A 72,089-nucleotide genomic window follows, 5' to 3' on the forward strand; every position below is an offset into this window, starting at 1 on the left:
TATTCGTGTTGGGTTTTGTGTTTTGTGTTTTGTAGGGGAAAAGAGCTTTCTCAAGGCAAGCACGCAAACCAAGGCCCCCCCCCCCCCTCTCTCTCTCTCTCTCTCTCTCAAATTTTTTGTATAGATCAATTGGTTCAAAGCTATTTTAAGAGAGTAGAGGTCTTGGGTTCAAGTCTCCATTTTGTGGGGGCGGATTTTTTTCATTCCCGCACATTCGCGCACTTTGCCGGCATCGTCAACAATTTTTTTCAAAAGCCATAACTTCTTCATCCGGAAGCCTTTTTCAGAGCCGTTTTTTTTAAAACCGCCTATTTTTTCGAGATCTATCCATTGGAACACTTACTTTCAGCATCTTCAGCTTCAGTTTTTTTAAAAAAAATGGAAAGTCCATGCCAAGTCATTCTTGACAGCACTAACTACTTCCAATGGGTAGCCTACATGGAAGATTTACTTAGAAGTAAAGGTCTCTTCAGAATAGCCACAGACCAAGAGAAGAAACCAAAAGATGAAGACACGGCTGCAAAATGGAAAAATAGACAAGATCAAGCCCGTGGTTTGATAGGGATGTCTATTTCTCCTAATCTTAGATTCCACATTGCAAAACTTGAGACTCCTCATGAAGCATTAGAAAAACTCGCAAAAATTTTTGGGATTAAAAATGAAATTAGAGCCCATCAACTTGAAAATGAGTTTCTTACTTTGGATCCTAATAACTTTTCCTGCATTGAAGATTTCTTGTCCAAATTCAAGAACCTTAGATATCTCTTGGAAGGTGTTAAAGTTAAGAAAGAAGATGGTAACCTTATTTATTCCATCCTTACTAAGTTGGGACCAGCCTACTCTGTATTTGTTTCCACTTTCCATTCTACAAGGGAAGCTTTCATTTGTCAAGGAAAAGACTACAAGGCCCCTTCCTTTGACTCCTTTTGTGATTCCTTAATAAGAGAACAAGAAAAACTCTTACACCTTGGTCTTCTTAATCTTGGAAACTCTTCCACGAAAGCGTTAGCCGCCCAGCAGCAACCAAATTCAAAGAATCCTAAGAAGTCATATCCTCAAAAAAATGGTCCTAAACCATCTCAGCCTCAAAATGAAAGATCATTTCAGCAAAATGATAAGACCAATAAAAACAAATGGAAGAAGACTGATAGACATTGTAACTTTTGTAATCGAGATGGCCACTTAGAATCTAAATGCTTTAAGAAGATGGAAGCCTTGGAAGCCGCAATGAAGAAACATAACATCCATGTGGAGCCTACTTCAACTTCAACTTCCGGAATGGCACTTTCTGCATGTCATTGTCAATCATCTCAGTCTGGTTATGCATTAAATGTATCTTCTTCTTCTTCTCATTCTCATGAGTGGCTCATTGATTCTGGAGCCTCTTGTCACATGGCCAAAAACCAAGCCATGTTTTCTTCTTTAAATGATTGTAACACCAAAAATATATATGTTGGTGATGATAGATCTCTTAATGTTGTAGGGACTGGAACTGTTCATCTAGACAATGGTCAGTTTAATGATGTATTATGTGTTCCAACCTTATCCTGCAACCTTCTATCTGTCTATCAGATAACTCATTCAGGTGAAGGTAAAATTGTTGAATTTTCACCTCATGATGTTGTAATCAAGGATCTAAAAGATCCTAAACAGATTCTAGCTACTGGTCTTGCTGATGATTCCAAAAGGTTGTATAAGTTTCACAACTTTGGGTCATCAAATCTTCCCTCAGTATTTGTTGCTCATAATGATGAAGTGAGCAAACTTTGGCATGAGCGATTTGGTCACTTAAACTATCGCTCCCTTCAGCATCTATGTAAAGAAAATATGGTGACAGGTCTTCCTATGGTATCTTGCAGAGATGGTGTTTGTTCCGGATGTGTACTCGGAAAACATCATCGGGACAGTTTTGAAAAACGTGCCTCTTGGCACGCCTCAGCCCCTTTACAGCTTGTGCACAGTGATTTATGTGGTCCTCTTCCTGTTGCTTCATTCTCTGGCTGCAAGTACTTCTTAACTTTCATTGATGATTTCTCCAGACGCACTTGGGTATACTTCTTAAAACTCAAGAGTGAAGTATTTAACACCTTTTTGGCCTTCAAAGCCTTTGTTGAAAAACAATCTGGACATCAAATTCTTAAGCTAAGAACTGATAATGGTGGAGAATATGTTAAAAACACATTCATCAACTTTTGCACCGAAAATGGAATTCAAATGCAACATACTGTTCCATACACTCCACAACAAAATGGTGTAGCTGAAAGGAAAAATCGCACCTTAAAGGAAATGGCTAATTGTATGCTGCAATCTAAAGGACTCAGTCTTAGTTTTTGGGCCGAAGCAATTAATTGTGCAAATTATATAATCAATCGCACTCCTACTAAGGTTCTAGAGAATATCACTCCAGAAGAAGCTTGGAGTTCCATTAAACCAGATGTAAGTCACTTTCGTGTGTTTGGAAGTGAAGCATGGGCCCATATTCCAGATGAAAAGCATAAAGCTTTAGAACCTAAGAGTGAGAAATGTACTTTTGTTGGATATTCTGAAGATGTAAAAGGTTATAGACTTATTCCATTTAAGTCCAAAAATGTTATCATTAGAAGAGATGTAAAATTTGATGAAAATAAATCGGATGTGCCACCTCTTTCTATCTCTTCTACCTTTGAAAACATTTCTTCTTCAGATGATGAAAGCGAGGATGATAATCCTCCCCCACCTTCTCAGGATCCTCAACTTCCAAGATGGGTCCGTGCTACTCGGGATGCAGCAGGTGATCTTGCCGGTGATCCTACAGATCAGCGACGTACACGTTCTCAGTTTGAAAGAGCCTCTTCTTTACTGGCTCAAGCTCCAGTAAATCATGATCCTGACACTTTTGCAGAAGCTTCAGGCCATCCACATTGGGAAGCAGCTATGAATGAAGAATATCATTCATTGATGACAAATGATACATGGGATCTTGTTCCTCTACCAAAGGGACGCAAACTTGTTAGATGTAAATGGGTTTACAGAACCAAGTATGGACCAGATGGGAAAGTTGATAAACATAAAGCTCGTCTCGTTGCTAAGGGCTTTTCACAGGTTGAAGGCATTGACTACACTGAAACCTTCTCCCCTGTTGCCAAAATGAACTCTATCCGCCTTGTTCTTTCCCTTGCTGCCTCTTTAAAATGGGAAGTCCATCAGATGGATGTTAAATCTGCCTTCTTGCATGGGGACTTGCAGGAAGAAATCTATATGGAACAACCCATTGGCTTCATACAAACAGACTCAAGCCTTGTTTGTCGACTTAAGAAATCCCTTTATGGCCTCAAGCAAGCTCCTCGGGCTTGGTATGCCAAAATGGATAGCTTTCTTTTAGAATCTGGCTTTTCTAGGTGTCATTCTGACAATACTGTCTACACCAAGAAAGTGGGCAACTCTCTTATCATCCTTGTTCTTTATGTTGATGATCTTATTCTTACTGGTAGTGATCCCAACCTTATAAACCATGTGAAGTCCAGCCTTAAAAATAAATTTGAAATGACAGACTTAGGACACTTACACTATTTTCTCGGTCTTCACGTCTTGCAATCCCAGGAGGGTATTTTCCTTTCCCAATCCAAGTATGCTTGTGATATTCTTCGTCATTTTCACATGGAAGACTGTAAGCCAGCCCCTTCTCCCTTTCAATCTGGAGTCAAACTTTCAGTCTCTTGTACTTCTCCTGAAGTTGATGCTACCTTATACCGTCAACTTGTCGGAAAACTCTTGTATTTAACCCATACTCGTCCTGATCTTTCCTTTGCTGTTGGCCTTGTTGCTCGTTTTATGCAAAACCCCCGTGAAAGTCATTGGAAAGCAGCTAAAAGAATACTTCGTTATGTTCGAGGTACAGTACAGTTTGGGATTCATTACAGTGCCAAAGCAGCTCCTCTGTTAGTTGGTTTCACTGATTCTGATTGGGCTGGTGACCCTGATGATCGGAAGTCTACTGCCGGTTATGTCTTCACTCTTGGTTCAGGACCTATTACATGGGCTTGTAAGAAACAGGCTACCATTTCTCTTTCGTCAGCAGAAGCAGAGTATCGTGGTGCCGTGGAAGCTAGTAAGGAAGCCTTGTGGCTTCGTCAGATCCTATCAGAGTTTGGTTTTGAGCAGCAGCATCGAACCACACTTTGGTGTGATAATCAAAGTGCCATTCAGCTATGCAAAGATCCAGTCCAGAATCAGCGCAGCAAACACATTGAACTACACATGCACTTCATCAGAAAACTCATTCATGACCATGTTCTTGAAGTGCAATATTGTCCAACAGATGATCAGGTTGCAAACATCTTCATAAAGGCTCTCACAGAGGCGAAGTTCACTAAACTTCGATATATGCTTGGAGTTCAGGAAGTTGTCACTAAGGGGGGATGGGCTCTAGTGCCTCCTTCCTTCTCCTATTGTGTCATATTTGTAAATCCTTCAATCCTATCCCAAGTTGTTCTTAAGGGGGGATGTTAGGATATTCCGACACATAGGATATAGTTAAGTTCAACTTGGTCTAGTTTAGAGTTAGGTGTAGAGTTAGGTAAAGTGTGTTTCTTTACCGTTGTACATTTTGTAACTTACAATCCGACGGTCACAATATGTAGTGATCCGACGGTTCACTCTCACCTCGGTATTACCGACACTTGATCCGTGGCTTGACACCCGATTGGTCCATGAGTTCTATTTAAAGCGCATGGAGGGTCATTGTTCGGGTAATCCGTGCATGAGAGAAGCTTGTGTAAATTTTCATTCTTTGATTAATAAATTTCCTGTAGTACCCACGTTGGGACAGGCCGTGGACTGTTTCCCTCCTTGCACTTTGAGGGTTTTAACCACGTCAAAAATACTGGTGTATTGATTTGAGATCTGGTTGTGAGCGGTGTCCTTTTGGTGTTCTTTCTAAGGAACTTACCCTGTAAATTCCTACAACAGGTAGCAATGAAAGGAGATTTTCTGGTAGAACTCCTTTGTAACCAATACATATTAGAAGATCTGATTTAGATGTAAAGGCCATGTTATCCTATAAATTTAGAGACAACTACATGTGAATGAGGAATAATATTGTAAGATGCAGTAATAGACTGCGGACGATGTAAATTTAAGGGGGGAGTATGTAACACCCCTTCGTTGTATGTAACACTCTTTTAACCTAAGCTTAAAAAAACAAGGTCCAAGGTGTAATAATGAAAGTAAATACTTTATTGTTAAATAAATAAAGATAATATAAAATGCATGGAAAATGAGACACCAAGAGATGAAGTTCTTGCCAAATAAAACCCCATTGGTGAATGGGAATGGATAATTATTTCATGATAATACTTCTAGATCGAATTCTAGATAAGCTTAATGGATTTGGAGATAATTATTCATTAAGTTACTTAGCTGGAAAAAGATGCTAAGTTTAATAAGAAAATTAAAGCCTTGCGGGAGATAAAGGCAAGCTCTTATGAGGAAAATCCTCGTGGGAGAGAAAGACGATCTTTTCTACGAAAAGCCTATGCAAATGGATAAAAGATCCATAAAAGTGGGACGTCGCTAATGGAAACCATATCATGAAAGAGGGTATTAAATACCCATTGAAGAGATCAACAAGAGTCATTTGATCCATAGCAAGAACTCTCGGGTAGGGGTTGAACTGGAGGAAGTCAGTTCTAGGTTGGGTGGCGGTGCTCGATTTTCCAAGTGACATTCTTTCATCTACTCTGGCTTGACTCAATGTCTTGGGATGTTCTGTATGTTGGCTCCTTACACTTTTTCTAAATATTAAGCATAGGAGATGATTGAATTGCATGTGTTATCTTTTCTTATCAGATGATTGAATAATTTTGCATGAGACAACTATGTATGATGAATAATTATGTTTTTAAGGTTGACATTTTATAGCATGTGGTTCAGGTTAACTATGTTATTCATTATGCAACATGGGATGAATTGCATCCACTGAGGCTCATTTTAGTTATTTATTATTATTGCATAAGATATACGTCTCAGTAATACTTTCGACTATGACAGTATATTTATGATAATGTTTCCATTAATTCTGGTGTTGTGTTATCAAATGAATGAAATCTAAACGCATAATCTTATCATGTTGAATGCCCATGATTAATTCGTCCCTCTGAGTTGTAATGAATGAATAAGGGTTGATTTGGAATGTATTAATCAAATTCTATTAATTGAACCTAAAAGTCCACATCCTGGATCCATTGGAGCATAGTAGGTAGTTGGTAGTCTTGTGCCAAAGGGGTATGTGACACATAAGAAGGGATTTACAGGAGATGGTGGCTTTCAATAAGGAACATTCTAATTAGTATATTTTTCCCTTTTATTTCCATGAAAAGTAGATAAAGGGTTTGGGATAGATATGGTAAAACTGGGTGGAAAGAGGACCTTCCAATCTTAGCAACCAACGTACAAACAAATAAATCCAAATTAACATCCCTCTCTCTACCCCAAGTGATATGTATGATTTGAGGTTGGTGCAGAGCGGGGAACAACATTGTGAGATAGGTCTATGCTTCAATTAATATTTCTGGTTCTATTGAAGTATACTCCATGTTTTATGTTTGTAGCCATTAATTACAAATGATATGATATAGATGGGAACTAAGGATTGAAAATTTGATGAGGGGTGGTATCAATTGTGTTGATTTTTGGGACAATTGGGTCTCTACGATACCTTGGGGGTATGCTATCCCTTAGCAAGGGGAGTAATGTTTCCTTATCTCTCTTAAAATCCTCTTCAATGCTCTAAAACTGGTTACAAATTGACTTGAACATTGAGATGAATAATAAGAAAGTCTATGTAGGTTTTGTGAATAATGACTAAATTAATAAGTGAAGAAATTAAGTACGTACTAAATAAAATCAATCAATTGCAAGATTAAATTCTCACACCATAACATAAGCATAACCAAATGTATCATGCATCACAATAGTAATCGAAATATTGGTAGAACAACAAAGTACCATTAACAAACACGAGGTAATTATCTTTCACCTACAAATTGAAAACATTTAGTCAAGAGTGGATTGCGGACCAACTAAACAATCCTTCTCATGTAGTGAGCAGTCTATATCTCAAATACTAGCAGAGCTCATTTTCATTGAGTATCCTCAATAACAAGAAATGAAAAGAGAATATGGCTCCCCACATTACCTTACATGTACAATATTTTTAAATGTTGTTTAATTTTACTTGTTTTTTGGTTCATACATGTGTATAAATATAGTAAAAAATTTAGTCAAAAAATTCAAAATTTTGGGATAATGAAGCCTTTAAAAACAATGAAAAGGGAAATTTAATTGGATCAAACATCAAATTTTAAACGATATATATGATATAATAGTTTTGCTACCATCCTAAGTTTGAAGTAATAAAAATAACTTTGCAAAATTATAGTAATGAAGATTTTTTTAATTAATTAAAAAAATTATAATATTAAATATTATCGTATTTTATTTTATATATATATAAAATTCTTTGTGAGGAGTGATCTGTAAAGAGAGTGTGATGGGTGAGGTTGGTAGTTAGGTATGTCTTGTGAAAACTTAGCTCACAATGTGCCGTTGGATACCCTCTCACGTGGATTTTTTATTGCAAGCATTTAATTAATTTCGAGCGAGATCTTTATTTTGAAAATGCAGGTCTTTACGAATTCATTGTGAAATGAAGGTGTATAATTACAGGGAGGCTACCATTGATAAAATTGCGAGTCCCAAAGCTTATTTCACAAGATACATTTCCTAAAGGGGACTATTCCAATTCTTTTCACTGCTTCATGTAGGAGGAAATTGTATGTCTCACATACAGTCTGGGAAATTTTAGTGTTAAAGGGAAATTATCCACCTCTTTATTTATGCTCATAAAGGAAGGACCAAGCCCTCCTCACTTAGTTCCTTCTTCTCCTTGTCTGTTATCCTCAAGCAAGACAACATTCTTCTCCTTAGTCATCAAAATTCAATGGGAACTTGTGGGCTAAAAAAACCTTTAAAGTTGATGCCATCGCCTCTTTTCCCAAACCATAATTTAACCCTATTGAATGTATACTATTTCACGTTGTCATGGTCCTCACTCATTTTATGTTGGTCTATGTTATGCTCTCTTTGGTATATTATTTGTATCCACTTTCTTGGTGCATTCTCCTCCTTTCTTATCTCTTGCTTCAGACATCAGAGTGCCTTCCTTTATTGGGTTCTCATTAACCTCCTACTCCTTGTGATTTTTGTGTTGAGATTTTCTGTTTCACAAAATAGGCAAAAATATCTAATGTGTGACAATAATAGGAATTTGTTGCTATATTAGCTCCAAGTTGTTGGGAGAGAGTTAATGTATCCTATATTTGATGTGAGAGGATTTATGAGGCAGTTAGATTCTCTTAGCTATAAAACAGGTATTCATACGGATTGTTTGTTGGGTGAGAGTTTGTGAGGAAATTGATTATTTTGTAATCTCCTGTTTGATAATAAAGAATTGTCGATGCCTATGTTTGGTGGACGTAGCCCAGATTGGTTGGGTGAACCATGCTAATCTGCTGTTTATTCTATGTATGGTTTATTTGCTGTGTATATTTGTTTATCTTGTTGCGCACTGTTAAATTAACAATTGGTATCAGAGCTGCGCAGCGGAGGAGTGGCGGGCCCAAGTCTGGCATAGAACGGTGCGTTGAACTGTTGCAGAACTGTGCGTTGAACTGTTGAAACTGCGTGGAAGTGGGATTACTGGCTGCGGGTGCGTGTAATGGCTGAAGCGCCAACATATTAAAGTCTGCGTGGAGGTGTGAATAAAAATCACTATCATATCGGAGGAGCGACTTAGGGTTTCTGTAACCCATCCTAGGGTTTCTCCAGCCCCTGCTACAGCAGGCTTGATAGGCACAGCACAGTACTGAAAACACTAGAGCGGATACGTGGTTATCGTAAGCCACCCATACGCAAACAGAAGAATGCAGACCCCTCAGGGGGAGGGCGATGCGCCTCCTCCCAAAAAGGACAGTCAAAAGCAGCCGACGGAAGAATGGGATAAAGAAAACGAACAGAGCGGAGGTAATACGGGATGCAGCAAGCAACAGGACAAGGAGCCAGGCCAGGAAGACAAAAATAAGGCAAGTTCCTCCACATGCAAGCCAGTAGCAACTCACAGGCCAAGAGTGGAATTTCCCAGTCACCGTATCAATGCCAGAATACAGTATATGAGAGATCACGCGCTTATAGGAAAATTCATTGGAATATGGCCGACTGAGAGAGCGCTGAGGAGCTGGATAAGCACCAAATGGAACCCAAAAGGACACATCACTTTGCATCTAGGGCCAAAGGGGTTTTTTACTGCAGTCTTCAACTGCCTGGAAGATCGCAATAGGATTCTGGATGGGGGTCCTTATTTTTTCAATTCTGCAGGATTATATCTCAAAGCGTGGGTCGAACGATTCAACCCAGACAAGGAGGACCTTAGCTATGCCCCCGTGTGGATAAGGTTGTACTCGCTTCCTTGGGAATACTGGGAAGAAAAATCTCTTCAGGAGATTGGGAATACAATGGGCGAGTTTGTCAATGTTGCAGAGGAAACAAAACTATGCAGATACACGTCTTATGCATGGATCTGTGTTTACATGGATCTAAATCAAGCCCTGCCAGACACGGTAAGATTCTTTCATGAAGATGTTGAATGGATTCAAGTTATAGACTATGAACATGTTCCGTTTAGATGTAGGAAATGCCATGATATAGGGCATCTCTATAGAGACTGTCCTTTGAACAGGAAACCCCCTTCTCAAGAAAGCTCAGATAACCAAACGCCTGATGGTTTTACCAATGTTACGAACCGAAGAAGAGGGAACAAAAAATCGACAGCCAATCCCAAGACAAATCCAGTCAACATGTCAAAACTCTCAACGAGTAATAGCTCTGAAGCCCTAGCTAATACTGACATGAAAGACCCTGATAAGGAACCACAAAATGACAAAGAATCTAATAAAGAGGAGCCGCAGGAAACTTCACAGCAACCAGGAGATGTCCCATTCAAGAAAACAATCCTTCAATCCCAAACCAAATCTCAATCCTGGCATTCCCAAGGAATGGAAGTTGACAACCCTGAACCAAGCTCCAAGTCACCAAAGGAAAGAGAGGAACCCTCTCAAGAGCCCCAAATCATGGAAGAAGATCCTGAGAATATAGACATAGGTGAACTGGATATCCTAGGACTGGAGCAAGCATGCAAAACAGGGAATTTTGACAAAATACCAGATCGGCAAGTGGACAACCTGGTAGAGGTCCTAAATCGGGCACAGAAGAAATACTCTTTAGGAGTCCAGATAGGAAGTCCATGGGATGGCAAGTTTATCACCAAGGACAACAAGAAGAGAGGAAGAAAAACAACACTCGAGAGAACCATCAAGATAGGCGAGGTGTTAGTTGAGTCAGGGAGGTATGCCAAGCTGACCAAGTACTTCAACACTGACCCCCATCCTTCTCAATGAAGCTGATATCATGGAATATAAGGGGGCTCAACGGCCCAAGGAAAGGCAGACTATTAAAAAATATGCTTATGCAGGAAAAACCAAGCATACTTTTTCTGCAGGAGACTAAATGCAACTCGACAGTTCTGGAAAAAATAGCAGCGAAAGCCTGGCCAGGAGGGCTAGTAACAGTTGTTGATGCTCAAGGGGCATCGGGAGGACTTGCAATACTCTGGGATGCGCGAGTCATTCAACTAAACAACATACATGCTAACAAGAGCTTCATTCAGGCAACATTTCATCTAATCGGCACTAACACCCATGGAAATGTAACTAATGTATACTTCCCTCAGGATACTACACACAAAGCTCAAATTCTGAATACACTGTCAGACCTCAACTCAGACAGGCCATACCCGCTTTGGATTTCTGGAGGCGATTTTAACATGATAGCAAGAATGGAGGAGAAGCAAGGTGGTAGAAGCAGAACAAACAGTGACGGGAACCTGCTAAAAGACTTCATTCAAACCAACTGGTTGGTAGATGTTCCTTCAAGCAATGGCATCTTCACTTGGAGCAATAAGAGAGAGGGATCGCAACAGATAGCTTCGCGTCTTGATAGATTCCTTATTTCAGACAATGCAACTCACCTGGGAGGGGAATTCATAGCTTCCATCCTTCCTGTCTCAGGTTCAGACCACTGGCCTATCGAACTTCAATGGAATAGGCCAGGTAACAGCATCAGGCGTCCTTTCCGATTTGAAGAATTCTGGTTAACTCATCCGGATTTTGATGAATTAGTTAGATCAACTTGGCTCAAATTCAATCCTATCAGAGGTACAAACATTTCTATGTTTCAGAAAAAACTAAAGCTCTTAAAGGCGAAATTAAACGCTGGAATTACACCACTTTTGGCAATATTTTTAAAGCTCAGGCTACTCTTAATCAAGAAATGAAGATGGTCCAGCAAAGAATCATCACTGAAGGACACTCCGACGAACTTACCAAGCAGGAACAAGACATCGAATCCCAAATATTAGAGAGAGCTCAATAGGAGGAAACCCTCTGGAGGCAGAAATCGAGGATTAGATGGCTAAAAGATGGGGAAAAGAATACAAAATTTTTCCACAAAACTACAGTGCAGCGCAGAATGAACAATTACATCACCCACATCAAAAATGAGCAGGGGAATAGAATAGAGACTCATGAAGGCATTGAAGAGGAATTTCTCAGATACTTTAAGAAAGCACACCAAGAACCCAGTATGGACAGAATGCCTACTATAAACAAGATCCTAAAGGACATTCCCAAAGTAATAACAGAGGAGCATAATAGTCTCCTCCTCAAACCCATCAACTTGCAGGAAGTTGAAGATGTTGTTCAACAATTGAAGGCAGGGAAAGTGCCGGGCCCGGATGGATTCACATCAAACTTTTTTCATAAGTTTTGGGACCTTATAAAAGCTGAGGTATGGCAAGTGGTGGAGGAGTCCCGCGCACTACGTTGGATGTACCCAGGGCTAAATGCCACATTCATTGCTTTAATTCCAAAGGTGGAAGAATCCAACACACCAGACAAGTACAGACCGATTGCTCTATGCAATATTATCTATAAAATTGTCTCAAAAGTTATAGCTACCAGACTAAAACCGCTACTCCCTCTCATAATCTCACCCGAGCAGTCTGGTTATGTAGAAGGCCGACAAATAATGGATGGGATTATTCTAACTCGTGAGATAATCTATTCTTTAAAGCAGACCAAAAAACCAGGTATGTTGCTTAAGATAGATTTATCAAAAGCTTTTGATAATATCAGTTGGGTTTATATTTAAAAAATTCTTACTGCCTTTGGTTTTGCCCTGTCATGGGTCAGATGGATTATTAATCTTTTGTCTTCAACTTTTTTCTCTGTTCTTATCAATGGTATCCCCTTGACAACGTATCGTACCTCCAGGGGTATCAGGCAGGGAGACTCCCTTTCACCTTTTCTTTTTGTTATTATGGCTGAAGGACTAGGTAGAAGTATAACTTCAGCCCGGCTCTCTCAGCGTCTAAAAGGCCTTTCCTTCAACAACTCCCCAACTTACTCCCACCAGCAATTCGTGGATGACAACATGCTTTTTGGTTATCCATCGGTTCAAGAAGCTCGCCTCCTCAAAACCCTCCTTTCAAACTTCTCTGATGCCTCTGGTGCCCTTATTAATCGTGTCAAATCTCAATTTTTTTTCTTTAATACCCCTGCTCCCACCCAAAATGCTATAGCTCGTATCCTTGGCTTCACTATTGCTTCCCTTCCCTCCAAATACCTTGGAGCTCCTTTAATTGCCTCGGCCCTCAAGCACTCATCTTGGAAAAACTTGCTAGAAAAGCTTGAGGCTCGGCTCACCCTCTGGACTCACAGAGCCCTTAATATGGCCAGCAGACTTGTTCTCGTCAAGGCAGTTCTACACCCCATGCCATTGTATTTCTTCTCTATTCTTGCAGCACCTAAATGGGTTCTCAAAGAAATAAAGAATCTCCAGCGCAACTTCTTATGGGGGAGCTCAGGCCACAATCGAAAGTGGGCTCTGGTCAAATGGGACAAGGTATGCCTTCCGAAGAAAGCTGGGGGCATTGGGCTAAGAGATCCTGGGCACAGTAATAGGACGATGGGAGCTAAAGTCTGGTGGAGATGGCTAGCAAATCCTAATACCCCCTGGGCCTCCCTCTGGACAGCTAAGTATGCGAGCAACTACCCTATGGAAGAGAGAATTCGAATGACAGAATTAAGCACAGGATCTGTAATTTGGAACTCGGCTATTCAACATAGAGATCTCATACAAAAGCACAGTTTTTGGGAAGTCAAGAATGGATGCACTGCTAGATTTTGGGAAGACTCCTGGCAGCAACTCCCAAAAATAAGGGACGTACTCCCTAACCATCCAATATCAGAGCAGGATATCAATCAGTTAGCCAAGGTCAGTCAGTTCTGGAACCCTTCTTCCACATAGGGACATAGACAATGGAAGGATGCAAATCAAATCATAATGCACAGCTCTGAGCAAGTTCAGCAATATCTTTCCACAGAATTACAAAAGCGGCAAATCCCTATCTCAGAAGAACCGGACATTCTAAGATGGGGATATGAAGAGAAAGGGACATTCACCACAAAGGAAGCGTATAAGATAATAGTCCAAGATCAGATAATCAAAGACACTCTATGGGACAAAATATGGCACTCATCCATCTGGCCGAAAGTGTCCACTTTTTTATGGCTCCTATGTCATAATAAAATTCTAACATGGGATAATCTCCGGAAAAGAGGCTTCTCAGGCCCATCTATATGTCTCAACTGTAAGCAAGAAGAGGAAACAGTTATACATCTAATGCAAACCTGTCAAATAGGACGAAAGTTGTGGGAGAAGGTGGCCTTCCGATGCCAAAAAGATGGAAAAGTGCAAGGAGATCTAAGAGCTACTATGTCATAATAAAATTCTAACATGGGATAATCTCAGGAAAAGAGGCTTCTCAAGCCCATCTACATGTCCCAACTGTAAGCAAGAAGAGGAAACAACTATACATCTAATGCAAACCTGTCAAATAGGACGAAAGCTATGGGAGAAGGTGGCCTTCCGATGCCAAAAAGATGGCAAAGTGCGAGGAGATCTAAGAGCCACTATTCGCAACTGGAGTCAAATGCCATACCAAAGCAAACTCCTCAACACTCTATGGCAGCTTATACCTGGCTTACTAATGTGGAACATCTGGAAAGAGCGGAACAGAAGAGTTTTTAAGGATCAATCTATGTCCTTAGAGCAGATATGGACCAAAACACATCAGAATATCAAGGAGTCTCTATCAATTAGAGACTGGTACTCAGAAGATTTCCCTTCATTACCACAGGAAAAAACAGTGTGGGACAATTGGAAGATCCAGGTAAATCAGCAGACGATCATCAAAAAGAATCCTACCATGAAGAAAAAAGAATCAGGTAAATGGACTCCGCCGCCCAGTAACATGTTCCAGCTTAATTTCGATGGGGCCTCAAAGGGTAATCCAGGGAAAGCAGGGTGTGGGGGAGTCTTCAGGGATCACTATGGTACTCCTCAGATTATCTTTATGGACTCAAAAGGTTGGGACACCAACAACTCAGGCGCATTCGAGGGATTATGGAGAGGTCTCACCCTGGCTCAAGAAAGAAGCTTCTTTCCGCTTATCATAGAAGGGGACTCGTAAATCATTATAAGAATGGTCACAAAACTAATGCATGGATCACCCATTCATAAAATTAGTAACAGTTGGAGGATGGCCCAAAGGCTCGAGCTAATAGATAGATGGATTTCTCAGCATCAAGCAATTTCCTTCAGACACACCAGGCGGGAAGGAAACAAGCTCGGTGATTTTCTTGCTAATCTCGGAGTGGAAATTGGAGTAGAATTATTTGCAGGAAAAATCTCCAGCATAGCCTCCGAGGATCAACTCTTTGAGTTCCAGAAAATTGTGATACAGGATAAACTTCAGGAGGATGACACACACCCGGATGCAAGTGGCATTCAATGATATTAATGAGGAGCCGCACAGAGAAGGTAGCTGGCCTTGCACCTGGCTGGCAGAAAGCCCTCATCGCATGCGTCTCGGGCTGGCAGACGCCTTCAAAGGCACGCGACTTGACTCCGTTGCAGAACAATATGTTGGTCACACAGCTCGGCATTTATGAGCGCCTGGTTCAAGAGCATTTAGGTAAGATTTTATGTATGGCTTCGTTCTTAATTCACGCCATTGTCACTGGTTTATTTCACCTCCGCACGGAATTCTTCCCGCACCCTTGCCTGGCTCATCGTATTTGGAAGCTCGCCTGGTCTTTTGATGTCATTGGGATCCTCTGCGCTCAAATTCTCACTCGTCTGCTCCACCTCAACCCCTTTCTCAGTCAGCCTATTATCCTAAGCATGCCTCGCTGTCAAGGAATCCCGTGCAGAGGAAGAAACACTGGAAATAGAGGCATAACCTCTCGACCTGCTCCGTAGAATGTCATTCCCATTGCCTCCGCCTCCCCTTCTTCTCCACCCCTGGGTCAAGCGGGGTCTATTCCGCACAATTCTTTTCAGACTACCAGGTTCGCATTCCACAGTAGGATCAACAGACCTGTATTGACGGCAAGCATCACAGTTATTCTCGCTGAGGAAGAGAGTAATCCTATCAGCTCGGCTCACGCTACTTCCTCTCAATCTCAGGAAGACAACATTCTTCAAGGGGAAATGGCCGGGGTGGTGTCTAACGCGGACAATATGCAGGAGGACACCCCTGTTTCTGAAGAGCCTCAGCATCCAGTCGACCCAACTCAGAATGAGATTCTGGCCTGTGGGCCGTCTCAGCGTGCAGGCTGCATTCTCAATCTGGTGACTACTCCTGAAGGCGGCATTGAAGGAAATGATGACAATGGCTTCGTCACCTGGGTCGCTTCTTCCAGCCAGGTGGATAGGGACATGCCTGACTCTCCGCAGCATGCAGATTAAGGCCGGCTCTTCACCGATGGGTGGCATTCTTGCCTCTGCTCTGTGTAATTTTGACTATGTGTCTTTGTTTCCAAGTCTATGGTCCTATGTCTGGTTTATGGTCTTGTTCAAGCTCGTGGCGCTAGCCAACCTGCTCTCTGTTTACTGTTACAACTATGGGTTTGATGGGTACCTTTTTGTATTTTTGATTAATGGCGAGCATGATAGTATGCGTCTTAGTAATATTTCTAAAGGTGCTAGCTTTGGCATGTTAGATGTTGGATAGAAATATCTCAGGGGGTCATGGTCCAAACAAAATCTTTTGAAGTCTGCAATGTGAAATCAACAGAAAGCATGAAATGTAATATCTCTGAATATCTGGCTGAGGGCTGGCATCTGCCTCCTCTGAGGTCTCGACCTCATTGTACATAAATTTTTTCTTTTTTAATAGAATTAGTATTTACGCAGAAAAAAAAAACAATCACTATCATATCGTCCTCATCTTCTGAAACCTGTGATATGGTGCCTGCGATTTCATTCTTCCCACCACTACCATGCTTGACGTTATAAAGCTCTGATTTGTTGTTTTCTTGATGCCGCCAATTGCCAAACGAGTCCTTGAAGTAAGGCCATGCCAGAATAATCACAACAAATGCATGACACCCACCCCACATAACATGTGTGGATTCTCTGCGTGGAGGTATTACCTGTGCTGAAACATTTTTTTTTTGTGCACGTGTTTACGATTTTTGGTGTTGATTATTCTGCATAGTCAGTTGTTTGGGCTGAGGAAGCATACTCTCAGGATTTTTTAAAATGTTCACACGTAAACTGCCGAAAAGGCGCATCGCTATTTTTTGAATGATTAATCAATTTGACAAATTGTTACTTCTGCTGGGTGGTCGTTCCTGCAATTTGCTTCTGTGTAAAAATTACTTCTAGCCTTTTTTATTTCCATCCAAAATATAACTATCTTCCCTTAGCTGAAGTATATTTACAGAACGACATGTGATTTGTTTTTTGCAAACTAAATGGTGTAAGTCCTCATCCAATATTTGATACATCGGCAGAATTTTTTTTGTTTTAAAAGCAAAGGCAGTAAGGCATAGGCGTTTTTTTTTTTGAGATTAACTTTTTTTTAAAGTTGGATTTTGGAGATTATTGTTTTTTGGTTGATACAAGATGGCGAAAACTCAGAGTGCTCGTTTGAAATTGAGAAGTTTAATGGCAAAAATAATTTCGAGATCCAGAAGGTGAAGATGTATGATTTTCTTGTCCAACATGGTGTGGCAAAGGCGTTGTTGGGCAAAACCAAACAGCCTTACAACATCACAGATAATGAGTGGGCCGAGATGGATGAAAGAGCAATCAGTGCTATTTGATTGTGTTTGGCTGATGATGTCTTGTTTAATATCGTGTCGGAGACAACAGCTGCTGGTTTGTGGACGAAACTGGAGAAACTGTACATGACCAAATCCTTAAACAATAGGATTCTCCAGAAGCAACAATTGTACAGTTTGCGAATGAAGGAAGGTACATCGATTACTAATCATTTAAATGCTTTTAATACTCTTCTGGTGCAATTACAAAGTATAGAAGTAAAAATTCAATCCGAGGATAAAGCTATTACTTTATTGTGCTCGTTGCCCGAATCATAGGATCATTTTGTTACTTCTATAAGTCTTAGTTCATCAGAAACTATTGAGTTTGATGATTTAGTTGCATCTTTATTATTGAAAGAAACAAGGAGAAGGTCGCATTCAGAAACCTCTACATCAGAAGCTATGATGGTTAGAGGTCGTTCGAAAGAAAGACGCTCCAGTAGGCCGAGCGACTCACGTTCAAAGTCGAAAGGGAAGAAGATTAAGGTAAAGTGTTGGTTTTGTGGCAAATCAAGACATTTAAAGAAGGACTGCTGGAAGTGACAGTAGCAAACTTCTAAAGCAGATTCTTCAACAAAGAAGAAGGAGGAAAATACGACAGATACAGGTTCGGCATCAGGTTCAGGTATGAGTGATGAAGTATTATCAGTTAATGTGTCAAATCATGGTAAACATTGGTTGTTAGATTCCGGTGCATCAAACCACATGTGTATTCATAAAGACCAGTTTAAGACATATAAATCAATTGATGATCGTGTTGTGTACATGGGTAATGATGTAACATGTAATATTGTGGGAATTGGGAGTATACAACTGCAAATGTTTGATGGGACAACTAAAATGTTAACTGATGTGAGGCATGTACCAAATTTAAGGAAAAATTTGATTTCATTAGGAGCACTTGATTCAAATGGATATAAAACTGTAATTGAAGGTGGAGTAATGAAAATTTACAAAGGTATTTTACTAGTTATGAAAGCTAAGAAGGTAGGCAATCTATTTCAGTTAGAAGGAAGTACAGGGTCAGATTATGTGTCTACGGTGTCTGAACATGACAGTAGTTCCATTCACTTATGGCATCAAAGATTGGGGCATATGAGTGAAAAAGGGTGAAAATTTTTGGTTGATCGCAAGTTACTTCCAAATCTAAAGTCTGGAAAGTTAGATTTCTGTAAGCATTGTCTATTTGGAAAACAAAGTAAGCAAAAATTTAAAACAAGAAAACATAGTAGTAAAGGCATACTTGATTATATCCATTCAGATGTTTGGGGACCAGCCCCTACAACCTCATATGGTGGCTCGTCTTATTTTGTATCATTTATTGATGAATTTTCTAGGAAAGTGTGGGTCTACATGTTGAAAAGGAAGTCTGATGTTTTTTTAGTTTTCAAGTAGTTTAGAGCATTGGTAGAAAACAACATTTGTAGAACAATAAAATGTTTAATAACTGACAATGGTAGTGAGTTTACTTCCAAGGATTTTGACAGCTATTGCAAGGATGCAGGGATCGAGAGACATAAGACCACGGTTTATACTCCTCAGCAAAATGGAGTTGCTGAACGCATGAACAGCACTCTTCTAGAGAGAGCAAGGAGTATGCTGAGTAACGCTGGGTTGCAACAGCTTGTTATGTGATAAACCGATCTCCATCAACGACGATAGGCTGCAAGATTCCTCAAGAGGTATGGAAAGGTCACCCTTGTGACTATTCTAAACTTAGAGTGTTTAGTTGTGATTCATATGCTCTAGTGCCTAAACATCAGTGAACTAAATTAGATCCAAAGTCTAAAAGGTATATATTTGTTGGGTATGGTGTTGGAACAAAGGGATATAGATTGTGGGATCCTACTACCCGCAAAATCATCATCAACAGAGATGTAAAGTTTAATGAATCCTCTCTTGTACAGTTAGATGTAGATAATAGATTGAAACAGGATGATGTATCTAACTTTCAACACATTCAGTTTGATAGAATTTCTAATGATAGTCATGATGACCATAGTTCAGATACTAGTTATGAACAGGTTTCAGAATCAAAACATGAACAGGGTTCAGGTGTAGATCATGAACAAGTCTCAGATACTGATCGTCAAGAAGTTCCTACAGATGGTAGTCAGCCAATCGCGGAAGCGCCAGAAACATCCTTAAGGAGGTCGACAAGAATTAAACGGCCACCAAGAAGGTATGATGATTATGTTACTTCAGTTGCATTTACTGCTAATGACGATGAACCTTTGTGCTATCAGGAAGCAATAAAAGGTTCGAAAAGTGACAAGTGGAAAGCAGCAATGAAGGACGAAATGATGGCCTTAGGTAAGAATGGCACATGGGATCTGGTTGAGCTTCCGAAAGATAGGAAAACTGTAGGGTGTAAATGGGTTTTCAAGCTGAAACGAGGTGTGAATGATACGGAAGACAGGTAAAAAGCGAGGCTGGTTGCAAAAGGATTTTCTCAGAAATCCGACATTGACTTTCATGAGATTTTTTCACCAGTGGTTAAAATTGTTTCAATTAGAATTGTGTTAGCATTAGTGGCTTTGCTTGATTTAGTGTTGCAGCAATTAGATGTTAAGACTGCATTTCTACATGGAGACTTAGATGAGGAAATTTATATGGAACAACCGGAAGGCTTTGTTCAGCATCGCAATGAGCAATTTGTCTACAGGCTCAAGAAGTCATTATATGGCCTAAAGCAGTTGCCTCGGCAGTGGTATAAGAAGTTTGATTCTTTCATGTTGAGTCAGAAATATGTTAGAAGTGAATATGATCATTGTGTTTATTTTAAGCAATTTAAAAATGGCATATTCATTATCTTAGTATTGTATGTTGACGAAATGCTTTTAGCAAGCAAAAGCATAGAAGAAATCAACAGGTTGAAGGCTCAAATGGCAAGGACATTTGATATGAAAGATCTAGGAGCAGCACGACAGATTTTGGGCATGGAGATTTTCAGAGACAGGAGCAATGGTAAGCTATGGCTATCACAACAGAAGTATATTGAAAAAATACTTTTGAGATTTGGTATGAACAATGTGAAGCCTGTGTCAGTCCCTTTCGCTTCCCATTTCAAGCTTTCTTCGAGTTTATGTCCTAATTCAGATGAAGAAAATGAATTTATGTCTCGAATTCTATATGCTAATGCAGTAGGGTGTTTAATGTATGCGATGGTGTGTACGCGACCAGATATTTCACATGCATTTGGGGTTGTCAGCAGGTATATGGAAAATCCGGGTAAAGAACACTGGTCAGCAGTGAAATGGGTGCTTTGGTATTTGAGAGGCACAAGTAGTTATTGTATCACTTACAATAAGAGTATTGAATTTGTTTGCCGGTATGTTGATTCTGATTTTGCAGGTGATTTGGATAAGAGAAGGTCAACATCAGGGTATGTCTTTACTCTTGCAGATGGAGCAATTAGTTGGATGTCTAAGTTGCAGAACATTGTTGCTTTATCCACTACTGAAGCAGAATACATTGCTGCTTCTCATGCTTGCAAAGAAGCGGTTTGGTTGAAAGGTTTGTTTGGTGAGTTTGGTAGGCTGCAGGACAACATCAAGTTATTTTGTGATAGTCAAAGTGCAATACATTTGGCTAAGAATATGGCTTATCATAGTAAATCAAAGCATATACCGATCAAGTACCATTTTGTAAGACAGGTTATCACTGAAAGGGGAGTCTCTCTTGAAAAGGTGCATACAAAGGACAATTGTGCAGACATGTTCATGGAACCAGTTTTGTTAGAGAAGCTACGTTGGCGTTTGGCTTCTCTTGGCTTGCAGAAAAGATAAAAATAATAAACAAACAGGCAAGGAAAATTTTAAGGATGGAAAATTTTCTTGAAGTTTAAAACATTGGCGAATCTCACTAATCCCTAATATGCAAATTATAAATGTTTATTGATATATTTGTAAAATTATTCAAATTTATAATTATTTTATATATAGTCTCTATATAATGTTGGCGATTTTTAAGGTAAAATAATTTTATATTCTAAAATTTGGGCGAATCGTCTTTTACAAAATTGGAAATTGGCGAATCTTTTTTATGGAAAAATCATGGAAAATTAGCCCATTGGGCGAACATTAGCCCCTAAAATTTTCCATGCAAACAGGGTATCAGGCTAATTGTTGTCAAGGTGGAGATTGTTGAGATTTTCTGTTTCACAAAATAGGCAAAAATCTCTAATGTGTGACAACAATAGGAATTTGTTGCTAGATTAGCTCCAGGTTGTTGGGAGAGAGTTAATGCATCCTATATTTGATGTGAGAGGATTTATGAGGCAGTTAGATTCTCTTAGCTATAAAACAGGTATCCATACGGATTGTTTGTTGGGTGAGAGTTTGTGAGGAAATTGATTATTTTGTAATCTCCTGTTTGATAATAAAGAATTGTCGATGCCTATGTTTGGTGGACGTAGCCCAGATTGGTTGGGTGAACCACGTTAATCTATTGTGTATTCTATGTATGGTTTATTTGCTGTGTATATTTGTTTATCTTGATGCGCATTGTTAAATTAACATTTTGTTGCATCACCCTCGCCTCTTTTCTTTCATAGACTTTCTTTACGTTTAGTCCATATTGAGAGCTTCCTGGGTCAGTTTTCATGCGCTGACAACATGGAAATTTGAGGAGAGCTAGGGACAGTGACACCCTCAACAACACAAGGGCTTGGGCTAGATACCATTTCTGTGCTAATCGATATCACAAAAACACTCAAATGGTCAATCAATAAGAAATTGATGATATTAAAAAGTAAGTTGCAAAATAAATGGACAACATTTCTTATTTAGAGTTTTAGGCGTTACTTGCGAATTGGGTTTCGATTATAGGTACCAGTAGAGGTTGAATAAATCAATATATTCATACCAACGATCTCTATTGGAAAATAAATAATCATTTGCGAAAAGTATTATTCTTGCTGAAGGAGAGCATCGATAACCGTATTCTCCACATGGAGGAACGACACTTACATTGTCATCTTATGGATAAGTGCATGGAACAAGTGGGTGCAGTCATTCTACGCACCACTAAATGGTCTCCACTAGGAAACCCTAAGCACCTTACACCTGCCAACTAGCCTCACTATATTTTATGGATATGTTACAGATGGGATCCGTGATTTATGTTTTCTACTTACTTATTTCTATTTGTCTTTTCGTTTCTGTAGATTTGATGCCACTCGCACTAACGTTGTGCTTTTGTACAAGAAACACTAGCCACTTCACATTTGTAATACAATATTTGCAAGATCTATATTTGATTCTGAATTATCGCCTTTAATCCATGCTAGCAAAACAACTCAAATTGAAAAAATAATCTAATGTTTACCATGTAAATATTGCATAGGTTAATATCTATTTTTCAAGTTAAGAAAAACTAATAAATTTCTAAATTATAACCATGTTTATAAATAAAGTATAAATATTTTCACAAAACTCTAACTTCAAAATATAAATGATAATAAAATAATTTAGTAAAGGGGATAGTAATGTAGATACTATTTATAACTAATTAATTATAATTAACTAAAAAATGTATAATTATTTTCATAAAACTCTAACTTCAAAATAAAAAATGATAATAAGATCATTTGCAAAGTAAAATTAATCTAGATATTATTTATAATTAACTAAAATATTTACAATATTAATTATATGTGTGTGTGTGTGCGGGGTTTTGGATAGACGGTGATAGGGTGCTTATTAAGGCTCTCCTTAATAAAGATTGGAGTGATATATTGGACATGATGAAGATGTAGTCATTCCTATATATATATATATATATATATATATCCCATGGATCTGGGTGGCATTCTAGAGGCGACGTCTTATTAACATTAATCATTATCATGAAGGCTTGTTACAAGTTGTGCCCATGTGCCTTCAATTCCCTTAGCTTAATAGCTAAGAAAACATTCTTGAAACATCTAGATTCCTCTCTCTATATCCACATTGTGATTTCCTTGTACCTTGCTCTAATGTTCCATTCAATTTGCCTCTCCCTCAGTGCCAACGAATTATTTGGTTACAAGACCCTCCCCTGTTTCATTTCATGCCTTGCACTATGAGTTAGGGAGAGTTAGGTGTGGTGGTGGTGGTCGGGGCCAAGGGCATCCCCCTAGAAATTCATGGGTTGATGAAAACGTCAAGCTCTTTGACCTCGACATCCGTAAGTATATTCATCGCACAATGGTATCATTGGAGGCCGAGGAGTGGAGGCACATAAGTGATGGACATAAGGCCATTATAAGCATGTTGGCTCTACATTTGTAGAAACAGGAGCAAGCCAAAGAGGGGGTGAAATAAAAGGTGGTGGAAGCCAATGCCCAAGTTAATAGCATTTGTCAATCTTTGAGCTAGTTATCCAGATGATTTGGCATTTCCTTTCCTCTCATCCCTCTTTCATCTTGTTCCTCAAGCTCTCAGGATGGCTCTAGTACACATTCCGTCTCCCCAACATCTTATTCCCCTTGTTTTACGGTAGATGACATGCACCTCCAAAGCGAGGTGGGCCAAGACAAAAACAAAAATAAGCTCATCAGGAATCAAGCTCGATCGTATGGTTGCCTCATTATAGAGGAGAAGCCAAAAGATGTAGCTGCTTAAACGAAAATCAACAAGGAACATGAGGTATCCTCAAACTCCAAAGGCAAGCATGTGGTATGACCAATTAATTAGTGTTTACCTAATTAGTGTTTACCTGCTCTTCCTCTTTAGATTTCTATGAACAACACTCATGTAGACAATCACATTTTTCTACATTCATTTTTATAACTCTATTAATAATTTTTTGTGTAATTATCTCATGTATTATGCATAGATAAAGTCTTTTTAGACATATGTTTTCATTCAGGAATTATCGGGTGTCCCCTTAGTGGGAAGATGGTCCCAACTCTACTACTATCAATATCAATATGGCCCTATGTCCTTCAACTATTTCACGTTTGTAAACATATGTAAATAATATTTGCTAATTTGAAGTCCCTGGCTTACTATATATGTATTTTTATTATATATAAAAGTAAATATTTTTAAAACTTTAATAAATTAACCTATTATAATTAATTTAGTTAATTAGTTTCTTATAATTTTATAATATAAATTAAATGTAGTAAATATGTTTAAAACTAACAAAATCATGGCATACATGAAATAATCATTAAACAAATATATTCTGTGAAATAATCATTAATATTAAATTTTAAATATTTTCTTTTAAATTCATGGAAAACTAATCCAAGTTAAGGGGTTGTATAGTTTAATATTTTTTTAATTATTTTTTGTCAATTTTATTCAAAATATGGCAAAGTTGAGTTAAGATGGCATGTCTAAATTGTCTATTCTATATAATTTCATTTAGGCGTTTCTAACTTCTAGACGTCTTTTTCACGACATTTTTTGTTTTGTTTAACTAGTTTAATCTGTAGAGTGCCCTAAGGATTCTTTAGGATGTTCAATCTTTTTATGCATTCAAAAATGTATTTTAAACAACAACAAAAATCACTTTCTTGCTTAAAATTATAGCCTAGTGAAAAAGGGTATTTAGACTATAAGTTAAATTATTCCTTTCATTTATATATTTAAAAATAAAAATTATGATAACTAAAAATTACAAGGTGAAAAACACTAATATTTATAAATTTAAAAAAATGTAAAATAATTAGAATATATTTATATTTGGAAATTATTTTAATGTTGGATCTTAGACTTTTGTGATCTATATGGATTATGAGATTGGCTTTCGGATTAATCACATCATGAAAATTTGGTTGATGTTTTGAACCGTCTAATGAGGTTCATCCTAAGGACAAAGGTGAACCACATTAGATGGTTTGAAATTTCGACCACATTTTCATGATGTGTTTAATCCGAAAAACAATCTCATGATTCTTTTAATATCAAAAATGTATTCTAGATTTAATTTTTTTTAAAATGAAAAAATTTATATATAATAATAAATTTATATATTTAATTATAATATTAAAATATAAAAATGATTTTGGCTTAAAAACAAAAACATATAGTATATAATTGATTATTAGTTTTTGATAATACAAAATATATATAGAAATTCAACTTGAATAATGTAACTAGTATATAACTAGCATTTGCACCAAAAGGTTGCAAAGACATGCAGATAGAAGTGTAGATGAATGTAGAGTGACGTAGAGGTAGTACTGCAGGAAATAAGAACGTAGAAGGCATGATGAATCAAGAGGCTAAAGTATTGGTAAAGTAAAGCTTTCCAAGCAGGTAAAAGTGGATTCTATAATGCATTTTTAGCCACTTGGAAAGCTCTGCATTACCAATACTTTAGCCTCCTAATTCCTCATGTCTTCCACTTCCACATCCTTTTTTCCTAGAGTGCTACCTCCGCGTCACTCTACATTCATCTACACTTCTATCGGCAAGTATTTTCACCATTTTGGTACAAATGCTAGTATAATCGAGAGGGATAGAATTCAAAAGAATTTCAATTATTTAAATGACAAAAAAAATCTTAAACGACCTTTTTGGTCCATACTTCAGTAATAATCATTTTGATATTTACTCCTCTCCACTTTGCTTGACTTATAATTCTAACAATTCAGATTACCTTGACTTGTACACCACCAATCAAATTTTGTTCCAAAGAAGGAGAGGTTGTGGCTCTGTATTCTAGTCATCTCAACCTCCCACTGAGAATGGCCTTCATTAGAATTGATGTGGTGTGGGCCTCTGGTGGGAAATAAAAAACTGTCATACTTGAATTTGAATTCTTAACTAAACTTGTGTTTCCTTTTTATTTTCGTTTTCGTTTTTAACCAAACAACCAAATGAATGTGTTCAACAATGTATCAGTTATCATCATTCCAAACATAATAACTCTAACCGAATCTAAACATACAATAATCATTCAATCTCCTGCTCATTCCCCCAACAACAAAAAACCCGCAAAAAACAAGGATATTCGGTGGTGAAAAGACGACCAAGCCAAAAATAACCTAATGATGAATCAATTTAGTCCTAATAATGAATCAATTTTAGTCCACATTTTACTGTATTTTCGAGCATGTAGGGGCTTAGAGAATTTCATGGGATTCTATTAATACCATACAATGCTGCAATTATCCCATATCTATATCATTTTGTGTATACGTGGTCTATGAACAATGGCGTTCCAGAGCTTCTGTCTATGAGTCCATTGCAGGCGGTCCATATCTCTATCTTGCCTGCTTTGTAGTCCTCTCTATGTCAGTTGTTTATAACCCAAATCGTTTTTCTGTCCATCCGAGGGATGAAATTGCCTCCGCCAATGGGGGGCTTGCAAGAGGCAGGACATGAACCCATGACTTTTGCTTTGGATTTCAGAGTGACCTTTGCATTCGATTTCAGACCATAATGAAATGCATTCACAGATGAATGCGAGGATGCCCACGTTGACAACAATGCAGAATTAGATTCGAACCCAGCCATCATGGCTGATATGAGGGTGTCGCTGCAGGGGTTGGGTGAATATGTGAACCGAGATGGATTGAAGAAAACTCCATTTCATGTTGTCAACGCCTTTAGGGATGGAACAAGAGGTATTCTTCCAATATGCCTATTTTGTTGTACTTTTATGCATGTCATTGGGGATTTTTATGTATGACGGACGTTGTATTTTAGAGCTTTATAATTTGGATTTGATGGCCTCCTATAATCCATTACTGGTGCTTTTGGTATGTATTGAGGATGTTACAAATATTTTATCTATTTGGAGGTATATAGAAGCATTAGGATATGCCGAGAGAAGATTTTTATTTATGGGGGCTGCTGGGTATATTTTCCCCCAACTTTTTTTGAAAGAAATTATTTATGGAAGTTCTTCCTAAAACATGCCTTGAGGGGTTGGTTTCACCCCAAAGAGTAGAACTCTTTCTTTGTGTGTGCCAGGTTTGAAGAATATATACTATATATTCTGACCAAAATCATCATTCCTTTGAAACTCATGCCATTTTTGTGAGGGTAACCATAGGGAATGCAACCTTGGTGGATGGATTAACATTCTATTGATCTCCCAAGTGATCCAACCAAGATTTTTGTTTGTGGGGTTGTTGGCTAGATTGGTCACCACCCTTATGATTCAAAAATATGCCTTAAGTGGCTAAAGCACAAAGACCAGACCTCTTTGCGCTTGGGTACCAGGTCTGAGGGCTATATATTATATATTCCACCAAAATTATCATCCCTTTGAAAATCATGGCATGCATGTCAAGGAGATCACATAGGAAACTCAAGCTTGGTGGATGGCTTAACAGTCTATTGATCTCACAAGTGACCTCATTGTCTTGTTGTCAAGAAATTTAGTCCCTCGTACTGTAAATTCTGCATTAGTTAATTATGTTGCTTGAAACTTGAGATCTCATGCTGAGTGGGGAATATTTATTGTTATCAACCTAACTGATATGGCCTCTAGTGTAATATATATGCTCAACTTATAAGAGATGCATACAATTTATTATCAAGACTAACAAAATATCTTTTAGGATTTCCAAATATCATGTGGTTGTCAAAATGTTGAATGATGAATTATTGTTGAAAAGGCAGAGGAGAAAAAACAAAGATTCACCCAAAACACATGAGATGCAGCTCTTCTATTGATCACACAAAACTTGATACTTACAATGAACCTGATGAAGGGTATTTAAACCTTTTCGACTAGCGACTCCCCTAAAATATCTTGACATGCACACACACTTAACTTAGTTAACTCACACTCTAAATATGGACTGCACTTAACTCTTCATCCATCACTTGACTTGACTCAATGCTCAACACTCAACACTCAGTTAAGTGACTCTCTAATTTTAGTCAACTCAATATGCAGGAGTAATTACAATTTCTAACACTCCCCCTTAATTACGACCGTATGACTCAACATGACTTAACTATCACACAAACATGCATGCTGGTCTATGTCTCAGCTAGGCTTACAATGACTCAAGACTTTCACAATTTTTCATTTTCTTTTTCTCTTCTTCCAAATTTTATATCCTCGAAATTGCTTCATTCTCTGTTGAACTTTATTGTTGTAGGCTTTATTCACTTGTTGTTGCTACAATTTTTATTTGACTTGTCTTGAACTTGTTTTGAAAAATAATTGGATCATGTCTTCTACAACTTCCTCTTCAAATATTTGTTCAACTATGGACCGTTGCCATAACATTGCATCTTCAAACTGTCTTTTTTGCTTTGCTTCTTGTGCTTTATACTCCTGAGTTTATTTCTGCCATATTTCTTGATAGAAGAATCTTATCTATTTATGACTCCATTGTTGAAAAATGGTTTCAATGCATTCATCTTTGTCTTCAGAAACATCCATATCATTCTTTTTACTTTCATCATCAAGTACTACTGTTTTTTTCCTGTAATCTGCACACTCAAGATCATTATTCACCATTTCATTCAATTCTTTTATTCCAACTATTTCTTTAAGACTCGCATCCATTTGTTTTATTAGTTTCTGAATCCATTCTTTAATGAGCTTCAAATCTGCACCAAATTTATTAACAATCTTGCTTTCAACTTCTGCTCCAATGCTATTTTGAACACCTGCATATTCAAAAACAATGTTAAAAGCATCTTTAATATGATTCTCTTTAGTGAGAGCTTCCTTCTCTACATATTCCTTCTTTTAAATTTCACTGAAACTATCTTCCACTATTATATGGTCAGTGGATATTCTCCTAAAAGACTCTTGAATCACTTATCCTGTTCTTTATCATTTACTGTTGTTAGATGACATACTGCTTCATGAGCAGTTCCAACTGCTTCATATCTTTCTGCTATAATGGAAGCTACAACCTTTAATTCTTCATCAAACATGGCGCTTATCATATTTCCACAATCAATCTATGTTTCAAAAAAGAAAACACACATATCATCAACATAATTTTCATCCACACTCTGGTGGGATATCCGAGCATTCGTGTACTCATTGTCAATTTCATTGACAATTTCAACTTCACCAAATCCATCAACTATGGATGGATTCACAAATTCACATATAACTTTGCAGTCATCATCCACATCTGTCTCATCATAGTGGGATTCAGAATCAGTTGCATCATCCATGTTAGAATGGATTCCTTTAGCATTTATATGCTCTTGCTCCGCTTCACACACAGAGGCTCCTGCTTCTCTCTCTGCAATCTTTATTGCATCTTCTTCATCCATATGCATGCTTGCATAATGGGTTACAATTGTATGGCCTTGACAACCATCATCCACTTTTGGGTGGGGTTCTCCAAGCTCCATTTTCCTCTCAGAGTCTTGCTCATATACTCTCAGATCTGTGGCTTACTTCTTTGCTTGTGACATAACCTGCTATTGTATGTCACTTCCCCTTGCACCAAACTCTGCTTCCAGGAACTTCCATCTCCATGAGGTCTTTGTAAACAATGGCTATCAAAAACACATTATCCAAAAAATAATTAAAGATTCCATAACCAATAAACAGAAAAGAAAATCTCTTGAAAACCCTAGAATCTCCTTACCCTATATCAAAGGAACCACAGATAAAATTGATAGAGTTCTCGCCAAGCATAACATTATGGTTGCTTTCACGCCCCCTAACACCCTAAGAAACATGCTTGAGTCTACTAAGGACTTATTAGACCCAAAAAATCACAAAGGAGTATACTCGATTCCCTGTTCTTGCGGTAAAGTTTATATAGGTTAAACAGGGAGATCCTTTGGGATAAGATTAAAAGAACGCATTAATGATATTACAAGAAATAGGTAAGAAAAATCAGGTCTAGCAGAGCACGCATGTTTCTCCTCACATTATATTTGTATGGAACAAGGAAAATTAGTCCACAAGGAAGACCATTATTTAAAAAGAAGGGTGAAAGAGGCAATTGAAATTGAGAAATCCTCCAATAACATGAATAGGGATGACGATCTTAAATTAAGTAGCACCTGGAAACCCTTATTAAACAAAATGAAAAATCATTAAATTATTCTAATACTTTCTAACTAATTCATAACAAGTAACTCATTTATATAACATATCATATAATTAAATAATTAAATAATAATAATAATAATAAACAGAAAATAAATATAAATCATAAATAATAATAATAAATAAATATTAATATTAACAACGGTAATAACAATAATAGATTATATAGTTAAATAAATAATAAAAATAAATAAATAAAATAATAATAATAATAATAATAGCAAATAAATAATAATAAATAAATAAATAAATGATATACAATTAGATATAATATAATAATACAAATAAATAAATTAACACATAAAATAATATAATATATAACAAACAAATACGATATACTCAAACATTAAAACCTAACATTTTAAATCATATTAAGAATATTATTAAATATATTCAAACATTAAAACCTAAAATTATAAATCATATTAATAATATTATTAATATTAAATAAATAGTTAATATAATTAATTTTAGATTATTTAATATATAATTAATATATATATATATATATATATATAAATAAAAAAAAAAAATAAAAAAAAAAAAAAAAAAAAAAAAAAATAAAAATTTATTAATTAATAATTGTGAATCAATCAGGGTGACATTATAAACAAATAGCTATCAAATCTCTTTCTAAACAACTATTAATAGCTCCATATTTTTCACAACTCTCTCTTCTCAAAATACAGATCTCATTGCCCTGATGATGGACTCACCTAGCTAGTCCGAAACATTGGTTTCATAAATGGTTTATAGCTTTTTCCACTAAGTATAACATTCCTTGGAAGTTGTAGCTTTTGCTACTTTGCACAAAAACTTATCATCTAATGCATGTTTTATAAAATTCAATGCTAAATCATCACATACTTCGTTATATGGGTTATTAGACCCGTACTCAATTAACTCTTTAGCTCTAAGAAAAGTCAGCATCTTGATAAGCCAATGATCAAAATATTTGCCTGTAAACATAGGAGATGGCAGCAGATCAAAGCTACACCAATCACCCTCTATTTCTTCTTTGTCTTTTGCTAGAATTCTCGGTTCCTCGGTTACGGCCTGAACCTCTCTAACCATGGAAATGATCTTCGCCTCTTCTTTTTCTAATATGCTCCAGTCGCTCTTTGCGACCCATTACTGCAGTCTTTCCTTTTCTTATAACTGCTTTGCTGATTGCATGAGTTTGTCTTCCATATACCCTCGAAAAAAAAATCGATATGCGCCCCCATAAGGTACAATCTTCACCCAAAAAAATGTCATGCTTGACAAAACACCAAAATAGTTTTGTAGACTAAGAGACCTTTTCAAATCCTTTATGCTTCAAAACCCTTATAACTCCTTATAAAAACTTTATAAAGTAAATTCTAGAACGTTCCTTTATCATTTATGAACCCCTTTCTAGAAAATCTTTTCCTTATATTAAACCTTTTTTATAACAAAACTAATTCTCCTTTGATTTTTCAAAAAAAAACATTTTTTAACACCACTTGCTTCTAAAAATGTATCTCCGTGATCTTATGGGGTTCATGAAAGGGTCCATGAATACCTTACCAATGCATGAACTTTAAATGAAACCTTCCAACATTAAAAACTTAACTTGGGTTGCAGCGGTTGGGGCTATGACCTTTTTCTCTAATTTTGACTGCCACTTGACTTTCAACAAATACCAGACTTTTATTACGCGCTTCACGGCTTGATTGTGGCGGCTAGTACGCACAGCGTTTGGCGATACAGTGGCACTGCAAGCCAATAAAAACTGTTGGCCACTATTCCAGCGATATCTCCCCTTACGAAAAATAATAAATCGTGTTATTCTGGAAAACTACCGCTGCACCTCTTGAATACTTTGGTTCTTTGCTTTAATATCTCTGCTCGTCTTATGATGCACTACGTGCTAGTGCCATCCACAATATAGAAGTATCACGTTATTCCTATAACGCCACTAACTTCAAAACTAATTCACGTGCTATTATAAATACCTCTTATACTAATTTGTTGGAAAGGCGGAGGAGAGAAAACACAAATTCACCTAAAACACATGAGTTTCGTCTCTTCTATTGATCACACAAAAATTGAGACATACAATGAACCCAATGAAGGGTATTTAAACATTTTTGACTAGCAACTCACCTAAAATATCTTGACGTGTACACACTTAACTTAGTTAACTCACACTCTAAATATAGATGGCACTTAACTCTTCGTCCATCACTCGACTTGACACAACACTCAACGCTCACCACTCAGTTAAGTGACTCTCTAATTTTAGTCAACTCCACATGCAAGAGTAATTACAATTTCTAACAATTATGACGAAGCATTTGTAATATGTTTGAATTGATGTAAGCTCAGTAACTTTGCCTAGAAGTTTTTTTCATTTATGAAGCCATTGGATGGTTTGTTGTCAAAACAAAATAGATAGGTCAGACTTGGTTGTTGTTGTACTTGTGATTTGATTGGTATGTTTATTGTTTTCTTTTGGATTTCTTTTGTGTTATGTTATGCATCCTTTGAATTAGATTTAGTGGTGTTTCACCAAACATACCTGATAAAGTTGTGTAGAGTGTTTGATATGCGGGGCATGAGTTCTTATCATATGTTTAATTTATCGTTACTAGCTATGTCACCTTGAAAAATGAAATGAGATGAGATTTTAGAACTTAACATTACCAAAATTTCAAGAAATGATGAATTGATACATGCACATGTATATATGTATATTTCAATATTCGTGAACACAATCCTTAAAATTTAAAACAAATCACATTTAATATATATCAATACAAACCAACACACGGAAATGGGTTTTAGAAACATCGCTACCAAAATTTCAGGAAACGAGGAAGTAACACATGCACATGTATATATTTCAATATTCATAAACAAAATCCAAATTTTAAAACAAATCGCTTCTAAGATATCAACACACATGCGCACACATATATTTTGAAAAAAATATTTTGATATTTAAGAAAATTCTGTCAAGATTAGCCTACATACTATACATGAAGCTCAATATGGAGTTCATGCATCACACACGCACATCTTATAAAAGCTATATCTATACAAAAAAATGAATTGTCCAATACCAAAGTTAACAGAAGGTTAAAGAAACTATTCAGGAATACTCCAAAATGAAAAAAAAACTAGTAAAAGCATTAAGTGGCCAATCCAAAATGGTCTTCTCCAATCGCTTGTCTTTAGAACCCCTGCCTATAGATCGCACACCTTTTTCACTTCTTGATCAACGATTGAATTGTTCTCACTTTAAGTGTAGGTAAATGTGATGTTGTTGAACTTCTTGCTAGTTATAAATTATTATTAATTGCACGCATCAAACTAATAAAGTAGAACTTCTAGTTCTAATTAGCCACAGACAAGATGGGAATCTCCAAACACCTTCATATTTTGAATGCTCATTTTCTTTGTGTTTGTCACACTCTCAAACAAACTAAAAGGTGATAGAGTGAACAATGTTGACTGTTAATATATGGCTTGTGCTTCTCTTCCCTGGATTCCTAGGTGAGGCACCATTGAAGAAGTCATAAAAGTTATGTGGACCTAAAATTGACTAACCAAAATAACCTCTGAGATAAGGGATTATTGGAATGGCCCCATTTCAAAACAACAAAAAATAATTAACAAACATGATATGAGACATCACTACATTCCGTGCTACTTTCACCACTTCTAAATAGCCTTGATCTTTATGTGTTATAGGAATCTGCTAAGAGCCTTTGCTATGACGAGAAAGAGTTAAGGAATATTGGATATCCCTGTTGAATGCCAACTTTTGGATGGCCTAAAAAAAATGGAGTTTGATCATCCCCTAAGAAGACTTCAACTACTCTCTATGGGGAGTGAAGCGAAAGGATGAACTTGAGTCAATCAACCATGCCTCATGATCTACATGTGTACTTGAAGAAGCAATGTAAACATGCCACCCTTCATCTCATGTGATTTTCGCTTCTGCAACAAAAGCATCATGAGATCCCATTCCTTTGTGAGGAGCTTTAGATTTACAGTCCCTTTTGTAGTGCCCGTCCTTTCTGCGTTTCCAGCACACCACCTTTACAGGTTTTCCTAGAGATTTAGATCAACCTCTAGATTTAGATCTCCCACTCGATGACTTATTTTTGTTTCTATTCTAGGACTGTCCTCGTACGGACAAGGCATCACCATTCTGGCTCTCCATATTTTTCCGTCTCATCTCCTCCATCAGTAAGGATGAGACTATTTCATCATACTACAAGGCAGTTGCATTTCTACCTATTGTAATAACCTAACTATCCCATGAATCTCGTAGAGAACACAACAAACTAATGCATCTATCTTCATCTGAAATTTTGATATCAATAGACGATAACTCACTTACCACAGTATTAAACGCATTCAGATGTTCTGTCACCGAGTCTCCATCTTTCATCCTCAGATTGTATAGCTTTTTTTGTAGAAACAATTTATTCACCATAGACTTAGATTAGTACAAAGTCCCTAACTTTTCCCACAAAGCCTTAGCCGTAGCTTCCCCTAATACATTCAACAATACTGAATCTGAGACACATAATTGTATTGTGCTCTTTGCCTTCCAATCCAACTTCTTCCATTCTTCATTGGACACCCTTGTTGGTTTAGTACCCGGATCTATTGTGATCCACTCATCTTTATCCACCAATATATCCTCCATCTTGAGTTTCCACAACTCAAAACTCTCACCATTAAATTTATCAATCTCTATCTTTCCATTGCTCGCCATCTACTTTCACCGCTAGAATTGATCCCACAGATCTCCCATTGAACAGGGTCTACCAGAGGTCTGAGCGAAACCCCTCAGCAACAAAGGCATCCCCTTGAAGCCAAAACAACTCTCATACCAAATGTAGGTCTTAACCCTGTACAAAAATTACCTGCATACAAATTCTAAAACATAGAAAATAGAAAATGTAAGAGCATAACAAATAAAACACATATGCAGAGAGATTTTCCCCTTCATCTCAAAATCGGGACTAACAACTTGATTTTTCATTACTTTCCTTTCAATGTTACAATACAATACATATTTATACATGTTGAATCATCCAATACCATGTACCGAAAACCATTGCGTGGACCAAAAAACCATAGGTAGGTCCGCGAAACCTAAAAATGCATGAGCATTTATAGATTGGTGGATTGATGGGCTTTTGGTACCCCACCCTGTCCATCCACTTTATTTCGCTGGTCTATGTTGTGTGTTGTTTTCTTAAACATAGTGTGATTCAATGTTTGTCACATGGTGGTGGAAGTGATATAAAAAAAAATATAAGTACATTGACTCTAATAATCAAATATTCAGAAGTAGTTCATCCATGTATAGAATAAAATATTCACAAGTAGTCTATTCATGTCTACCAAGCCAGATTGACACCACAAAAGCAACCAACATGTAGGTGGCTAATGGTTATGCATTTAAGTTTATGTGTTAGCATCTCGAGTTAAGTTTATGACCTTAGCATATGTAGGTTAAGTTCATTAACAACAAAAAACTAAATTCACAACCTTTGTGTTTCTTACAAGTTCTTGTAAAAAAATCATCATACATTTTTGGAAATTTCCGGATCCATGTTAATCTAGTGAAATATTATCATCATGAAACTTTTATTTTTTAGAATCCTTTTCATCGTCCTATCTTTGTTTTGAAAAAATAGCATTCTCATCATCCAACTTTTCTTCATTCTCTATTGATGATGGAAAATTTATTGAAGGAAAAGGATATACTCATCTAGAATGTGAATCCCCTTCAAGATGTGGAATATCACTATGGAATTCACTATAAATGGTTTTGGAGGTCAAGCTATCTCAATGACTTAGTTGTCTATCAATAGTCTATGTTTATAAGATTCAAGAAAAAATAAATCTAGTGAAACAACATATTTATTGTTCACCTCTTCATATAACCTGTAAGCTTTGGAAGTAGTAGAATATCTCAAGAACATATACCAATTTATTGTGTTGGATTTGATGAATCAATCCATAGCAGAGAGAATTAAAAATTTTAAAATTTTAACAAAATGAATACCAATACACCAAATTTCATAGGAATACTTATTATTTATAGAAGAGTAAGGAAGGATTTCTTCTCCCCAAAACATTAACTTTAGATTTTTAAGTTCCTCAACAATTGTTACCATTTTGTTGCTTATTATAAGTAATTTTAGTTTGATGTTTAATGCCATTGTCTTGCATATAAGTTTCAAAATCATGGGATGTGTATCCACCATGGTTATCAAATCATAAAGTGTCAATGTTAAGTTTAGTTTCATTTTTAATGAATAAATGAATTTTTTTAAAGTTGCAAAATCCTGAGATTTAACTTTCAACAATAAACCAAGCACATCCCTCTATAGTCATCAATAGAATATACTCTGTAGTCATCAATTGAAGAAGTAAATATTTAGCATCATTGTTAGTTAAAATATAGATGGGAATAAATAAATCATAATGTATGAAACCTATCTTCCTAGAAGCTCTAGACGTTGTGGAGGTAAAGTTATGAGAAATTTAATTAAGTATAACATCTTTCTCTCCAATCGAGAAGGTTATTTACAAAGCTAGTAACAAGTAAAGCTCAAGTTGAATGTCGGCCTCGAGGTAGTGAAGTTCCCAGCAAGCATTTCCGACCTATATACCAGCCAATGTGGATCGAGATGCACTCTCTCATTTTCGTTGGTGATGAAAGAAAATAAGCTCTAAGAAAAAATTGCAAAGGAATGACAGACGTATCAAATCAGATGAGGCAAATGTTTTCACAGAAGACTCCTGCAATACCACCACACCTCTTACGGTTGTACTGTACTCAAAGTGCGAAGTGCTCAACTCATCATCCTAGAGAGAGCTTAACTTTATGATGTACTGCTTTACTCAAAGTGTTGAACTCGTCTTTGAGACTGCTATATTTGATGTGCTCAACTCGTCATCCTAGAGAGAGTTTAACGAGGTGACATAATGTTATACTCGAATTTCTCAACTCGTCATGCTAGAGACAGTTTAATCGGGTGACATACTGCTCTACTTGAAGTGCTCAGCTTGTTGTCCCAGAAAATCTTTACTGGGTGCCTCGAATTGGGGTGACACTCTTGAGATTTTTGCCAACAGTGTCATCAACAACAACCTCACAATATATTGCCTATCGATATAGCAATTGGGAAATCATGGAGAGTATATGAATTAAATTTATATATAACAATTTCATAATTTAAATTTATTAAATACCATTGTAGATGTATTGTAACTTTCAAAATTTTAATTAGTATAATAAACCAAAAAATATCTCCATATTTAAATTTTAATATCATATAATTTGATAAAAATAAATTTAATATATATCGAATTAAATAATTATTTTTTTATATAAATCGATTATAATTATAAATTTAAATCTGGGTTAATATTATCATTGTCATATAATAACTAACCATATTTTATATTTTTAATTATAATTCAAATTATAAATCAAAATATATTCCAAAATCAATTTGTATTTTTTATTATTTTTTTAATTTAATATTATATAACTTAATTTAATAACATGTCTTACACACTGGATTGTCCATACTTTTATGTAACTAAAATCATCCCAAAAAAACTAAATAACTATTTATTTTAAACATTTTAAATTAACATATCTATTTACTTTAAACCATTTAAAATAACATGAAAAGAATGAATGTCTCATTATATATCAATGAAAATAATTGATGTCTCATTATATGATAAATGTATACATTTCATATATACTAATTAATAATTATTTTAACGCTAAATCTATTAAATAATGAGAGGATGAAATATCTACACTCTATTTATCAGAATCTAATCCCAAACAATAAAATTCTATCTTTGAATAAAATCCTTGGGTAGGATATGCTTGCATTGGTAATGCAGAAATGTTCTTCAGAGGTGGAATAGGGTTTAAAGTAACATGAAAAGAATGAATGTCTCATTATATATCAAAGAAAATAATTGATGTCTCATTATATGATAAATGTATACATTTCATATATACTAATTAATAATTATTTTAACGCTAAATCTATTAAATAGTGAGAAGATGAAATATCTACACTCTATTTATCAGAATCTAATCCCAAACAATAAAATTCTATCTTTGAATAAAATCCTTGGGTAGGATATGCTTGCATTGGTAATGTAGAAATGTTCTTCAAACAGAGTTGGAATAGGATGCAGATTTGAAGTGTTTGAACACAAGCAACAATATAGAAACATTTCGTGGATGAGTGAAGGAGACAATGCCCTATATAGTCTCTTGCAACTACTACATATTTATCTCATGGACACGCCTGCGACATTCCAACAAATGTCTCGTACTCATCTTCAGGGTTTGATCACTGCACCATGGCCCTGACGTTGAACATTGAGCACTACACAAATTAACAAATCCGTCAGTGTATATTGGCCATTCTCTCCTTCACTACTCCACACGATATTTGTATATTTTCAATGTCTCGAAACACTTTTGCAGTCTATGCCAACACTCAAATTCTTTTTTCAGCAGATCCTACGCAAGGCTGTCACACCCGTTGTATTTTGTTCAAAGAGAGAACTCTGATTCGTCTTTATAAATCTTCCCACTTTTAATTTTGTATTAAAGAAGTGAAAGGGACATATGTGTTAAGTGTGAAGCGAAAATTCATGTAGGATTCTAGATTAGATCTTTTCTAGATCTCCAGGATTCTAGATCTTTCTACACCGTCATTAGTTTCTAGATTATTCCAGATCTCCATCTGAATCACATACAGGATTCTAGATCCTTCTTTTGCCTCTATAAATTTGTAATTTCTCTGGCTAAGCAAGCAAGCCAACGCTCAAGCCTATTATGTCATGCAAATTGATTTCTGTTCTCCAGTGATTGTTTTATCTATTCCACTGTTTCTCATTGAGTAATCTTGTTGTTTGTCCATTTGTCCGTCTCTGTCAATTATTCTCTGCTAATCTTGTTGTTTGTCCATTTGTCCGTCTCTGTGAATTATTCTTTGCTATTGTCGTCTAAGTCTTTGAGTATAAATCAGTTGTATGTTATGTATGCTCTAATCTAACAACTGGTATGAGAGCTAGGGACGAATATCCACTGTGCAAGCCGCTTAGTGCCATCGCCTTACTCTCGCAGCGTTCGTTAAAACGTTGGTTGTTACCCCTAGAGCTCTTGAAGGATCTATCTAGGAAATAACTGAGGAACGCTGGAACTAAAAGACAGACGGTTGCTGCAAGAAAAACAAGGTCGTGGACCTATGTTGAAACGTGTTGTTGGAGTTTGAAAAGTGGAGATCCGTGGAGATTGGAGTTGAAACTTGATGTTGGTAAGTTTTTTTCTACATCATGCTTGCACGTATACGTCAAGTTTTTTCTCAAACCAACATATGTATGTGTTAAATGTGAAAAGGTTAAAACATAATATATGTTTTTTATATTGGAATTTTAAAAAGTATATTTTAAAAGGAGCAGGAATTTTGAAAATGGTATTTTAACAGGAGGAAGGTCATTATTACTAAATTTTAAAGAGTAATAATTAAAGTTTTATTTTTAAGTGGAGTTTTTGTGTTTTGGGACGTGAATTTGATTGAAAACGGAGACAACACATCAAGTTTTTTCTCAAACCAACATATGTATGTGTGAAATGTGAAAAGGTTAAAACATTATATATGTTTTTTATATTGGAATTTTAAAAAGTATATTTTAAAAGGAGAAGGAATTTTGAAATGGTATTTTAAAAGGAAGAAGGTCATTATTACTAAATTTTAAAGAGTAATAATTAAAGTTTTATTTTTAAGTGGAGTTTTTGTGTTTTGGGACGTGAATTTGATTGAAAATGGAGACAACATTTACATATATGGAGAAGTTGAACGGGGTTAATTTTTCCCTATGGAAATCAGAGATGGAGGATATACTGATTTTAAAGGATCAGTATTTGCCGATTGAAGGCACAACAAAGAAACCCTCATCGATGACAAATGAAGAGTGGAATAAGCTAGATAGAAAGACGATTGCAACAATTCGCAAATATTTAGCAAAGAATGTTTATTTCAATGTGTCTGGAGAAAAGACGGTAGAAGGATTATGGAAGAAGCTCCATGATCTATATGAGAAGAACACGACATCAAACAAAGTGTTCTTGATGAAGAAGTTTTATAATCTCAAAATGAAGGAGGGTGCTTCAATCGTTGAGCACTTGAATGCATTTAATATTATTACTAATCAACTTGGTTCTGTTAAAACATTTTAGATGATGAAATTAGAGCTATTTTGCTAATGTGTTATATGTCAGACATTTGGGAAAATTTAATTGTAGCTATGAGCATTTCAACAACTACAGGGACCCTGAAGTTTGATGATGTCAGCAGCAGTTTAATGAATGAGGAACTGCGATGCAAGTCAATTGCGGAAAACCAGGGAGGAGAAGCTCTAGCTCTAGCTGATCGTGGTAGGAGAATGGATCGAGGCCGGCAAGGGTGATCAAAATCGAGAGGCCGATCAAAATCAAGGAGAGGAAGGATCATCTGCTTTCATTGTGGCAAACCCAGCCACCTGAAGAAAGAATGTCGATTCTGGAAGAAAGGACAAAAGGATCAAAGACCATCTAATACAAATCACAAGTAATCAAACACAAATGAAGGTGAGACTATTGTTGTAGCCACAGATGGTGATGTGTTGTTTACTGTTTCAGTAGAGGATGCATGTGTATATATATCTAGCAGTAGCTTTGATTGGATCCTCGACTTTAGGGCATCTCACCATGTAACCCCATGCAATGATAGTTTTGTTTCATATAATCCTGGTGATTATGGTAGAGTTCATTTGGGGAATAATCATTTTTGCAGTGTTGTTGGAGTGGGAGATGTCCAGATCAAGATGAAAGATGGACAAAATATATTGTTGAAACAGGTCAAGCATGTACCAGAAATGCGCATGAGTTTAATCTCTATGGGATGACTGGATGATGAAGGCTATTCAACAAGCTTTGGAAAAGGATGTTGGAAAATTAGCAAAGGTGCATTGGTCGTGGCCAAAGGACCCAAGACAAGAACATTATACACATTGAAGACATTGATAGGAAAATTAGATTTGGTTGCTGTCACAAAAGAAGGAAATTCAGCAGATCTACGGCATAAGCGTTTGGGTCACATGAGCGAGAAGGGCTTAAAAATCCTTGTTGGTAAAAATTTATTGCCGGGTTTGAAATCCTACAATATTGATCTTTGTGAGCATTGTATATATGGTAGACAAAGAAGGGTTTCATTCCTTAGAGGTGGCCATGACAGAAAGAAAAATGTGTTAGAATTGGTACACTCAGATGTGTTTGGGCCTGTTAACATCAAATCAATAGGAGGAGCATCATATTTTGTAACATTTATAGATGATGCATCCAGGAAGGTTTGCACATATCCTATGAAAAATAAAAGTGAAGTGTTTGGAATATTTCAAAAATTCCATGTTGCTGCTGAAAGAGAGACTAACAAATTGCTGAAGTGTTTAAGAACAGATAATGGTGGAGAATATTTCTCAAATGCATTTAAGGAATATTGTAACAGGTTTGGCATAAAGCATGAGAAGACTGTGCCTGGTACTCCTCAACAGAATGTTGTTGCAGAAAAGATGAATCGCACCATTATGGAAAAGGTGTGAAGTATGTTGTCCAATTCTGGTTTGGAGAAGAATTTTTGGGCTGAGGCAGTCAAAACCGCTTGCTACCTCATAAATAGATCTCCAACTATAGTGTTGGATGGAGGTATCCCTGAAGAAGTTTGGACTGGTAAGAATTTGAATTATTCTCACTTGAAAATCTTTGGATGTGAAGCATTCGTACATATTCCCAAAGAAAATAGAACTAAGCTAGATGATAAATCTATGAAATGCATTTTTTTGGGATATGCGGATGAAGATTTTGGTTATCGTCTATGGGATCCAGTGAAACATAAAATTATTAGAAGCAGGGATGTTATATTTAATGAGTCAGAAATGTTCAAGAGGACTATAAGTGAGTTGGCGGTCAAGAAGGTTATTGACAGGTTTGAAGAGTAGCAGAAAAACATACCACCAATACAAGAAAATGAACAGCAAATACAAAAGCATGAAGAACAACAAGTGGAAAGGAAGAAGGAATCTTGCAGGAACATTTACAGGAGATTCACCCTGATAATGCACCACCACAGTTGGTTCGCAGATCTTCTAAACCTCATAAACCTTCACAAAGGTATCCTCCTTCAAGCTATATTTTGTTCACTAATGAAGGTGAACCTAATTGTTTTCAAGAAGCTTGTAAAGTAGAGCACAGTAAAGAATGGAAGAAAACAATGGAAGAAGAAATGAACTTTTTGCAGGAAAATAAAACTTGGGAGTTGGTAAACCTCCCAAAAGGTATAAAGGCTCTACAAAATAAATGGGTGTACATGTTTAAGCATGAAGGTGACGAAAAGAAGGAAAGGTATAAAGCAAAGCTAGTGGTGAAAGGTTTTTCCCAAAAAGAAGGTATTGACATCACTCAAATTTTCTCACCTGTTGTTAAAATGTCATCCACTAGAGTCATTCTTGGTCTAGTTGCTACTTTAGACCTAGAATGTGAACAATTAAATGTAAAAACTGCATTCCTTCATGGTGAATTGGAGGAAGAAATTTATATGGAGCAGCGAGAAGGCTTCATAGAAAAAAGCAAAGAAGGCCTTGTTTGTAGGTTGAATAAGAGTCTTTATGGGTTGAAATAGGCACCTCGACAATGGTACAAGAAATTTGATTCGTTCATGTTGGAACATGGTTTTCAGAGGTGGGAAACTGACCACTGTGTCTATATCAAGAGGTATGATCAAGGAAAGTATATCATATTACTGTTATATGTAAATGACATGTTGATTGTTGGGCATGATGAGAATCAGATCAATAGGTTGAAAAACGATTTGGGTAGCAAATTTGCAATGAAGGATTTGGGACTAACACAACAAATATTGGGCATGCGGATTATGCGTGACACGAAAAACAAAAGGTTGTGGCTGTCACAAGAAAAATATATCAAGAAGGTTCTTGACAGGTTTAATATGAAGGATGCAAAGCCAGTTGGTACACCCCTTGTAGCCCACTTCAAGATGAGTACTGAATTATGTCCTAGTAATGACAAGGAGAAAGAAGAGATGATCAAGATTCCTTATGATTCAGCAATTGGAAGTTTGATGTATGCCATGGTATGCACACGACCAGACATTGCATATTCAGTGGGAGTAGTTAGTAGGTTCCTTGCGAATCAATACAAACAACATTGGCAAGCAGTAAAATGGATTTTGCGGTATCTCATGGGTACTAGTCATTATTGTTTATGTTTTGGTCATGATGAGACTGTGCTTGAAGGATTTACAGATGCAGATATGGCTGGAGATATGGATACCAGAAAGTCCACTACAGGTTATTTGTATACATTTGCAGGTGTAGCAGTATCTTGGGAGTCAAGGCTACAAAGAATAGTAGCCCTCTCTACAACAGAAGCAGAGTACATAGCTGCAACAAAAGCTTGTAAAGAGATGTTGTGGATGTAGCGATTCCTAGGGGAGATAGGAATAAAGCAAGACAAGTATGTGTTATATTGCGATAGTCAGAGTGCCATTCACTTGGCGAAAAACCCAGCATTTCAATCAAAAACCAAGCACATTGACTTAAGGTACCATTGGATCCCGCATGTGTTGGAGGAAGAACAGTTATCCTTGGAAAAGATCCATACAGATAGGAACCCTGCTGATATGCTCACTAAGATTCTACCATGAAATAAACATGAGTTATGTAGAGGCATGGTAGGACTCGGTGTGATTTGATTCATATTTGGCTTCAAGTGGGAGAATATTAAGTGTGAAGCCAAAATTCATGCAGGATTCTAGATCCTTCTAGATCAGATCTTTCTAGATCTCTAGGATTCTAGATCTTTCTACACCGCCATTAGTTTCTAGATCATTCCATATCTCCATCTGAATCACATACAGGATTCTAGATCCTTCTTCTGCCTCTGCAAATTTGTAATTTCTCTGGCTAAGCAAGCAAGCCAAGGCTCAAGCCTGTTATGTAATGCAAAGTGATTTATGTTCTCCAGTGATTGTTTTATCTATTTTGTTGTTTCTAACTGAGTAATATTGTTGTTTATCCATTTGACTGTCTCTGTAAATTATTTTCTGCTATTGTCGTCTAAGTCTCTAAGTATACATCCGTTGTGTGTTATGTATCCTCTGGTCTAACAATATGATGGTGTGAGAATGGAACACAAATCCTCGTAGTAAACATTACTTTGTGCATTAAAGAAGTGAAAGGGACATGCTGGGGAAATAAGCTCGTCATTGATAATGGTGTGAGCATGGAACACAAATCCTCCCAGTAAACTTTATTTTGTGCTTGGATTGAAATAAGTTAATTTACTGAGTGAAAGATTTCAGACATGTTGTGAAGAAAATTCATAAAGAATATAAAGAACGTTAAAACTAAACTTTTAAAACTCTTGCTTACCTGTAGTCTGGTAATGACGAACATAAAAACACAAATTATCTTGCCGGCCTGTAGTTTGAATGCAGGTTAATTGATAAAGAAATGAGGCAAATATATATTCATGAAGTATTTTAAAATGATTAAAATAAATCTATTTCAATATGTTTAACTTGAATATGCATCAGGGGTTAAGGAGATTTCGTAAACATTCAAGCAAACATTAAGCCGATTGCAAAATATCTAAGCAATTTGGTTACAAAATGGAAGCTCCATGCAGTGAATTTATCTAAGCTTGTTTCATATCAGTCAATGTTACCATACCTGACTCCAATACTAGTTTCCTTCTACATAGTAACTACTACGACTGAACAAGGATCTATTATTACTATTCTTGAGAATCTCTATTTGCATAACATACAGCACAGAGCATTACAAAAACAATATTAAACGCTTACTTCATCACTACTATAAATTCCTCAAGTCGCCAGAGACCTCCAATGTGGAAGGAGGTCCCTTATACAACTGAGCATGTTAACCATGGTTCAATTCAACTCAAACAGAGCCAAACTCAGGTTTAACAGAGCATGTGAACCATGTATGCGAAGGTATTCAACTTGAAATTGAGGATCGATCATCAACAATGTTAGGAATCTTAAGTCCAATATGATGATATAATGTTAGGAATCCAAGTCCAATAGGTTAATATAAGGATGTGACTTATACATCCATCAATCCTCTATGTAATTATTATTAATTTAAATTTTATTTTAAATAATTTATTTTCAATTATAATTTTTTTTTTTTTTTCTTCACTTCTGGTTCACAGATACCATGGTCAGTGGTCCGCTACGTCCAGGATCGAAAGTCTCTAGAGTGGACCCCACCCGAAGGGGGTCACACCCCTCGGCCATCACAGACCTAACCCCAAGGACTTTCGGGTTTCGACCCTATGACCTCCCATTGGCGAGGCCACGGCTTGACTGATTGAGCTAACCCTTGGGGCTTATTTTCAATTATAATTATAATTTTATTTTAAATAATTTAATCACTTTAATCTAAACATTATATTATATAAAGTTTTATAACATTTCTTTGCTATTTTGTTTTTTCAATTTGAATTTTATTTAAAATAATTTAACAAAGTTGACATAACATTACATTATATAATATTCTACAACATTGTTGTTATACTAAAACTATATTTGTCAATATAATAAAGTAATTTTAATTGTATCAAAAAGCATTCACAATATTTATCTATCTTCCAAAATTTCAAAAATATATATCAAACTAAAATAAATCTTAATTTATATTTTTGAATTAGACTAAAAATTTACAGGGTTATTTATTTCTTTTTAATCTCAATAATAATAATAACAAAAATATATTTAAAAAATGAATCCACTTTAATATTGATAATATCTTAATTGATTTTAACATAAATTAAATAAAAAATAAGAATAAAAATTATTGTTCATTATGACAATAAAGTGCTTATTTTATTATATAGGTTTTAAATTTTAATTTAATTATCAATAATTATTAGGTGGACCATAGAGATTTAAGCTCTACAAAATATTATAAAATAGTTCAAGTAGCAGTCACATATCAAAGGTTGAAATGTATCTTAAAAGGAATTATGACATTTCTTCTATTTTAATTAAATTGATTAATTAAAAGAAAACATATGAAAATGAGTTTTTCTTTTAATGATGATGACGATAATCAAAGTCCTCTAATACTAATATGGTCTATCAAACATTAAAAAAGTAAGAAATTAATAAAAATTCTAGAACATATTATTTTTATGATTTAAAATAAGTGAGAGAAGCAATACCAAATCAGAGTACTTTTTGTTATCTTAATAAATCAAGAAAATTGATAGTGTGACAGATATTTTGAAAATTAAAACAACATGACTAAAAATATGACTAAATTACAAAATACAGAAAAATACTTTTCATCAAACCCTTCTAACTATAAATAAATTATTCATAATAAATAAAATATATATATATATATATATATATATATATATATATATATATTAATTTTACTATTTTTACTATTACAAAATAATTAAATAAAAACTTTTTCTTCTTAAACATAAAATATTGCACACTATTTACAATTATGTGCATTTATACATATTCAAATTCAGATGGCAAAGAAAAACTCCCCATCCAAGCTCATCCCACACCAGCTCCTCGTGGACATCAGGTTTTACGTTAGTAGTCTTGTGGTGTTTATGCTATTTTGACTATTGTTTTCTTGTTTGGCTTCATTTTAAAATTGTCATTTGCACTAAAAGAATTTGAAAGTCCAGAAAATTGTCAACATTTTTTGTTAGAAGTGAACCATAGTCAAAATAAAATATTTAACCATTCTAAAATTTCAGTAATAAAACTAAATTAGCATCCTGCGATATTTATGCAATAAGTTAAATCTCATTTTCCTTTAAAAGCGTAATTTTTAGTCAGCGGATTAGGATTGAAATATAAACTATGTAAGATTCGATGTGATATTGCTACATAGATGCCCGGATCACATGTCCTGGAATTTAAACGAAACTTAATACTCTTACTTCTGCTAAACCTCCATTAAAAGAAAATAGTGCACCTTCTTCTGTATGTTCCTATGGATTACACTGCCGAGTACTTGCAACAAAAATTCTTTCGATTAATGATGTGATGACCCCAGTAAATGTAAATGTGAATTTTACTTTGGTAAAAGACATTATGGTAGTGTTGTTATGTTTTAAAGAAACAAACTATGATAAACTAAATGATTGAATAAATTAATTATTTCTTGGAAATGCTGGCAGCCTCTGGGAGGTGGATTTCAAAGAAAGAAATCAGTTGTAATAACTGATTGGAACTGTCCTCCCAAGCAGGAAAAGTCCTGGCTGTAGGGAGGAAGTTCTGTGCTGTTGGGACAGACAAAAGATAATCTTTCCTAAGGGACAAGAGAAAAGAGAAAGACAAGGGAAGAGGTTAAGTCTGGTAGAGACCAGATAACCTGGCACATAGTGCATAGATCTTGTTGAGGGCTTGAGGCCTGCAAGATGGCTCGGGGGGAGATTACCGTCTGCAGGATGGATCTCATGGTTGGGAGGTAGAGCAAATTCAAGGTACGAAAGGTTGGCTTAAGTACCTGTTCAAAACTCTGGGAATCAGGTACGACTTCCAAACGCAGAGTTCCATTAAATGAATTAAGTGCAGGATGCACAGTAGATTTACAATATCTAAGAATGACTGTGTTTTATTTCCAAGGTTGATGATATGTCAATGAAATAACTACCTCAATATAGGTTAAATACGGACAGGTTATTATGGTTAGACATAGCCTGGAACCCTGCTATCTGTTGTCACAGTTACGCAGGTGTGAGTACTGTTAGACATGATCTGGAACCCTGCTATCTGTTATCACAGTTACGCAGGTGTGAGTGGTTGTTTAAACCACAGATCCAATGACATGCTTAAGGTAAAATAACGATGAGACAGAGTTAGTCTCGAAGTCAGAAGACGAATTTACAAACTAGTAAGCTGAACCCTGAAGTACCATTAACCGCTATTGAGACATTCTTAATATCAAAGATAAGTATAGCAAACCCGAGCTAAGAGTATCATGTACAGACGGAAAGTTCTGTGTGGTATCCATTAACAGACCCCGTAAACCTATGCATGGCGATAGGGTTCTGTGGAATAATGAACTAATAAACTATTCCAACCATAGAAAACGTGAACCATTCGGTTAATGTATGAAGACAGAACTATACCTTACTGATGCAGTCGCATTGAGAAATAGTACTGTACATTTACAGTCATCGAAAGAACGATTCAATACATAAATGGCAGTGAAACGAGATAACAAAACAAAGAAAAATGTATTCGTGACTGTATCAACATCGACTGTAACCATACCATCACATGACAGCAATGATTTGCTCAATGAAAGGAAAACCGGTATGCCGTCTACAGTGAGTGGGTTTTACCCATAGCAACAGTATGAGAACGCTTAGACAATATCAGAACTATTCTGTGAAAATAAAAGAACAGTAGTAGTAAAGCGAAATGTAACTCATAGCTTCGCTGTTGCTAAAGCCGACAGGTCCTACTAATGGAAATATACATGGACTGTAAATAGAAAAAAATCAATAACCGCGTATATATTATTCAACCAGAACATAACACATTTCCATAGCTGAGTTCAGCATGCGAGCCAGTAGGAGGGTTCGAGTAAACCCTCATATCAAGTATTTACAGTATAGAAAGTCTAAATGAAAACAAAACCCTGGTCGGGTATTCACATATGAAAACAATACACAGACGATTTCTCAAAAGAAGACAAGATAAACTGTATTCATAACTGGAAATGTACATCAGGGTCAGGCCCTGTATTAAAATATCTAGTCAGAGAAATCCCCAAATATCTAAACTGCCGAAAGGGCATCAGTCCATATCAACCATCAAATGACAGAGGAAAAAGAGTACACGGGTCGCCACTAGCTGTGCGCCCGGTGCTCGATATAAAAGCAAGTCATGAACATACATGGGTGAACCGTGAGGGTTGCTCAGAAATACCTCAGCACCAGAGGAGAACATTCAACGCGCATACGACAGTCTGCCATATTCAACATGCGGCAAATCAAACCAAGACCAATGAACTTTTAACTGTAGCAAAGGAAAAGGATGAGGGAGGGTTTAAACTTACCTGAGACTGTCGATAGGCAGAGTTAATGAGCCTGAAGGCTATGGTGCCGGTAGAGAAGGCCATCGAAACCGCCTGCATAACATGTCTACAAAGAAATACGTCATTTCGAATTTAAGAACAGACAAAGCTGGAAAAACATTAACGAAAGCTTATGTGAATCACCTGAGAACATTGCTATGCGGATGTAAGCCGACTGTGTTCCTTCTCTCTGTGATAGGTCGAGGCGTGGTTGTAGTGCTGAAACCCCGAGCCAGCTCCAGAGCTCTGAGAAAAATAAAGAAATGACTGTGGAAATGAGTTCTGGGCTCGCGGGTTGGGGTTTTGAGCAGCCCCAAAAACCCTCGGACCATCTCAACCTTTCGATCATGGCAATCGATCTTGACCATTGATCTGTAACGGGAAACCTATGGCGGAGTATCCAAAGCTCCCAAAACCCGAAGTGTCACATGGCGGGGTGAGCAGGACATGCCACCTGCCATGTGCAGGACAGGCTCATAAAATCTGTGATGACCGGGCACCTGCAATGGCTGCGGTCGGACACCTACCGCATTAAGTCAAAGTATATGTGCTAGGTAGGATCATGAGAGCTCGAGCTTAGTTGTAAAGCGCATACGATCAGAACCATAAGAAACCATGTATTGCATATTCAGTGTGGTGATATATATTATGTTCTAAAGTATTGAAACCGATTGAAATAATTATTCACAAGGTTATAATGTTCAGGTCGGTAAATATACTATGTCAACGTATACATTCATGTGCAGTAACACATGGTTAAGAGATATTTACATGCATAAGTCAAACTTCGTAATGATGGGAATTTTTTTTTTATGTGTAAGTTTAGAGGTGTGCAAATGACTATCTTGAAAATGCATATTCAAAATTCAGAAATACAGCCTCCGCACTGGAACACAAAAAATATAACATGACAGCAGCATTCTCTTGACGAGCACCAAACAACACGTCCTTTCGTAGAGACGATGACCTCCAAGTAGAGATGGCAGCACGAAAACGTCGTTGAAAGGCGTGGTGGAAACCAGCGAAGCCCATAGAATAAGTTGAAATTTATTATGTTCTTCCCGTTAACAGCATAGTTATGAACACAAACTATAACAGGTATAGTATCTCCTTACCTCATCGGGACCCACACTCGCGCTTCCCTCCGCCAAATATGATAAATCTTTGACATTCAGCTTATTGAGCAAGTTAATGCTGGTAATGGTTGATGCGGGAGATATCTGATGCTAGTAATGGTTGATGCGGGAGATATCTCTAAGTCATCGGTGATTATGAAGGTAACCGTCTCCTTCACATATCCTCCCCCGCCGCTTCCACTTCCACTTACTCCTACATCATCAGCTCTATCTCCCATGGAAGGGTTCTGTAATTACACCTGATCTTTCGTACTGTTGCCGCAGGAACACCTGCCGCCTCTCTGACTGGTCATATAGTGGGTACCGCCATTTTGCAGGTACCTGCAAACATAATAGACTGTGGGTGTGGGTGCCGAGTCTGCTGACTGTATTCGAAGGATTTTGTTGGAAAGGTTAGGTATAACCTTAGGCTCCAGTAAGTCGGATTTCTCGGAAATCATAAACATAGTCTGCAGCTTGTCTACACTGTCGTAAAGATTAGTGAGGCAGCCGATTGTCTTTGCTTGTTTCAACGCTGAAAGCAATTTGATAACAGAACCCGTTGGCAACGTGAGAAATCTGAAAAGAAGATCAACAAAATCCTTACCTGCCTCCGCATACAATATCTTCCTACTTTGCTTGTTCACGAGAAGCCTTAAACTCATGCAACTAGCAGTTCCGCTTACCATCTTGATGCCTTCACAACTGCATAGGAAAAGCTGATAACAGAGTCGAACTATAACGTCAACAATCCGATATTGTTGTTGTCGTCGATTTAAAGGTGGTGGTGGCACAGCTCCCAAATTCGAGGACAATTTACTCGAGCGTTAATGTACTTTGTGAATGATGAGAATCTCGGATCAACCATCATCATTTTAGATTTTGCTTACGACAGCAGATATTTGGATTTGATACTACATGTGGCCCACATATGTTGACGTCCTTGGTTAAAAGCCCAGTTATGTGAAAATGTAATCGACGAATCAGAAACTGATTGATAAATTACCATTTAATAATAGTAACTTTTAGGTACCTAAACTTGGCCGTATTTTATTGTATGTCAGGTGGACTATATCGGTTTCCCTAACTCCGTTGCCATATGGTACTCTACCACGTGTAGACTATATATGTTTGGAGTAGTTTATAATGCAACTTTTTGGAGAGGATTGGATGTTGCCATGGATGATGGTCATGCCATAGGGAGTAGTCTACCTAGGCTGTAGAATGGTCCGTTTTCCAGCACTGGCCGGAAAATCGTCCGGCTCCGGCGACCAATAATCTCTCAATCCTCCGCCACCATCTCTTAGCTCCGCCACCCTCTTTCTCCGCCACCCTCTCTGAAAGTCCTGACATTCCCTGCCATTCCCTGACAAAAAAATCCAAATGCAGTTAGAGCGCCTGACATCCCCTGACCGATCGGGGACGAGCTGGAATTCATGCAGGGGAGTATTATGGCCGGTTCGAAATGGTCACCCGCGCGCGATTCCGCTCTGCAGCTCACTTCCCACTCTGCTTTGCGATTCCGCTGTGCTGGCTTACCGCTCTGCGATTCCGCTCTGCAGCTCGGAGGCCAGGTACTCTTCAGCTCGCAGGTACCCTTCGCTATCAGACTGAAAAGCCTGTTTGCCTTTGATCCTGCAAGTAGGTCTCGTGTTTTCTTTATTCTGTGCAAAATCCGAGGACATCCCGGCCTGGTTGCGTTCCTGAAACAACTTCTATTTTTCCCTTGTCGATTTCCTTGCTGTCCGGTCGTTTCATTGCCTGAGTGAATTTCTATCATCACCTGGGCTGGGTCAAGGGAAATATGTGCGCTAATGGTTCACATTTGGGAGGATTTATTCTTGTGTGGAATTTCAGGACTCTGTTCTTCTAGCAAGCATTTTCAAAAAACATTGAAGCTCGACAGCTATATTTCAAAGGATGGTGCTATCTGCGATGTTGAACCTATCTGATGAATTTGTTTCACATGTTCATTGTTTGTTGAACATCGTCAGTTAATGAACACGAGTCATATTGATTCTAGAAGACTGCTTCTAAGTTTTATACATTTGGATTGTACACCTATCAGTTTGACAAGTAGCCTTTTGTGAATAAACTAGAGGATCTTATACAAGAAGCATTGAATGTTTTCTTGAATGTTGGGAATCATCCTGTGCTGATTCATTTAATATTGTTGGGTGACAGAGAATTGGCTTTAAAGTGTCTTTCCAGCCAAGATAGTAAGATGCATGCTGGGCTGTTGTGGGAGAGGTTTAAGATTTGGGAGGTAACCGACTTTGAATATTGATGATCATTGGGTCCCTCAATTCAGAATGTGAACATTCTCACCTTCATGCCTTGTTTCCCAACTCGGAAATTGTTTAAACTGGTGCATTGTTCCCACTGGGCTTGAACACATGCAAGGAATCCAGGGGCATTGACTAGGTTGTAGATTTGTTGCTAGTGGACATCACCTACAGAGGCTGGTTGTAGCCATTCATGTATAGAGCATTGTCTTGGCATCTCAAAGCCAACAAATTGAACCACTAGAAACAGAACTAGATATGCTTAGAACTATTTTGATGAGTCAGGTGCTCCATTGTCGAGAAGTGGCCTTGGTTTTCATAGCACTCAAATCAGTGAAGTCTTGAAACTAGACCTGAACATAGAAAAGAGTCGCTGGCCACCATAAGCAAGTAACCAGAAGGGTAATGCATCACACAAGCACAACCAACCTCATATGCCTTCAGAAAAATAGTGAGCAGAGGTTACATCCTGTCCATACTCTATAACCTTCAATGCTTACATAAATACAAGTTTGTAGTTTTATAAAGTACACAAATAAAAAATATGTCCATACCAACCAACACATTTGTCTCCTTTACATAAGAAATCATGGTGTTGTCCATGGTTTCAGACTCAACTTTCATCTTCAGTTTTACTCAGAGTGCGTCTATTAGGGCCATTGACAGTGTACTATGCCCATGTTAATGCAGGGAAGCATTTCCAATTTTCCCCTACCAGGAAAAAATAGAAGATAGAAGGAAATATAAAGTGAAATAAAGTGGAGATCAACTATAACAGCTCAAAGTCAATAGTATGTTGGGCATTTAACTTTGTTAGCAATGCAGGATTTTCAGTTTGTTAAAGTAAAAAAATTAGAAGCATTATGAGCCGTGACATAATAACAAGAGCACAACATGATGTGTGTGTTCAAGTGTGTGCACCTAGACTTGTGCATTTCATTCATTGAAATGCAAAAGAACCTAACAAAAGCTTTGATCACCTAAAAGTAAAAAGTAATTTTCAAAACAGATCCTCCAACTTATATCCCTGAGTTTTGTCAAATATCAGTTGTCGATTATCTATTTCCCATTACTATTAGTCATGATTCATGCCACAATCAATTACATTGATTCCATCAACACAAGGGTTTTGTCATAGACATCTGCTTTTAATTAAAAGTAAATTAGCGTACGACCTGATTATTCAAAGAGGGTAAAAATTCTGGATTATTCGAAGAAGGTTATAGATTCTGCAATTTGGAATATACCTCAAGCATACAAGGTCTGATTTAGAGGCCAAAAAGGGATACCTTGGTATAATGACACCATGTATGAAAACCTAGAAATTCAATCAGTTCTATTTCGAGGAAAAATGAAAATACACATAAGCATGTGTATGGCAGCACTCAACATCTGCACTATGTCTAAGTCTAACGTCAAACCAACTATGGATCTCCAATGTATCCACCCTAAAAAATAATTGTTCATCGATTTAAGCCCTACATATACATATTCAAGATAAATTACAATAAAAGTCCTACTACATTTACCAGAGTCTTGGTGGAACATTGCCCGAGTGTCATGTGGACTCCCCTTGCCTGTGGTGGTTGTTTTTATGATGTTGTCTTAAATGCAAGAAGGTTAATGAATCCCAGTGGCATATTCCTTCATTGAGGATTTCATTCCACATTGATATGGCTACCATTGATGTATAGAGATAATAACAAATAAAAATTTAACTGGAAATGTCATAACTCATGCATCAGTGTTCTTATGAAAGCTATGCATGTCACCATTTCAATTGATGCAACAGTTCAGTCCAAATTGGTCTTACAAAATATTCTCGCTGATGGAAAACAATAGAAAAGGTAAAAGCCAAGAACAAAGATAGATCAAGATAGTGGTATAAACCTGAGTCTGCTCCAAAATTGGTTAAACCTGATCAAACTTGCCAACACTGAGAAAATTTGACCTAGACTTGGACACTCTAACCAGGACTCCATGAATTTGATCAAGCTTGATAGAATTACTCAACGAGTTTGACCACGTTTATCATTTTGATAGATAAGACTAGTATTATTTTGTCTTTTTATAACTGGAGTCATATGTGGTGTTTTCCCTGAAATTTTCTAGAGCCTCTTACTCTTTGCCTTTGTCAAGTCATTCCAAAGTCCAAGTCATGTAACTAAGGCATTGAACAACCTTGTGATATTTTTCGACAAGAATGAAAAATGATAATGCTGCTCTTTGTTCAGAGTCGTCCAAATTGAGCAATTATAATTATGATGCTCATCAATAGGGGAAAATTGTAGTGGGATAGAATCTTACACTCCTAATTCTAGAAGAACAAATTGTGGAAAAATGCATGGAAAAACGTTATAAATTAAATCACACAAGGAAGGCAGCATCATGAGACAAAGTAGCAAAGAAAATCCAAGTTCTGAAAACTGCTTATGGCAGTGATGATAAAAGCTAAATACACAGCAGAAGAAAACTAAATAAGAAACCCACAAATAAAAAGAATGCCATTGAAATTTGGAATTTTTAGATATTGTGGTCTCTTGCTAGCATTAGGGAAAGAAGTGTGAACCTTATCTATCTTCTTTTCATTACTTGCCAACACTGAGAAAATTTGACCTAGGCTTGGAGACTCTGACCAGGACTCCATGAATTTGATCAAGCTTGACAGAATTACTCAATGAGTTTGAACACGTTTATCATTTTGATAGATAAGACTAGTATTATTTTGTCTTTTATAACTGGAGTCATATGTGGTGTTTTCCCTGAAATTTTCTAGAGCCTCTTACTCTTTGCCTTTGTCAAGTCATTCCAAAGTCCAAGTCATGTAACTAAGGCATTGAAAAGCCTTGTGATATTTGCCGACAAGAATGAAAAATTAATGTTGATCTTTGTTCAGAGTCGGCCAGATTGAGCAATTATAATTATGCTGCTCATCAACAGGGGAAAATTGTAGTGGGACAGAGTCTTACACTCCTAATTCTAGAAGAACAAATTGTGGAAAAATGCATGGAAAAACTTTATAAATTAAATCACACAAGGAAGGCAGCATCATGAGACAAAGTAGAAAAGCAAATCCAAGTTCTGAAAACTGCTTATGGCAGTGATGATAAAAGTTAAATACACAGCAGAAGAAAACTAAATAAGAAACCCACAAATAAAAGGAATGCCATTGAAATTTGGAATTTTTAGATATTGTGCTCTTTTGCTAGCATTAGGGAAAGAAGTGTGAACCTTATCTATCTTCTTTTCATTACTTGCCAACACTGAGAAAATTTGACCTAGGCTTGGAGACTCTGACCAGGACTCCATGAATTTGATCAAGCTTGATAGAATTACTCAACGAGTTTGACCACGTTTATCATTTTGATAGATAAGACTAGTATTATTTTGTCTTTTTATAACTGGAGTCATATGTGGTGTTTTCCCTTAAATTTTCTAGAGCCTCTTACTCATTGCCTTTGTCAAGTCACTCCAAAGTCCAAGTCATGTAACTAAGGCATTGAAGAGCCTTGTGATATTTGTCGACAAGAATGAAAAATGATAATGCTGCTCTTTGTTCAGAGTCGGCCAGATTGAGCAATTATAATTATGCTGCTCATCAACAGGGGAAAATTGTAGTGGGACAGAATCTTACACTCCTAATTCTAGAAGAACAAATTGTGGAAAAATGCATGGAAAAACTTTATAAATTAAATCACATAAGGAAGGCAGCATCATGAGACAAAGTAGCAAAGCAAATCCAAGTTTTGTAAACTGCTTATGGCAGTGACTATAAAAGCTAAATACACAGCAGAAGAAAACTAAATAAGAAACCCACAAATAAAAAGAATGCCATTGAAATTTGGAATTTTTAGATATTGTGGTCTCTTGCTAGCATTAGGGAAAGAAGTGTGAACCTTATCTATCTTCTTTTCATTACTTGCCAACACTGAGAAAATTTGACCTAGGCTTGGAACTCTGACCAGGACTCCATGAATTTGATCAAGCTTGACAAAATTACTCAACGAGTTTGACCACGTTTATCATTTTGATAGATAAGACTAGTATTATTTTGTCTTTTTATAACTGGAGTCATATGTGGTGTTTTCCCTGAAATTTTCTAGAGCCTCTTACTCTTTGCCTTTGTCAAGTCATTCCAAAGTCCAAGTCATGTAACTAAGGCATTGAAAAGCCTTGTAAATATTTGCCGACAAGAATGAAAAATGATAATGCTGCTCTTTGTTCAGAGTCGGCTAGATTGAGCAATTATAATTATGCTGCTCATCAACAGGGGAAAATTGTAGTGGGACATAATCTTACACTCCTACTTCTAGAAGAACAAATTGTGGAAAAATGCATGGAAAAACTTTATAAATTAAATCACACAAGGAAGGCAGCATCATGAGACAAAGTAGCAAAGCAAATCCAAGTTCTGAAAACTGCTTATGGCAGTGATGATAAAAGCTAATTACACAGAAGAAGAAAACTAAATAAGAAACCCACAAATAAAAAGAATGCCATTGAAATTTGGAATTTTTAGATATTGTGGTCTCTTGCTAGCATTAGGGAAAGAAGTGTGAACCTTACCTATCTTCTTTTCATTACTTGCCAACACTGAGAAAATTTGACCTAAGCTTGGAGACTCTGACCAAGACTCCATGAATTTGATCAAGCTTGACAGAATTACTCAACGGGTTTGACCACGTTTATCATTTTGATATATAAGACTAGTATTATTTTGTCTTTTTATAACTGGAGTCATATGTGGTGTTTTCCCTGAAATTTTCTAGAGCCTCTTACTCTTTTCCTTTGTCAAGTCACTCCAAAGTCCAAGTCATGTAACTAAGGCACTGAAAAGCCTTGTGATATTTGCCGACAAGAATGAAAAATGATAATGCTGCTCTTTGTTCAGAGTCGGCCAGATTGAGCTAATATAATTATGCTGCTCATCAACAGGGGAAAATTGTAGTGGGACAGAATCTTACACTCCTAATTCTAGAAGAAATAATTGTGGAAAAATGCATGGAAAAACTTTATAAATTAAATCACACAAGGAAGGCAGCATCATGAGACAAAGTAGCAAAGCAAATCCAAGTTCTGAAAACTGCTTATGGCAGTGATGATAAAAGCTAAATACACAGCAGAAGAAAACTAAATAAGAAACCCACAAATAAAAAGAATGCCATTGAAATTTGGAATTTTTAGATATTGTGCTCTCTTTCTAGCATTAGGGAAAGAAGTGTGAACCTTATCTATCTTCTTTTACCTGGTACAAAAATGTGATGTTTTGTAGCTCTTAAGAAATCTGCAATTGTGTTACCCCTCTTTCAATAGCAACCCTTAACAAGAACCATAGACAGTTCATCTCTCCACAGTTAATGGTACCTTCACCCAGTGCAGTCTTCAAATCAATCTATATGGTTTTCCTGAATAAATAGTATGCCTCTTGCTCCCACATACTCCAAGTTTTCCTTGACAGGCCCCACGAAAACCACCCATATTTGAATTTTTTAATGTTTACTTCTGCCATTATTCTAGGTTTTTTTTTTGGTGTTTGTTTTTCTTTTCTTCTTTGACCAGTTGATCACAACCCTCCATATCAATTCGGTGACAGTTTAGGTTGTGACTTTAAAAATAGATTATTATTATTATGTGTACCTGATTTAGTGGGTTACCTGAAAAGTTGGGACTCCTTTGTTTTGCAATAGCATAGCATTCCTAGCTAGCCATTTGGCCCAAGAGACCACACAAGGTGGTGCCCTAACAGACTTGTCTTCCATCCAATGTTTCAAGCAATCCTCAAAATTATTTCCTTGGGATAATAAAGAAATTGAAGTAAAATTGCTCTAAAGAATAGAACATACCATTGTTTCCTAAAATTAACAATAAAGAACTAAGAGACTAGTTTAAATCTAAGTGTCTAGCTAATAGAAGATATAAAATGAGGTGCAAGTACAACAGTGAAAGGAGAAGTAGTCTTAATTCGCATGCCAATCAAAACGCATAAGAGTGGTGACGTGAAGGGGTTTGATTTGTGTCTTCTTTGCTTCATGTTTGTAGAGTTGTGATGTAAACGTACATTGTAGAAAGCCCTTTCATTCAAGTCTAGTCTTGCTTAGCGAATCTTTCCTTTAAGGAATGCCTTGTTGAAAGTGAATGAGGCAAGAAGCAACATCTTAAAGGAAATGCTTGCATCCCAAATTTTTTGCATCCTTTTGTGCTATTTATTTTTGTCATTATTGAGTGATTGATATTTTAGACCTCAAAAAAAGCATAAAAGAGGTTTTATATTTATATATATGTTGAATAACTTGCTAAGATTGAAATTTTGGTTTTGATGTCCTTGCATATTGTTTGACTAGATTAGTTCAAAATGGGCAAGCGAAAGAAATGGCAATATATCATGGATCTTGAGGTGCAAGATCTCAAAGGCAAAATGAATTTCTCTAGTAAAGACTTGGTTTGGGCAGAAATAAATACAAAAAACAATGGTATTGATCGTGTTGCTGTAATCCCGTTACGATGAGTTGCTAACTTTATCAAAGGAGAGGAAGAAAATCCTATTGCTCCATGTAAATTCGTACGAAAAACAAAGGGTAAACCAAAATAAAGATCTACTGCTGCATTGCAATATGATATGTGAGTATTCAAAGTATATATTGTTTAGATCTTTTGAAACCACGGTTATCTTCCTTTGTATGTACTAACAATTTAAATTTTTGGTTTAGTTATCATTGTTCATTTGGCCCAGAGGACAAAAGAGGAAATCTTTCAGCTAAACGAAGGACCTCATTTGTGCAGAAGAGGGGTTGCCAATGCCACTTTATTGTGAAAGTTATGCATGAAATTCCTGATAGAGCAATATTAACTTTCAATATGTATGAACATGAAGATGGGGAATGTTGGGCTTGTCATGGTCAATGTGACACTTCAGGTGAGACCAGGGCCTTGCTTAGGCCAAAGCTTTCGAGGGACATTGTTGCATATGTAGAGAGTTGTTTCTTTTTGGGAGTGCCTATTGATGTAGTGTATAGAACACACATTAAGAGACATGTTGACATCGATGTGGCAGCTCGAGATAGAGATTTCTTCTTATGCAGGAAAGATATTGTAAATATTTATAATAGGTTAGCGAAGGGAAATTATCAACTTCACAAAAAGGATGAAATGAGTGTAAACCTTTGGTATCAAAAGCATCGGGAAGATTTTTTCTTTTACCAAAATCCCAATGGTGTGGAGGTCCCTTTTATAATAGGGATTCAAACAAAGTGGATGTTGGAGACAATGGTCAAGCTATCGTACAATAGCTTAATCGCCGTGGATTCAACATTTAACACAAACAAATATGGGGTAAGTCAGATGCCAATGATTTATTGAATATATTTATTTAAGTTGTATCCATTCAAAATGATTAATAACTTGTATTTGAATTTATGTAATGTTGAAAATGACAGTATCAGTTGTATACACTCGTGGCATTTGATGAACAACAAAGCGGGGTGCCTGTTGCATGGTTCGTGGCATCACGATACACATCAGATGATATTGCAATATGGCTGGAGCAGCTCATGCGCAAGTGTTTCCAAACTCGTCCTGATTGGAAAGTCAATGCTTTCATGGTTGATGATGCACTGGCTGAAATCAGTGCCTTGAGGTAACTTTAACATTGTCATGATATAACCAAACTTGCATTTTTTCTAAAAATACCACACTAAAATGCATTGAATATGGCAAGAGGATCACAAGTTGTGATGTGATGTTATGCGTTTGGCATGTACGGAGGGCTTGGTTGAAAAATGTCAATTGGTTGGCCACTAGTTCCATAAAATCCAAAGAGATGTTCAGTGAGTTAGGTTTCATCATGAAAAACACTCTCAATTATGAAGTGGAAGATGCAATCCATCAATTTTTTATCAGGTTTGCAGATGAAGAGAAGTTCTTAGACTATTTCAACAAGAATTGGGTCACTAGAGATAAGATTCGTAAGTAAACAATTTTTTTCATATTATATGCATTTTTTTCTTTTATAAAGGTGATATAGTGAGACTGACATCGTTCTATTTGCAATTAGGTATGTGGGTGAAAGGTTGTTGGGAGTTTCCTCATGCAAATCAGGAGACCAATAATGTTGTTGAGTCATACCATTCTTACCAAAAAACAACATTTCTATCTGACAGAAGGAAAAAATGTGCCCAGAGGATGGATTGGTTATTGCATATGCTACTAACAACAGTTGAACCTTGTTATCGGTTCAAGAAAATCTTAAAAGAAGAAGGATTTCTAAACAACTACAAGAGAGAAAAGCAGCTAGAATCATCAGTGGAACGAGCAAGAAAAATTATGGATATTGATTGTTGTCCTCATGAGAACATAACCCGTGCTTATTGGGTGAGAAGTCAGACAGATCGAGGTAAAAAATACCTTGTCACCTGGTATCGTAAGGATTTTATAACGTGTGAATGTCCATGGTCTATCCGTGGAAACATTTGCAAGCACGCCACAAAGGTTAATTGGTTGTATTTCCAATCGAATAATTCAAATCCATTGCTTCATCAGCATGCAAAGGATAACATATGCAATGACCCACCTGAGATCAATATAGAGCCTCAAAACCATGATGAAGATGTCGATGCTACTCTTATGGCCATAAATGTTGTTGATGCAGATGTCGAGGCACTTCATTGGCAAGGGAGGAGTTGTTTAGCTATACACATCTCATTTTAGATAATCCTCCTACTACTTTGGCAAAGCCAATCCAGTTGACTGATATGCTTAAAAAAATGTTGGATGAAGCCAATAATTTGCACGTTACTGATTTTGACTTCACACCTGGATTGGAATCTCTATATCCATCTTTGAAGAGGAAGAAGAGTTTCCTTAGCCCCAAAAAGAAAATAAGAAGCAACAGAAAAAACAATGGTTTGAAAATTGATTTAAATGTTGATCCATCAGAATATGAACCATTTGAGTTTCGGTACCTCAATAAGCGAGGATGTCATCGATCAAATAATGTCGTCTCTATGGTTCCAGGTTAGTTTCATGTGTTGAATAGAGTCATGATTTTAGATTTAAGTATTTAATCATCACTATTCTTTAACATGTGGTATGTTTATTTTTACAGCAATGCAACAATCCCCAACCATGGCGATAACCCAAGACCAAAGGGAGATGCAAGACCATCCAACCTTACTTTCCATGCCAGGTACATTTGACACTCTTTCATTGTGTGTGCACATATACCTTGATGCTCTAGAAAATTTCTTTGCGATAACGTTTGATATTTTTCTAGGTAACTATAGAATAAGTGGAGAAGCATCATCTTCTACCATGACTGATCATCTAGAGAAGGACTTCAACTCTAGTGGGAATCAATGCGGTATGCACAAAGAATAGATAAGATGGGTTATTATGGCGTCGTCAAGTGGCCCTTTATCATATGATAAGTACATTTATGTTTTCCCATTGTTATGTTGTTATAAAAATACCTTTTTCATAATCTATTCATGGACATAATCTGTTCTCTTAAAGTTCATGAAACTTTGTGTTTTGACATGGAATGTTGGGTTGTTTCAGAAGGCTCTAGGTACATTGAGAACATGGGTTCCTGCAAAATTTGAGGAATGTTTGAGCCTTCATCAGTGCAATATTAAAAATATGGGTGCCTGATGAGCACCGAGGAATGTTTGAGCCCTCATCAATGCAAAAGTAAAAGTTCAATTATATGCCACTACTCTCCTGAAGTTTCATGAAATTTTGAACTTTGACATGGAATGTCGAGTTAATTCACATGACTCTGTAATTGTTCGACAAATTGAATTGTTGGTTCTTTTTATTGCAATGTTTTTGTATTTTCTCACGTAATTGGTCTAATATTGCAGACTAAGCTGTAACAATGTTGTATACACACCACAATTTGTGAATGAATTAGTGTTTTGGACATCAATCTAAATTGTTCTTCAAATATATTCTCAAATGTTAGATCTGTTATATGATCAAAACAAATCTAATTTTATTTACGGTGTTCATATTTAAGAAAGAAGCTCTTGGGTTCATAGCATCTTAATGTGCAGTTTTCTGAACCTGTTGCTTTTGAACCAAGTCAACCTGAAACATGCATTCTTATTTATTCTAATGCTTCAATTATGAACTCTGTTACCAACTACACAACCAACTTTTCCATGAGTTCTAAAAACATGAAGCAAACAAGACACAAATCAAACCCCTTATTTGGAATTTTGAAGCCTGATTTGGTACTTTTGAAGAAGATTACAAACTTGCCCATGCCCGGGTTTGATACCACTTGAAAGCTTGGTATTGCATATTCAAGTGTCAATGTTTGATAATTGGGTGCTTGTGTGAATTTATTATCTTAACATCATGGATCTGCATATCATATCTTTGTTTAGATGGACATAATGAATCACTTCTAGAGGCTACAGTTTCTTTTTTCTCCTTGTAAACAAATAAACCCTTACATCCATACCAACCAATACATTATGCATCCTGTCCTTACTCTATAACCTTCAATGCTTACATAAATACAAGTTTGTAGTTTTATAAAGTACACAAACAAAAAATATGTCCATACCAACCAACACATTTGTCTCCTTTACATAAGAAATCATGGTGCTGTCCATGCTTTTGATGCATTCCTCCTGTCATTTGTGCTGTAGATGATCCATCCTCTTGTCAATTAATGATTTGAACCACTAACTTGACATTGCTTCATTGTGCACTATGACATTTTTATCTAACTTCTTCGGAAAATGAGGAACTAATGTATACAAGCACTGTATATGCAAGCACTATATATGCAGAGTATACAAGCACTGTATACAAGCACTGTATATGCAGTGTTTAGGACATTAGTGGCTTTATAACTTATGCTACAAAAAAATAACAAAAAACAATTTTAGGGAAGAAAAATTTGGCTGTAAGTTCTAATAATCAAAAGCAAATAGTTTCTATTCTATGAAGCCTGATTTGGTACTTTTGAAGAAGATTACAAACTTGCCCATGCCCAGGTCTGATACGACTTGAAAGCTTGGTATTGCATATTCAAGTGTCAATGTTTGATAATTGGGTGCTTGTGTGAACTTATTATCTTAACATCATGGATCTGCATATCATATCTTTGTTTAGATGGACATAATGAATCACTTCTAGAGGCTACCGTTTCTTTTTTCTCCTTGTAAACAAATAAACCCTTACATCCATACCAACCAATACATTATGCATCCTTTCCATAATCTATAACCTTCAATGCTTACATAAATACAAGTTTGTAGTTTTATAAAGTACACAAATAAAAAATATGTCTATACCAACCAACACATTTGTCTCCTTTACATAAGAAATCATGGTGTTGTCCATTCTTTCGATGCATTCCTCCTGTCATTTGTGTTTTAGATGATCCATCCTCTTGTCAATTAATGACTTGAACCACTGACTTGACACTGCTTCATTGTGCACTATGACATTTTTATCTAACTTCTTCGGAAAATGAGGAACTGATGTATACAAGCACTGTATATGCAGAGTATACAAGCACTGTATATGCAGAGTTTAGGGCATTAGTGGCTTTATAACTTATGCTACAAACAAATGACAAAAAACAATTTTAGGGAAGAAAAATTTGGTTGTAAGTTCTAATAATAAAAAACAAATAGTTTCTATTCTATTTTCTCAGTCATATCATATCATAGTCTTGGGGATAAATAAAAGGTATATATGATGCACTGTCACATTCTATATTTTGAATCTACTCCTTTGGGCACTCATTTTGTAGTTCATGTTTCAAAACTACCTGATGCTTTAAACAAGCAAAATGCTCGAGATTTAATTTGAGTTACTCTTCCTCAAGGGAGAATACTCCTCCTAGTAAAAGAAAAAGGTGTTGTGTGACAACAGATAGGTGGAAAAATTTGCGTTGTTTAAAGGATATCTGACAGATTTTCAGGGAACATCTTCATGTCTCAGATTTTATGGAGAAGAATCAGAAACTGTGGAGTATATATCAGATTTCAAGGCATTGGGTCAGCAATCAACCGTGGATCTAATTCAGATTTGAAGCATTCCATTTCATCATTTCCAGATTTCCTGTAACATGCCAGAGATTGTTTTATTTTAGTTTATTGTTAGGATTTCATTCCTTAAAGCTAGTAGCTTTATTTCTCTGTAAAGTTTATCATTTTCAATGTAATAGGGGTTGGCTTTCGGGCCAAAGGGAGTAGTCTACCAAAAATCAAAGAAAAGGGTGTTGATTGCTTTGCTAAACAAAATCTAACCCATGTAGCATGCTTACAATAAATCCTCACTTAATTATATTATATGACTTGTCAAGATCAAATTCAAGGAAGTGAGCCTTCTTACTCATCTCCCTGGCCAATTTGATGCTCTGCAAGGTGATAATATTCTTTCTTATGATTTTTGAAGCTTGCGACTTGAATCATTTTCTTAAAATGTTTGTAATAACCTTGTGGGAGACATTGAGGAGGGTTATAGGCCTCCAGCCTCAAATTTCTTGGCATAGTAACATACTACAATGTTGACATCATCATAGTTTTATATCATCTCATGACACAAATGATTGGGAAATATAGAAAATATATTTTGTTAAATATTGATTGAATCTCATATCAAGGTTATAGTGTCTAAGTCACCTTTATGAAATTGTTGAAGTGATTGGCCTCTCCATCAACAAACTCTGGTTGATCAAAGACATGTTCACATATTTTAGAAACCTAAATGTGAGGACTAGATTGAGATTAAATGAAGATGTTCAATTCTGTGTACAGTTTCACCCATTGCTTATATACTTGTTTTAGTCCCTTTTAGCATTCAGTGAGTGAATTAGTGATCTAAGGTACCTTTTCTTTTCTTTTCTACTTTGCCTTATGGACCAGCATTGATCTCTTTTATATTTGCCTATGAATGGCTTGACATTGGTAATTCAACTATATGAATGAGTTATAGCTCATATTTAGCATGGCTCTTATTGATTTTGTCTGTATATCATTTAGTTGTGGCACAGTAATAGAATACGGTTATTTTCTTTTCTAAAGCATTAAACAAAGAGAGTGATTTGGTCACAAAATGAGAAATTTTGAATAATAATTCTAACAGTGCATCCATTTTCTATGGCTTCATTTCAAGCTTAAAAAGTGTATGTTGTAAATTTGTAACTTCCTTTTGTATCTATACACTACATCTCTGGAAGGGCAGGAATGGAAGTGAACAGATTCTTGAAATCTTCAAATGAATCTTCAGAGGAACAAACAGTGTTGTAGTGGGTAATAGACTGTCAAAGGATTTGATAAAGTCTGCGGATGAACCAACGGTGTTTTGGAATGTATTAAGTGAAAAGCAAAGCTATGTGAGCCAAAGGGGAGCCGTTGAAAGCTAGACACACAAACCAGTGGCGCCTCTATGTATTTTGAATCTACTCCTTTGGGCACTCATTTTGTAGTTCATGTTTCAAAACCACCTGATGCTTTAAACAAGCAAAATGCTCGAGATTTAATTTGAGTTACTCTTCCTCAAGGGAGAATACTCCTCCTGGTAAAAGAAAATGTTGTTGTGTGACAACAGATAGGTGGCAAAATTTGCGTTGTTTAAAGGATATCTGACAGATTTTCAGGGGACAGCTTCATGTCTCAGATTTTATGGAGAAGAATCAGCAACTGTGGAGTATATATCAGATTTCAAGGCATTGGGTCAGCAATCAACTGTGGATCTAATTCAGATTTGAAGCATTCCATTTCATCATTTCCAGATTTCCTGTAACATGCTAGATATTGTTTTATTTTAGTTTATTGTTAGGATTTCATTCCTTAAAGCTAGTAGCTTTATTTCTCTGTAAAGTTGATCATTTTCAATGTAATAAGGGTTGGCTTTCGGGCCAAAGGGAGTAGTCTACCAAAAATCAAAGAAAAGGGTGTTGATTACTTTGCTAAACATAATCTAACCCATGTAGCATGCTTACAATAAATCCTCACTTAATTATAGTACACATTTTCAAGTTAAGTTTGTGTTATGTACTATCAATAATTGTCATATTTGTGCCTCTGGAAACATATTAATCTCGTTAACTGAGTTTCTTTGAATAAACAACTGTTAGTTTATTTTATCAGTTTACATGGAATGTTAAATTAAACAAAGCCATAGTAGCTTTGAACAGGTGCACTTTTCATTATTCATATACATTCTTGGAAAACACCACTTTGGAATCAATCTTTGTTTGTGTTAGATATGGATAATGACCTAGATGAAGCAATTCCCTTAATGACCTAGATGAAGCATATCTATGCCCTCTTAATTCTGACGTCATGGAATCTAGCTATATCTGAGCTCAGATAAATTTATTAGTCGTACAAGAAGACCTCATTAATAAATCTAGGGACTTCAAGTTCTGATGTGTAGTGATTTGACATCTGCTTAATAGGGAACTATTTCAAAAGCTCTTTGAAGTTTACATAGATTTGGTGTCTTTATCAATCAATAATACTTGATAGCCCAATTGGGTTTGATACATGTATGCTTTATGATTATTATTGCTAGGTCTGAAGGCTTAAGTTGTGAAATCATTCATTTTAACTGTCATCCGAGTTGGAATCTAAACATGAGTGGAGAGGTTCACTGCCCTACTCAGATTTTGTGGCAATTCCTGTTACTTTATGCTCATCCTTCAATAGTACCTATTCTGCAGATGAGCTACTTTCACACATATATTATAGCTGTTATCAATCAAATTGTGCACCCTGTTTAAGTTAAGACAAGGCAATCAGTTAATCACTTTGAAGTTTGGAGATATCAGAAAATGTGATTTCTATAAAACACTCACAACAATAAATAGGATACCCTTCATGGGGTTCATATTAAAAATTACGTCCTGAAAATTTCACTTAGCATCTTCAGTCAAGTTAATAATTCATGTCAACCACATAGAAAAAGGTTGGCCAGTAATCCCTTGATAATCCCTTAAGGTCTAAAGGTTCTAAGTCCATTAGATTGTAATTACATTAAAGCATTTACCCATTATCTATGAAAAGGCTAATGGGGTTGTGGTTCAGCGGTGAAGAATGTGGCATGCCAGACCACACACCAAGGTTCAACGGCAAAGACAGCGACATGTCACAATGACTTTTTGGATGTGCTAACGTGAATCTTGATACTTTGAAGATTCAAGAACTATTGAGTCAAGAACTAATTGTTATTCTTGCGCAAAGCCATTAAGTACCATGTGGATCAACTAAAATAGGAGTAAATGACAAGTTAATGGCAAATAAGGGCATTGGTTGCATCTCATATTTTAGAATCACTAGAGGTAAGTACGTAATTGACTAGATGAGGGCTAGTTGCTAGCAGCAATGCCATAGGTAGTGTTCATCCACGACCTTGTAGTAGCCAACAAGCAGAATGCCAGTTATCGACAACATTGGTTGCCTTAGCCTCATTAGCTGCTAGAAGAAGAGTAATAATAGCCATCAAGGTGTGGGGGGATATGTAAGAATGCTATTGACATTAATAGAATCTCTTTATGATTTGAGTTCAATTTTGAGCTCATAAGCCAAGGGCTCAAATGTAGCTCCATTCTTATCAAGCACCGACATTCTCACCTTGGATGTGGAGGTCAGTACTAGCCATTTATGAATTTGTCATCGTAGTTCACTCACTCAAGCTTTTGCTCATAGTAGTCCTAAATGACCTGGGGTCATTCTCTAAATCAATTGACTTGGCAAAGACCATAATAGGAAACATTATTGGTGGATATGATTCCACTAGAGACATGCTGATTCGTAATGAAAAGGAGTAGTGATGAATAAAACCCACGATAGCCTGACCTGATCCCTCTTATATCCCTTACTCCATACCGAAACCAGAGACCAATTACAAGCTCTCTGATGGTTGCGTTAATGCCAGGTGATAACCTCCCACATGTAACAATGGCAACATGGACTTCATCAGGGCTGAAACGTATCTCAGACTGAGGCCCTGCTCTGTGATATAGTACTTGTGTTTCCCTTGACATTGTCTAGATATCCACAACAATGTCCTCCATTACCATATCGTTCTCAGTCACAAAAAACCCTTCAATGGGGCGAAAATACTGGTTATGCATAAGAGGATTTCCAAAAGTGGGTACATCCTGTAAATATTCTCTCAAGTTGGGAGTACCCTGAATCCTCTTCTGCGCATGACATTTGATGACAGCCCCTACTGTTGATGGCTCCCTTACTTTTCTTTTGCATTGCAGATATCAGGAAAGAATGCAATGAAGACAGAAACAGAAGATTTTATAAAATTCAAAGATGATGATAACGATGAAAACTATTAAATCACTCACAGATGGTAAGGAATGAACACACTATATCATTCAGGCACGATAATAACAATAACAATGTATGTTATATAAATGAAAAGAAACCAGAGAAGATGGTATTCCTAACTGAAGTCACGCCTGCTGTTCGTTAAACTCGTTTCAGAAACCAGAATTAGCTGTTCCAGAAACTAGACTTTTTTTTCAACCACACTGGCTATAACTTCCATTAAAAAAGAAGATAAAGACGAAATTTACAGACAGACCCACTGAGTGCAACAACCAAAGTGTCCATTATTTTACAGTGAGAGGAATAATACACTCCACTGAAGCCCACGAGAGCAGAATCTGCCAGTGGCTTCCGCTGGCCTAAATCACACTTAAAACATAATATATGGATATCATCCATCCTGTAAAACCATTTATCAGACGACAATACACATGCGTTAACAGAAAGTTTAAGCCCCCTCTCCAATATGCTGGGCTGGGCTGGGCTATTTCTAGGAGCGAGTTTTGAAGGGAATGGCACGAATGATCATCTGGTGGTAAATAGCTGCCAAGCCAACACCCAAGAATGGACCGACCCAGAAAATCCAATGGTCATCCCAAACATGAGACTTGTTGTAGATGATGGCAGCTCCCAAGCTTCGGGCAGGGTTGATGCCAGTTCCAGTGATGGGAATTGTGGCAAGGTGAACCAAAAAAACTGCAAACCCTATTGGAAGTGGTGCTAGCAGAGGAACGTGAGAATCCCAGGTGCTTCGTTTGGCATCGGTAGCAGAGAAAACGGTGTAGACCAGAACGAAGGTTCCCACAATCTCAGCACCCAAGCCATCTCCCTTGGTGTAGCCATGAGCCACAAAGTTAGCACCTCCATCGTCCGCTTGGTACTTGCCTTCCATGAAGCCTTTCACAACACTAGTGCCATAGATGGCTCCCAAGCACTGACATATCATGTAGAACACATCCCGGGGCAGAGACAGATTTCTGGCCAAGAACATCCCAAAGGTCACTGCTGGGTTAATGTGACCACCTGAAATACCGGCTGTGCAATAGACGAGACAAAATATCATTCCCCCAAAGGCCCATGCAATCCCCTGAATTCCAACAGATCCAGTGCAAACATTGTCGGCCCTCTTGACACCCATGACCGTGAGGATCGTGATGTAAAGAAACAAGAAAGTCGCCATGAACTCTGCAATACCCGCCCTCCAGAAGGACCATGACGCCAACACCCCGGGTTCAAACAGTGGCGCGAGATCCGGCTCCTTGTAATCATTTTCCCTCGTCTGTGCTCGTCCCCGATCGGAGTAGTCTATCAGGGGATGTCAGGCCCCATTCCCTACGATCCGAATCCGATTTTTTGTCAGGTCGTGGCAGGGAATGTCAGGATTGCCAGGGGAGGGTGGCGGAGAAGCGGAGAAGGAGGGTGGCGGAGCTCCAGGAGGGTGGCGGAGGGCGGAGACATTCCCGGTGGCCGGAGCCAGACGATTTTCCGACCGGTGCCAGAAAACGGGCCATTCTACTGCCTAGGTAGACTACTCCGCATGGAAAATATTACGATTTATCGGCAGCTGTGTTTTCCCAATTCTTCCCCGTGACGTCGGTTTGCATGAATCCATCGTTCCCGAGGTCTGACAACGAACATGACCCGCCGTCACTAACTCAATTAAACCATTGACAGATACCAGGACGACTCAATTAAAATATTGACAAATATTTTCCAGGCACGACACGAACTCTATTTCAAATTTCAAATGTCAGTTTTGAGCGCCCTTCTATTTCAAATTTCAAATTTTAGTTTTGCACCGCGTAGATCACTACATGAATTCCCATGCCTGGGAGGTTGTCTTACTGGTGTATTTCTTCTATGGCTGGTGGATAACCAACTTCTTCTTTATATTTAATGCGGGCATTTTTCTTAAGTTTTTGAAGCCATGGATGCACCTGTGACTTAATGTTGCATGTGGAAAACAATGAGGCTTTACCTCGGGTAACATCGGTCTCTTTGTTTACCCTGGCGTCCGACGACAATGAAATTGTGAAACATAGCGCCCTCTTCAGTCAATTTTTGCCTCTCGGCCTGTCAATTAATACCTGGACTGTAATATCAATTGCTCTACCTAGAATTCAATTCGATGTCGCCAATTATGTTTCCTTGCAGCTGAAACAGAATGAGGTCGTTGTTAGAAATGAAATTGTGGATGGAGGAACCATGGAAGGTGAAGGAGGCCTTCAGCATGTTGGACAAAGATAGCGACAGGAAAATCAGTTTGTTGGATCTCCAATATTTCTTCGCTAGCAGCCGCTTTAGCGTGGGGCCTTTAGGGGCTGAGCAGAGAGGAAATGGAGGGAATGATAATTGTTTCCCACACTGATAACAACGACTCAAGTAGAGAGTAAATGGAGGGCATGATAATTGCGGGCGACGCACACAACAATGGCTCTCTGAATTTTGAAGAATTTCACCAGATTTTGTGGCTCATTATGCAAGAAATCGATGAAATAAATGAGCCCATACCCAACATTGATAATGGTGAAACATGGTCATTGAAAGAGGAATTTAATCTGATGGACACAGACGAAGAAGGGATTGTGAGCACAGAGGATTTGAAGACCCTCTTCTCCTTACAGATTGATGAGCCCCAAATTTTGGTAACATTTTGGGCTCATTTGGCCTACTTACCTTGCTCAACCCTTCATTTTTTATCACTTATGCATCATTTCTTAGTATATTCATGTTATTTGTAGGAAGGAGGGCAGTCATTATGCCTATGTGTCTAATACATGTTTATTTCAGGTTTTTTTGACATTAAATGGAGCAAAACCACGCAGATGGAGGCAAGGA

General features: G+C 36.8%; 2 protein-coding genes and 1 pseudogene across 2 annotated transcripts; 2 read left to right on the top strand and 1 right to left on the bottom strand.

Moving 5' to 3' along the window:
• The first annotated feature begins 10,552 nt into the window (after positions 1-10,552).
• Positions 10,553-11,523, top strand: LOC149181959 (uncharacterized). The gene is made up of 2 exons (XM_089414399.1): positions 10,553-11,201; positions 11,330-11,523. The coding sequence occupies exons 1-2, from the start codon at positions 10,553-10,555 to the stop codon at positions 11,521-11,523; spliced, it is 843 nt and encodes a 280-aa protein (XP_089270525.1).
• A 2,677-nt stretch (positions 11,524-14,200) lies between these two features.
• Positions 14,201-14,683, top strand: LOC149181960 (uncharacterized). The gene has a single exon (XM_089414401.1). It carries the CDS (start codon positions 14,201-14,203, stop codon positions 14,681-14,683), a length of 483 nt encoding a protein of 160 aa, XP_089270527.1.
• Positions 14,684-69,726: 55,043 nt separating this feature from the next.
• LOC149181961 (putative aquaporin PIP1-5 pseudogene) lies at positions 69,727-70,501 on the bottom strand (annotated as a pseudogene).
• Between the last annotated feature and the right edge of the window lie 1,588 nt (positions 70,502-72,089).

Source organism: Pinus tabuliformis, chromosome 3_2, assembly GCF_031772625.1.
Source record: "Pinus tabuliformis cultivar Carrire ecotype Pingquan chromosome 3_2, CPIR1, whole genome shotgun sequence".
NCBI lineage: Eukaryota > Viridiplantae > Streptophyta > Pinopsida > Pinales > Pinaceae > Pinus > Pinus tabuliformis.

What these genes read in the sequence shown, in the direction of transcription:
- LOC149181959 (XM_089414399.1), top strand. Translation starts at nt 10,553, where the DNA reads ATGCTTATGCAGGAAAAACCAAGCATACTTTTTCTGCAGGAGACTAAA. An exon ending in ACTTCAATGGAATAGGCCAG is followed by an intron (nt 11,202 to 11,329) that starts GTAACAGCATCA and finishes TCTATGTTTCAG; the next exon opens with AAAAAACTAAAGCTCTTAAA.
- LOC149181960 (XM_089414401.1), top strand. Translation starts at nt 14,201, where the DNA reads ATGTGGAACATCTGGAAAGAGCGGAACAGAAGAGTTTTTAAGGATCAA.